The sequence below is a fragment of the Pseudonaja textilis genome, chromosome 3, assembly GCF_049901715.1.
Source record: "Pseudonaja textilis isolate UNSWEBS1 chromosome 3, rPseTex1.2, whole genome shotgun sequence".
In the NCBI taxonomy this organism is placed as follows: Eukaryota; Metazoa; Chordata; class Lepidosauria; order Squamata; family Elapidae; genus Pseudonaja; species Pseudonaja textilis.
Window position 1 is genome coordinate 50,963,684 of NC_141992.1, and position 72,089 is coordinate 51,035,772.

The 72,089-nt window shown below is 36.3% G+C and overlaps 3 protein-coding genes across 6 annotated transcripts in view; 1 reads left to right on the top strand and 2 right to left on the bottom strand.

Moving 5' to 3' along the window:
- Positions 1-236: 236 nt before the first annotated feature.
- MAPK14 (mitogen-activated protein kinase 14) lies at positions 237-37,894 on the bottom strand. Of its 2 annotated transcripts, none has more exons than XM_026716929.2 (12): positions 37,231-37,894; positions 27,721-27,850; positions 24,544-24,602; positions 21,606-21,717; positions 19,789-19,818; positions 19,330-19,377; positions 18,846-18,960; positions 17,523-17,594; positions 8,511-8,590; positions 7,431-7,509; positions 4,459-4,632; positions 237-2,288 (listed from the first exon to the last, which is right to left on the bottom strand). In XM_026716929.2, exons 1-12 carry the CDS (start codon positions 37,344-37,346, stop codon positions 2,221-2,223), a joined length of 1,083 nt encoding a protein of 360 aa, XP_026572714.1. In that variant the 5' UTR covers positions 37,347-37,894; the 3' UTR covers positions 237-2,220. The 2 variants fall into 2 exon arrangements, with proteins under 2 accessions (XP_026572714.1, XP_026572710.1); XM_026716925.2 differs by lacking the exon at positions 8,511-8,590 and adding an exon at positions 11,283-11,362.
- A 1,267-nt stretch (positions 37,895-39,161) lies between these two features.
- On the top strand, positions 39,162-67,784 carry SRPK1 (SRSF protein kinase 1). 2 transcript variants are annotated; one of them, XR_003375661.2, is made up of 16 exons: positions 39,162-39,477; positions 39,933-39,993; positions 49,452-49,570; positions 51,285-51,393; positions 51,956-52,043; positions 52,651-52,738; positions 53,302-53,408; positions 55,555-55,720; positions 57,100-57,125; positions 58,248-58,461; positions 58,900-59,307; positions 59,931-60,031; positions 61,356-61,463; positions 61,838-61,907; positions 63,471-63,568; positions 65,145-65,282. XR_003375661.2 is itself a non-coding variant. In XM_026718178.2 (16 exons), the coding sequence occupies exons 1-16, from the start codon at positions 39,162-39,164 to the stop codon at positions 65,327-65,329; spliced, it is 2,259 nt and encodes a 752-aa protein (XP_026573963.1). In that variant the 3' UTR covers positions 65,330-67,784. The 2 variants fall into 2 exon arrangements, 1 of the variants encoding a protein (XP_026573963.1); XM_026718178.2 differs by having other exon boundaries at positions 63,476-63,568; positions 65,145-67,784.
- A 2,679-nt stretch (positions 67,785-70,463) lies between these two features.
- LHFPL5 (LHFPL tetraspan subfamily member 5) overlaps positions 70,464-72,089 on the bottom strand; it is a 6,608-nt gene continuing 4,982 nt past the window's right edge. The window contains exons 2-3 of one of the 2 annotated variants that reach the window (XM_026718187.2): positions 71,972-72,089; positions 70,464-70,709 (exon numbers count right to left, since the gene is read on the bottom strand). The exon at positions 71,972-72,089 is cut by the window's right edge and continues 119 nt beyond it. In XM_026718187.2, coding sequence (XP_026573972.1) covers positions 70,693-70,709; positions 71,972-72,089 — 135 coding nt within the window. In that variant the 3' untranslated portion in view covers positions 70,464-70,692. Of the gene's footprint in view, positions 70,710-71,048; positions 71,711-71,971 lie in introns of those variants that run through there. The other variant, XM_087929655.1, reaches the window with a different exon arrangement.

Here is a 72,089-nt window from a genome sequence, read left to right on the forward strand (position 1 = left end):
CTTAAAAAAAACTAACCATTTTTATTAATTAGATTAAACTTCATACAGACTTAGTTTGGATTTTTATTCCAGGGCTGACTCTCAGGGATGAAGCAAAGCAAGTGCAGCATTTAAAGGCAAATCAAATGTGACTAGTTGGGAAAATTATTGTTACGTGCACTATTGGGATCTAACTGTATGTATCATCATAAAACTTTATCACAATTAAACAACAATTTATAAACACCACCAGTCCATTTAGTCTGAAAAATAACTTTATTTTAAAACCAGTTGCATTGTGTGATATCCTATTTGGCAAAACCAGTTAGGGCAGAATTCCTCTTTAAAGTGTGTATTTTCATTCTAAGGAGTGCACTCCACAGGGGCCCCTCCATCTAAAATCTCAGCTTTAAAAGTTTCACTCACATATAAACTTAATTTTTTTAATTCCCTTTGTAGTATTTATGCATTAGAGTCACAGCTACACATAAAATGACAGATAAAAATAAACTTCCTGTATATTTGACAGAATATATCTACATTTCCATCTGAATTCCCAGACTGCATGTTCAACAGACAGGTGATTTTGTTTAGTTTACAGAAGGCCTCTGACAAGAAGCATTGTTCTCTGGACCCCAAGCTAAGTTTTCTTTGCAGAGGGGTCTGAACTAAAGAGAAAGGAAAGATCTGATGGCTTCATTATCCATACACCCCTTCCTTCCTTTTAAAAATACAGCTTCTCTGTACAAAAGGGATAAATACACAAAATCCCAAATCCATCAGAAAAAAACAAAAATATTGCAGAGCTTTCAAATAGGCATACAATTCATGCATGATGCCTGAATTATATAAATCTCAGGAAATATTTTAAAAATAGGTTCTTGGATATTCAGAATACCTGATGAACACAAATACTTGAAATGAGGCCTCCTACTCATCCTTGTGCAGGGAATTTTTTCTTGAATTCATGAATACAATGAACTGAGTTCTTCTTCAGGCACATACCAGTTGATAAATGAACTGATTTTTAAAGCCACGGATAGAAAGTTAAATAAAAATGCATATTTATCAGTTCCTTTCTTGTTAAAAGTGTCCAAAATATTAACCATAAATTGGACAAAGTTAGATGGATGCTAAATTGTATGGCTCTAACTCTGATAACTGAATACATTAATTTATTGGCTGAGTTGCCTCTTCCAAAATAATATAAGCAAGCCTACATGCTTGTACAGCTACAACATGCAAAAACCCACATTTCAACTGAAGATGGTATAGAAAACAGTAGCATAGCAGAGGTGAGACATCTCAGAGTTGGGCAGAGAAATAAGAAAGAGAAATGACCAAATTGCTTCATGAGGGATGGCTGGAATATCTGTGTCTTGATTACAGTAGTCAGGCAGGGATACCTAGGAATTTTGAGGCCTGCACTCCAAAAAAACCACCTCCAAATTCCATTGTTGAGACTCAGACTTAATTTTACTCTCAATCATTTAAGGCAGTGATTCTCAACCTCAGATACTTTAAAATGTGTGGACTTCAACTCCCAGAATCCCCCAGCCAGAATGTAGATTGGAGAAATCCAGGAGTTGAAGCCATATTCCTTAAAGCTGTCAAAGTTGAGAAACACTGATTTAAGGCACAAACTTTTTTTAAAAAACACCAACACCAACTGTTTCATATTAAAGACAGCGAGACGTTCAGGAGTCAACTTTTCTGCTATTATAAAATAGTGGGGAGACTTTGTGGGAATAAGTAACTGAAATAAATCTGCTGCCCCCTCATCTTGGAAAGCAGGGAGCACAGTTCAAGTAATAGTTCAGTTTCCATTTTCTAAGTCTTTTCTTGGTAGAAGAGCCATTTAATGGCAACAATTTCTACTGAGCATCTGAAATCTCAGCTTCCCTGCATACTATCTGCCTAGACCTAGAGCAATGAAAGCTGATTATCAGCAGTAAAGGCAAAAAAGCAATCAAACAGGTCTGCAGAAACATGTCCCAAACTGTGTACAAAAATACAAGAGAACATGCAATTTTATACAGTTTCTGTATAAATATTTCCCTTTGAATCTTTCTTTTCCTTCCTTTTCATTCAACACACTCACACATACGCACACATACACACATGCACACATCCTCCCCCAAGGAGAATCTTCATGGCAAGAGGCACTTGAACAGTATGTGGAGAATTCCTATGAAAAAGATGTTCCCCTCACAGTGATATGGGACAAAGAGAAACAGGTGCTCAGGATTCCATTTCCTCCTGGTCAAGTGGTGGTGGCACAAAGCTAACCACTTCATCATAGGTCAGGCCTGGTGGATGGAGAAAGAAACATGGGTTGAGGCTTTCAGTAGCTCAGAGATAACTGCTTCCCACTCTTCTACCCCAGATGATGAAAAGAAATGACTCTAAAGTTATTTCAATTTGGTGAGATAACCATAGTTTTCTTTAGAAAAGGATGCTGATAAAGGCCACATCCAACAATTGCCTGAAACTTCCCCTCCTTCTTGGCCTCTTCCTAATCTCTGGGACAGCTGTATTTCTAAAACACACTGGAAAATGGATTAAAGAGTCCTTTCTCCTGGCAGAATGTTACTAGATTTTTTTAATCTTGCAGACTGTAGAATTACAAGTCAGACCCAAATGTTTTTTTACAGGAAAATGACAAACTAGATAACAGTAAATATAGTTCAATTTTCATAGTATAAGATGTTTCCCAAGTTTTAATTCAAACATTCAGTGCGGACATGTGAGTAGGGAAATACACACAGGAATCTGGATATACAGTATACTTTAGCCACATCCCAACTACCTTTGTGCAAACTGTTTTAAACCTTTCTGAAATACAAGTACTGTATTTGTCCCAAAAGAAAATTAGAAATGAACAGCTTAATTTCCCTATCGTCTCAATAGCATTGTCAACTCCTACTGAAAACACTCATAAGGGGGAAAAAACAATCCCCCAACAAATATACGGCTCTGACTCATTTGTATACAGATATACAAATTTGTATACATTAAACCCTTGACTTATGACTAAAATTGAGCCCAAAATTTCTGTTGCCAAGCAAGACAGTTATTGTGAGCTTTCCTCCATTTTACAACCTTTCTTGCAGCAATTGTTATGTGAATCACTGCAGTTGTTAAGTTAGTAACTGTCATAAAAACATGCCAGTTGCCAAGTGCCTGAATTTTGATCACAGATGACGATGGGGATGCTGCAGCAGTCCTAAGTATGAAAAACAACCATGTCACTTTTTTCAGTGCTGTTGTAACTTCAAATGGTCACTAAAAAATGGTTGTAACTTGAAGGCTGTCTGTAAATGGATTGGGCAATTATAAAATTGTAACTTTGTTTACAATTATAAAATTGTAAACTGTAAAAATCTACACTTAGCAAGTATAAGCAACTATGCACACTTACTTTGCAGTAAGTCCTATTGAACAATAGCTCTTATTCCAGATAAATGTCCAGAGTAGACTATTGTTATTTGTGCGTGTGCGCGTGCATATATGCAATTTAGCTTATTCCAGCAACCTGGATATAAATTGGAGAAAAGTTTCTTGAGATACCTTTTCTCTCCCTTCTGTTTGCTAAAGAAAACTGAGTGACAAAGAGGCCCTTAAATTGGATTGCAAGCACACCTGTATACAAGAACTGCAAACACAGAAGAAGTATACTTGCTCTGTATTATGTCCCCCATTGATTCAATGGTGCTTACTTTCAGTCAGTGTGCTCAGGATCCCACAAGTATGCAGCAAGTGTCTACAACAACTGAGGCCCTCTCTCTATCCATTTAAAATTCTCCATTGGTAGAAGGTTCGGATTCTCCTGGGTCCACCCTTCCCACGGAGCCTCCATAATTAGTGAGGACCTCCACTACAGTCACTCAGTCTCCACAGTGGAAGTTCCTGACAGAAGAAGCTCCTCCCTCAGCTTCAGCTTCCTGCCCGTTTGCTTCCTTTCCACAGCTTGTTTTTCTCATCATATTGTCAGTCACAGGAGAAAGACAAAGCTAACGTGCTTGTTCCCATCTGCCTTTCTTCTATCTTTGTTTCAGCCATTTATTTTCTTTATTTACAACTGTCCCCGTCCCCCATAACTGTCCTTTACCCGCCCCTTCCGATTACTGAATTCTTAGTGAATGCAAAATAAAAAAAACCTTATTTTTTATTTTTGGTAGAATGCAAAAACTAGAGGGAAGAGAAGGACTTTGCAAAGTGTTCTTTCACCAAGCATCATCAGGAGTGTTTTAATATTAATGGTAAGTCATAGAGGCCTTGACTCATTTTATGCAACTGTACTAACTTTTCTGAGTTTCTCTGTTGAAAAGGCCTGTTTCTGCACATCCTTCCTATTTTGCCAAACTAGATTTCATTACTTCCTGACATCTTTATTTTTTCACATGAACTACAACAATGATGTTGGTGAATGGCATCAGCAATACTTGGTTCACCACATCTGTCTCCCAGAAAACTTACTTTTCCACTCCTCAATATCAAGTTCTCTGCTTTCAAAGGACTGATCATAAGGATCTGCCACTGGTTCATCATCTGGGTCATGATACTGAGAAAAATAGCCATGGGCCAAAGCTTCAGCAGCAGTAATCCGTTTATCTGTGTCCAGCACCAGCATCTTCTCCAGCAAGTCTACAGCTTCAGAAGCCAAGGGGAGAAAACAAAAAGAGGGATTAATGTGCAATTCCTCATAAAATCCCAAATCAACTTATAGAAAATCAGTATTTCCCAATGCCAATATGTTGCCATTCAGTTTGTATGCAAGAAGAAGAAAATGAATTTAATATCTATAAAACAACATTCTAAGAAAAGAATTGGAAAATTTGAATTCAGCAGGAACCCTTGGTTGAGTTTCTGAGCGTAAGTGAATGTTGAAAGCACTGAGGCTTCTTTTTGTGTGTGTGTGTGTGTATATGGCATACATGGCCAAGAAAGTCTGAAATACTCTTTACAACAAGTTTGTTAGTTTGTTAGTTCATGGGTGCACGCTATCCACAGTGCACCAAGGCAGTGAACTAGCTTTGCACCAACTGGCAAGCAGAGTTCGGAGTATATCGGATCATCGGGCTTTCTTCTGCCAACTTTGCCTCACATCCAGAAAATATTGAGTAATTAAAAGGCAGGGCACTCCATTTAAAATGAAGAATGTTCATATTATTTATTTAAAAGATCTGTATGGCCACCTATCTTAGAACACAACTATGGGCTTAGTTATTTTGAATGCAAAGTCTGTGCTTAACCTATCAATGAAAACTAAGTGACATTATGTCAAACTGAATCCAGGCTTGGAAGCTGACACATTATACATATGAAGTAAAACATAAGAAATAAATGAAGATATAAAAGAATAACTTTTATCTAAATTATTTCTTTAAGAGGAAGCGTGTGGAGTTCTTTTTTGTCTCTTAAACTAAAATATTCATTTAATTAATAAAAGGCCAGGTGAGAATCAGAGGGACAGCTGTTCCCCATATTTATCACTCACCTAGTAGATAAAGCAGCTCATAGATGCAAAAAGATGAAACAATCTCCAACAAAACATAAACATATATACATAAACAGACATACACAAAAATGATTCTGGATGATATAAAATATTAAAAACAAAACAATAACAGATAACAGAAAAGGAAATAGTCGTCCTAGTGGAATAGACATAAAACTCTCTCTTGGACAGGGTCCACATTTCCTGCTAGCCTAAAGCCCAGGAAAAGACCTAGGTCTTCAGTGTTTGCATAAACTACAGTAGAACGCAATAGAGCTGGGGTCATTCAAATCCCTGGAAGGATACTGTTTCAGAGCCAAGGTGCTGCAAAAGAGAAATCATGCTTCCTGGTTCATATTGTTTAATGGATAAGATCTGGGATATGCTGACTCTGTCTGATCTTACAGGATGTGCACACACAAGGGAAGACAGGTGGTTCCTCAAACAACTAGACCCTATGCTGTATAGGGTTTTGCAGAATAGCTAGGACCTTGAATTGGAATCTAACGGTAACCAGTAACTAGTGCAGGCTTGCAAAGCAGAGGTGCTACACGGGCACCCCATAGCATGTCTTTAATTGCTCATAATGGTGCATTCTGAACCAACCTAACCTTCTGAATTGCCTTCAAGGGCAACCTCATATAGAGTGCATTCTGGCAGTCCAAACATGAGGTAATCATGGCTTAATGGCTATTAGAAAAGCCTTCCATTTCAGGAACACGTGCAATTGCTGCACAATGAGAATCTGTACAAATTTCTTCTTAGTAACAGCTGCTGCTGACTCTTTGATCAGGAGCTGTAGGAAGAATTCAAGAAAACCTTTAAATTTCATGTAAGTTTCATCAGGGAAACTCCAGCCTCATTTAGAAGTACATATGAAAAGTCTTCAGAACCAGACAACCTTTACATGGTTAGCCTCTTGGTTGGTTTGCTTGGGCACCAACTCCAGGACCTGGGATCAAATGCTGACAGCATCACTGAGGTAACCATGAAGTTCATGAATTACTGGGCTGCTCCAGAGACAATACATCAGATGTGGGCAGGATGAAATTCCTTTGAGATTCCACTGTTAACTGGCAACAAAGTCAAGCAACTTATGTAGTGATCTCACTGAGTAGCAGGTAAGCTGGTACAGCAGCAACAAATCAACTGCTCCCTAAAGCCTAACTTCAGGCACAGGACCTTCCATCTGGTTATCTGTGGTTCAAAACCTTGAAAAGCCATAAGAACTTTGCAGATGAAAACTGCCCCCCTCCCCAGGCCATGCCAAAAACTCAGGAGGGCTTATTTCAGACAGAGGGATGGTCCTTCTGGGCTCTTCCAGGTCTTGATTATGTATTCACATAATTTTATTATGGCTGAGGCAACCAACCTTCATTCACATAATCAGATTGGTTGCCTCAGCCAGAATAAAATTACCAAACTTGGCATTTATTAAATACATGTATTTCAGAAAATATAGGTTGGGTTTAGGACTTTCAGTTACTATACTGGTAACTTCTTGTTTTCTCCAAATTATTTAGTGCTACAATTGGAATTTCCATCTATGGACTCTCTCTATCCATAGAAGGTCCTGATACTTCTTAGTTCTCAATTGCTAGAAAAACCTCCCCTTATAACAAGTTTTATGGCAAGGCGCAGAATCTATTATTAAATTATTAAAACAGGTGAATGACCCAAACCAAACATTCTTGGTTCACATTTGATGCTAAAGGAACCATGAAATGAACATCTGGGGTGCTTAACTTTATCTCCTGGCAGAAGGAATGAAGTGGGAGAGATTTAGTGTTATGAATAAGCCTGAATGAATGTATACAAATGAAACCAAAGTCATCTTCACTATGCATGTGTGAAATGTATGCTTTATCTGTCATGCCAAAATAGTGTTCACAAACTTGGTTTACATGCATTTTATATTCTCCACTGTGGTGGAACGACCGTTAAGTCTTACCTAGAGGATTCGCACCAATAAATACATTTTCAAAATTCATCTTCGGCATGTAAGACAAGGACTGTATGTAATTTCTTGCCTGGAGGAAAATAAAACATGTTATTAAACTACCAGTATGCTTCTTAATCACTGCAAGTTTCTTTGTAGGCCTGTTTTTTTACTTTGACTTCATCTGATTTTTGAGTTTTTTAATTACTATCTAACTTTATCTTCTCATTTTTATACTCAGCATGATAGTGATGATATAAATGCTAGAATTTGGGTCTTATGCATTGCATAAGCAATACCTATGATATGCTAGACGATAGCAATGGCACCTGAATGATCTTAGATGGTTAGAACATTGATTCATTGCAATATATTACAGCAGAGTAACATCTGCATGGGACAAGTATATCAATTAAATGAGAGATGTACAATTGTATTAAGAAGAATAGACAAAAATGTATGACTTTCAACAATTTAGATTTGCTTCTGGTTACGTCTTCACTGAACTACAGTAATTTGCCTACATGTAAAACTTCTTGTGAAGACAGTTTGAAAAGTTCAGTTGCTATAAAGCGCAGCTTTTAAAAGTTCTTGGGAAATACATGTTCACAGCACCTTTTTCTAAAATTTTACAGTTTGTACAGATCTGTTATTGGTTTTCTAGTACTAAAACTTTAGTGGAGTGGGACAAGATTTCACCTGAAGCACTAACTGTACTAATATGAGCTTCCTCAAAACTGCCTTAATGATCCTCACATCAAAAACACCTTTCCCATTATTCACACCTAATGTATTGTTTCTTTTAAAAATATACAGAGTTCCCTTTGTATTATCCTTTAAATAAATTATAAAGACAATGTTGTTGCAATTGTACCTACTACTGGAACACGAAATGCTGGAATTACATGGAGAGAAGTGGAGGAACCAGATCCTCAGGTCAATAAGAACTTTTAGATTGGGAGTAGACTGTTATAAATAGCTTTATAATTGTTTAAATTTGGGTGCCCTTGGAAAGTTAAAAATATTAAAGTGAATAAAATAATCAAATGTTTTAAATTGCAGACCAATGTGCACATCCTCCTAAGATCTCACCTCATGGCTGGGCATCCTGTTAATGAGATATGCAGGGGGTGTCCCCGTCAGACGCATGATTTGCTGAAGCTGGTTAATATCTTAAAATGCCTTGTCAAGGGCTTTGCTACTATTTCAACAGTGTCAATGCTCAAATTAGCTTTCACTCTTTTGCTACATAGTGGAATGCCTTGAGGGTACAGCAGCTAAGAATCTTTCCTATAGATATAAACTTTCAAAGCATACATGCAATATTAGAAAGCACAAAAATACTAGTTTGTCAGTGAATAAAAGAAATCAACTAAAGCCAAGTGTGCACAAGTGACTAGCAAAAAAAAAAAAAAGAGAGCACACATTAGTCTATTTAATTCCATGATTGACACTTCATTCTAAATCACAATTTGCCTGTATAGGGAAGGAAGAAAAGATTTTAACCAATTCATGATATTGTAAATACCAAACTAAACTAAGGGATACCAGATTTTTCAACTTCCAATGAGTATTTTGCCTTTAGGCAGAAGCTCAATTCCTTAACTTTTATGGCAGATGTATATCTTTATCTGCAACAAGACGTCAGATTAATTACTCACTCATTGCTGATTTTTTGTTATCAAGCTAAAAGTCACATGGGAAAAGATGGGCAACTTGTTTTCTCCCAGATAAGGCAAGTATAAACAAGAGGCTGTATATGATAAGATTAATTAGAAAGGGAATTGAAGCACACATTGGAAAGTGTAAAGACTCTATTTTCTCTTCCTTTGGACAACTAGTATAACTGAGCAATTCTGGGAAAAATTTCAATCAAAGAATAAAGCCTTGGTATTGCTAATTTCCATACTAAAAAATAATGCAAGTTAAGGCAACTAGTAATTATCAAGATCTCATATTGTTAGCCATATAAAAAGTGAGCATGAAAAGAGGAAAAATTTGTCCTAACCAGGCTTAGGAAAATACCATGATATCATTTTAAGATATTACTAATACTGACAAGAACAGCAAGACTTATCTATTCTCAAGGATCAGCTGAGCTATAGGGAAACAAAACCTGGCTTCCCTATCTCTGAAACACAGATTCCAGGTTAGAAGGCCAGAATTTCGAATTGTTCTGTGAACACCTTGATCTTCAATACTGTCTTTTATTTATTCTCAGAAAATCAATCCCTAATAAGTCTTATACTTTGTGTATGTTAATGTTACATTTATCAGATCTGTATGTCACATTAGTTATTCAAACCAATGACTAGGCTAACCAAAATCTTTGTCTCAATTATTTGTTTGAAAGCTTTTTCAGATGACAAGATGCTGTTTATCGACGTGCTATACTCTTTAATAACATTTTGCATTATCCAGCATGCTCTTTCCCGAGATCTGGAGTTGGCAACTAGCAGAGCAAAACCCAGCATGTATAAAGGAGTTGATGTGACAGTTGCAACCAATGAAGCTGTAAGGGGGGGAAAAGCCTGTTACCTGGAAAGTAGACCCTGATTTCCAAGCTGTCAAGCACAAAGACAAGTATTTTTTATTACACAACATACAGGGCAAATTAGTTTTCATGCTTTTACCAAACTGATGCACATGCTTTTCAAAGGACAGTTATTTTCCCTTTTCTCAATAAGCCGGTTCTTCTAAATCTCTCCAGAATTAGAATTTTTACTACATAGTTTTCTTCAAACTGTCATGTTTTTACCTATTTTAATAGTAAGTTTATTTACTTAATTAAATTTCATATTTCTTAACCATTGTTTCCCTTGAAGTTTTGAGCATGATTCTTTTTACAATCTACAGCATTTCTTTATGTTCATTCGGAATTTTCTTTTAAAAATAGTTGTTTTATACATCCACATTATATATACATTCCTTTTTTTTTTATCAAATCTTCCTGGACTGCATGAATTAAGCATTTTTCAACCACTCCTACAGTTTCTTTTAATTTCATTGATGATGAAATTATTTATACTGAAATTATATAAAAATTTTACTCATATAGAAAGGCAAAATGTGCTAGTGATTATGCTGCAAATGTATTTTAATTCTGCTTACAAAAAAAGACTAGAATAATTAGACTACAATTTTATCACTCCATGATTTGAACTTTAAATGGATTATGCAATCTGAAGCACCATTACATGAGGTAACATTCAGATTTCTCAGCAAAGGTCATGCCGACAAGGAATTCTTGCATGCATGAAGAGCACTCAAGTTTGGTGTGTGAAGGTTGGTTTGAAACAAGTAATAACTGCAATTCAAATACTTCATTTCATGGATTGTTAAGTCTGTGATAATACAAATTCAAGTTACAAAGACCCACCTCTAATGCACAATCCATTTAAAAGAGAGGGCACACTGTATTATCTATTCCAATAGCTTATTGGTACAAATTTTGGTTGATGGAACAAAAAACAGATTCTAGATTTTCCTGAACAAATGTAGGGCATGCATGGAAATAGGAGAAGTAAGGAAAAAGGACACCCATTTCAGAGTTTGTGCATGCACTATTGCATGTAGCCTTTCAATAGTATGTGTGAAAATGTCTATATAATAGCATATAATAAAGTATATTTAATGTTTAGCTAAGCCTAATATAGCCTACAGAGAAACAAAAAATGAATAATATGAGGAACTAGTTAATTGAAAAACAATATGGAAGACCAGTGAAAAATCAAGCTGCCTGTAGAAATAAAGAAGAAAATAAGCCAAACATAAAAAATATAGAGACAATCTTCATGACAGCAGAGCAAATAAAATAAAAGAAATCCACATAAGGGAGTCATTACAATCAAATTTTAAACTCACAGACTCTGAAGAGATTTTCTTCAAAAGTTCAGGGCCTGGGGTTCCAACGAGTCTCAAAATGAGCTTCAACTGATCAATATCTAACAATGGACCATAAAGGAAAATTCTGGGACAAATAAAATGAAGAAGCAGCAGCCCAATAAAATAAAAGGGGAAAAGTTCAACCAAATAATTATAAGCAAAATTAGCATATCTCTTATGTATAAATACATATCCCAAATACCTCCTGGAAATTCTATATAGCTAAATATATCTAGGCAATATGGAATACTAGAAGTAATTAACTTCTGGAGGTGGCCATTCATCAGAGCAACGCAATTTCATGAAATTATTCTCAACATTGTGACTTTTCCTCCACAAGCTATTATTTTTCTGTTCATAAAAGTAACACATAGTTCTGAATACAATAGCAGTAATGTAGAATACAGGCCTTCTTCAGAATTTTGAAAATAATGTCTTATAGATCAGGGGTCACCAACCTTTTGGACCTCAGGAACCACCAAACTCATAATTTTAAATCCTGCGGACCACTAATATGAATTTTGAATGATGGTGGCTTGCTGACGTTGGTGGGAAAGTCGGTCCCATATTCCAGAGCTGCAGTAGTCACAGGACTGGCTCTTTGGTCATCCCAGAGCAGCTGCTCCTCCACCCGGGTGCACAGGCCTGCCATGGACCGGAGGAGCTACTCCGGGATTACCAAAGGGCCAGTCTTGTGACTACTGCAGCTCTGGAATGTGGGACCAACTTTCCCACCGTCAGCAAGCCACCCCGAGGCAGATTTCCCCTCCCCTACTGTTGGTCTTACACTCCAGTTCCAGGTCGCGTGGCTCTACTTAAGGTAAGGTTTGCATTTAGCCGAAGGGTGGGGACCAGTGAGTGTGTGGGCCATGTCAGCGGCACAGCCTTGTGTTCCTGCACTGGATTAATTGCTTTGGGGGAACATTTCTCTGCGGACCCCCAAAATTTTTTTGCGGAACACCAGTGGTCCCCAGCCCACCGGTTGACGACCACTGTATAGATAATATAAAATTGTACAGCCGAAATAATTAGGTTTTTGTCTAACGGATGAAAAATATGACAAGAGTATAGTTAAAGTTCTAAGATCAACCTATCACTAATAGAGGTCTGTAAAGCATTTTTATTAGCTATCAAAGTATTTCCAAGTTAATTTAGGTTTCCTCCATATCATTCAAACCATTTCCTAATGCAATACACTTTTGCACTATAATACCTAATTTATATACTGAAGACTGAAATGGTTTTAAGTTAGATGTACTTAGCTCAGAGTTATTAGCAAGATGAAGATTCAGTGTCAGGTACAAAAACTGGCATGCATGGGTGCTACTCATTGTAATAATTACTATTATTTACTTCTAAAGCCTACATTAAGTAACATTTTTGAGACTACCGTTTCTCCAACAATATGGTCTCCCCCAATAGGAAGTCCCGGCATGTTTTATAGGCATGAAATGAAATTAAGCCCCTCCCCCCCAAATTAAGGCCTATATTAAAACATGCGAAATGGGGGGTAATGGTGGGGGGGCTTGCCATTAGGAAGTACTTTTGTTGCACACCCGGATATGGTGCTGCCTGCGTTGACCCCAATATGAAGTGCCCCACCAACGCCGAGGTCAACATCCAAGCCATCGCTGCCCACCCGCCTGCCTGAAGATACAAGGGGGAGAATTAAGTCACCCCCAAAAAGACGGCCTAGCCATTTTTTCGGGGTTCAAAAAAAAAAAGACCCGCCTTTATTATATGAGAAACACGGTAGTTTTAATATAGAACATTTTTTTTTGCTTATAGCCCACTAATTCAATTATCTCCCTCAGTTTATCCCAAACTAGTGAATTATTTGTATTACAAATATATTATCCAAAATCAATAAGAAAAATGTTAAGACAATACATAATTATTTGAAACAGGAAGAATTTCAGCTTGAATTTCAAGCAACCTATCTTATAAAAGTTGTGATATACATTACTAAATAAAATTATTCTTATTAACTCCATAAAATTTAATTAATACAATTATTCTCACCATAGAGATACAAAGCTTTAATTCTTATCAGTAAAATGCTGTGTGTAGTTCCAAACAAACAAAACTAATTGTTCTAAATACCTTGCTTTCTCTACGATAAATGCTTACAGTATTTGAAAAATAATTTGAAAAATTAACTAAATTAGAGATTACATGTTCTTGAAACCATTTTATTTACTGCATTCAAATTATTTTTCTCCATTACCTATATATAATATTTTCGAAGAGAATTGAAGATATGTTAAGACAGCAACTGATGAACATTTTGTATCAGCAGTCAAAAATACTAAAATTTTATAATTTGAAACCAATCCAAAGAATCATTTGTTACAGAAGAAAGTTACAGAAGAAAATCAGTTACGGAAGAAAATTCTTATACAGAATTATAACTTTGACATGATTAAGATGATTGAATTATATTCTGGAAATGACGCCACAATTCCAAGTAGGCTCACCTTTGCAGTCAGATTAAAAGAGAAGCTAAGAGTAATCTATAACTATAAGGAGAACTTGGATTCTGAAATATGGAAGAAGTTGACCACTTAGAAGAAGCCAATGACAAAAGATTTCTGTACTGTTGACTTAAAAACTACATGGATATAGATGAAACATTTAGATAGACCAGGATGCCAAATAATTGGTGAGCTACCCCACTGCTCTATTTCTTAGAAGGCATCCCACTAAATTATTGGCAAAGAATTCAAAATTTTTATAAGGACATAGTCAGATCAATGATGGAATCACAGTTGGTACCAGAACTGAAAGATAAGGTTTTTTTAATTTTATAAGGGTGTATAGTATTGAAGCTTGAAATATGAGAAGCATGAACCAGGCAAAAATTAGACCGTCAAAATAAGCATGAAGTGCAAGCAAAATGTTACTTCATTTTTTATATGGAAGAATACAGTTATACATAGATAAAAATATCAAATGAATAATCAGATTTCAGAAAAGAAAGAGATAAATGAACAGATAGGTATCTGGTCAACAAAAACAGCAGATGGTCAACAAAAACGGCAGACAGATATTTACCTCTCTCTATTGAAAACAGTAAAACTCTTTATTATGCAGAATGTGGAATAAAATATAGTTAACCAATGTGGAATATAATACAGCTAACCAGTGTTTCAAAATACCTGATGATTCTTCTTTGGAGTAGCTACAATGAACAAGAAGGTATTGTTAAAAATCAAGTTAGAAGAAAACAGACTTGTTTAGGTAGCAAATGGAGAGAGACAAAGTACCTATTTAATTTTTACTATCTGTTTAATTTTTACAATTAATCTTTTATAATAATGAAAGACATGATAGATAGAATCAAATCTGAATTTTAAAACATGGACAATTTGAGATACGCAAATATTGTTTTGTTACTTAAAGTAAAGAATGCTCAGAAGAAGTGATTGTGAATTAAAAATGGAAAACAAAAATCTGGGTTAAATATTATAACAAAATTTATATCAATTAGCATGCTTAGCAAATTAACACATGATGGCAAAGAAATACGAGGACAGATATTTTTTATTTTCTTAGACTTGCTGAAGAAGGAAAGAGAGGATTAGTCCTGGACAGGGAGGCAATGAGCATCTTAGACAAGGTGATGATAGATAAGGGAAAACGTATGACAAAGATTTTTCATTTAATTACTGTACAGTTAATGACCAGCAAGATAAAACAACAACAGCCAAAGAAAACAGAATAAGTGAATCAGTTTTATGACTCAAAAAGTGTGACTTAATGGAACATAAAATATAAAATAGAACTTTACAAAACTCCATAATGTCCCTGTTTCAGAATTAAGACATATCAAAGCAGTGAGGAGTAGTTAAAGCAATGGTTTTATGCTGGTAAATACCACAACAATGAAAATAGGACACTGGGGAAAGAGAATGACAGATTGCAAGAAAAACAATAAATTAGTTCTGGAGAAAATAAAAACTACTTCCTTTAGAAAATAACCAAGAAGCATGAACTCACTATGAATGGATAATGTACTAGGAAAGCTACTAGCCTCAGTAGGGCTGACAATAGTAGAAAACAATGGATAAAGTAGATGAAGGGATCTAAGTGGTCACTGAAATGTCATAGAAAGAATGACCAATTATGGTCAGGCAAGAGATGGGTAGCATTTGTCCATATAATCACTAAGGTCCCAATTCAAGGACACCTAAATAAGTAATTAGCAGAAGTAAAACTAAAATAAGAAGAATTTATCCAAAACAAATTTTATTAAAAGGATATGCAAGTAGCAGTAAGATTCATCTTTAAGGACCAGGAAATCCCATAACTGAAGCTTGCCAAAATCATCAGCAATGAATTGTGTAAAAGCCAAATATCTTATTCAGACTGTTGATCTATAATCAAAGTAGGTAATGAGCAAATACCAAAACATAATATTTTGAAATTATCTTTTCAAAAGTTTTAATAACTTAGAATATTTTCATAATATAAATTGTGTGCCAATGTAGACAATTTTCTTATAATACTTTATGCTGAGAGAAGAATTTAAATTCAGGTTTAGTTCACACCACACATAAAACATGTTGGAGTATACATAATTTGAGATTAATGTGTGACATTTGAAACTACCTTAATAATGTGTAAATCCGAGTTTATGGTCACCATAACTATGCTCAAAAAATCATATGTTAGAACAGTTTGCTACAGTGTACAAACACGGTCTAAAAGTTCATCTCAACTAAATTAATCACACACTTCTCAGAACACAACTTCACAATTGAAATATTACATTGAACAGGGTCAGGGTAGGGTAGAAGAAAGAATATTTAAAATTTATTTATCAGTTATAGTCTTAGATTTTACTCAACACAAACTTGACTGAACGTATTAATATGCTTAAATTTAAGTACCCAATCTTCTTTTAAATTTTTGAAACATGTAATCCAGGTTTGTATAGCAAATATTAACAAACTGCAACTACACAACTTAATTTCTTTTTTTTTTATAAAAAAAATATAATAGTAAAATCTAATATAAATGAAAGTTAAAAACAAACACAGAGAACTGGTTCTTTGATTATTATAAAAATTTAAAACATCCACATCCACTAAACAGACTTTAAAAGGCTTCAGCCCTGCAGATCAGGGCTTAAATGCTAGCAATAAAAGTTTCTTGCAAATTATTGGTTCTCAATGCGTTTATTTGCAGTGATAACCCTAGCATTCTTACTAAGTGTGTGCCATATGCATCTTTAAGATATCCATATGATTCCCTGAAAAAAACAGGGAATTGAAAAAACTAAAAAAAATGAAAAAACCATTCTCTACTCACTCTTGTTGAAGCTTATTCAAGAAAAGGACATACTGATAGTATAAAGATAATGTGTGTCTTTCTGCTACAAAAGACCCACAAGAAAATACAGCAAACACATACTATATAAAAATATAACTTAGTTACTGAGGTGTTTTTAACATAAGTCTTCAAAATAAAAATACTTTCTATTGTTTTTATATTATAAGGGCATCAACATAAAAGAAATGAAAGAGAGACTGACTACAAAGTAATAGATAAACCTATCTGATCCCTAAACTAATGTGATATAATTAAAATTTGAGAAGCTAGTATTCTCTTTAGGAAGACATTATTTTTGAAACATTAAGACCAAAGAGGACTACACTTTAATTTAACTAGAAATAAAATGTATATTTTACTATTTGGAATTCAAAGGACAATATATTCATTATACTATTATTCTCATAAATATTCCCATAAAGGTAAAGATTTTCCCTGTTCAGTCGTGTCTGATTTTAGGGGACTGGTGCTCATTTCCGTTTCTTAGCTGAGGGAGCCAGTATTGTTCAAAGACATTTCTGAGGTCATGTAGCATGACTATATGCCGAGGTGCACAGAATGTGGTTACCTTCCCACCGAATATTCCCATACGTATTTTTCTTAATAGAACATCACGGGATGTTCTTAACAATGTCATTTCTATGGCAACAATACATTTTTTTCTTCTCAAGCATAGTTAAATACCAGGCCACGACAATCCATTTCGAATACATACAAAAAAAACCCTTTCTTTAAGATAATGAATTAATTTTCCTAAATCGAGATTGACAAAATAGCCCTGCAATAATTTGCACAAGTTCAATATAATAGCTTCATATTAAATAATACATCCTTTCTAGTTCAACCTGTTGTTTTATTTTACTGATAGGTGCTTCTGAAGGATACGGTCTGTACCAGGGAACAGTGTTCTTCCAGTCAAAAGTTCAGCCATAATGCATCCAACTGACCAAATATCAACTGAGGATAAAACAAATCAAGATAAAAGGAAATTAAGAGTTACAAACCTCAACTGAAATATTCTACTGGTAAAAAATTCTATACAATGTGCATGTAGTTGTTAAGAATGAAAAAAAAAACAGATTATGTTGTAAAACTAAGAGAAAGAGGTAGGATTAATTAAGGTGATCCAATACACACACACACACATACACACACGCACACAGGGGCAGAGGGAGGGAGAGGTGTGCCCCCAGATACACATGTATGGAGAAAAGTATTTGTGTAAATTAAATTATGAATGAACTGATAAAACATATCAGAAACTATGAACTGGTACCATTTAGATTATACAGTACTATGTGTGTATAAAAACTATTAATTATGCTTAATGTAACATTATGACTAGTAAATGGAGATAATTAAAAAAAATCAGGGATCTGGAAACTCAGAGCATTCTGAAAACACAAGCCATGTACAACAGCAGGACTCTGCATAGTTCTTAATATGGAATGAGAGGGGTTTGTCAGGGGAAATAATTTTTAATTTTATTTAATGCAGTGGGAAGTGCATGTGGCAAAACAAGGATATGTCAAGAATGAAAAGGTGATGATAAATCATGGATGGAATATAAATCTGAGTGACTGGTACAAAAATGTATATTGAGGTAGCATGATAATATAGTGAGAATGAAAGCATGTCAGATAACAAAACCACTACTTGAAGGAAGATTTAATAGACTGAAAAGAAGAGCAAGTCTAAGAAAGTAATGATTGCATAAAGTCTGATAATTTTCTCAAAGCAGTTCAGTAACTTTACAGCATAAAAGACTATTTGAAATAGTAAATGGCCCGGTATATTGTACAGTAAATAACTGTCAGTGTAAACTATATTTTATCTCCCTTTTCTTCTGTATCCTGATTTTAATTTCTTTTGCTTACCAATTTTTAGTCCTTTCTTGGGCTTTGCATAATATCTATTTACCTCAAAATGAAATATAGTGGTGATAATGTATGGTATGAAACAAGTGCAATAGGTACCTAATAATACTAAAACGGTTAATTAGCATGGGAACATAAAACATCTCACAAACATACTGTAAAATATAAGAACAGATAAGTTCAGATGAAGAACTATTAAACAGTTCCAAAAACAACCAAATTATACTGTAAAAATTATACACTGTTTATTAGGTTGGATCTGGATAACTGTATTATGGAGCACAACCTGTGCTATTTGATAGTAAGAGTTTAGGCTTATGAAACATCATACCTGTTTGATTGTAATGCATCCAGTTCAGCATGATCTCAGGAGCTCTGTACCACCTGGTTGCTACATAACCTGTCATTTCATCATCTGTATGCCGTGCCAACCCAAAATCCAAAATCTGAAAAATAAGAAAAACAGATTTATATTGCCGGAATTAAAAAAGAATGTGAGCAAAAGAAGATAAAAAAGGAGGATAGAAAGAGCACACATCTTTTCTAGCAAGCTACACTAGGAAGAAGTCTGAGATTAAGCAGGCAGACAGAAATGAAAAATTTAAAATACAACAATTATCAAGGATTTATAATATATACAAGAACAGTAACACTATATCACATTAACATGATTCAAGAATGATTACGTTATACCCAGAAGAACATTATGGACATATATACATACATAGGTACCTATACTTCACTATCTAGGTCTTGATATAAGATTATAAATGCTTAATTTCCATAAACAATATGGCATACTAATTCCAAGTTACCTTCAACTCACAGTCTTCATTCACAGCTAGGTTACTAGGTTTTAAATCCTAAAATAAAAAGGAGAAAAAAAGAATCAGCCCACCATATTAAAATAGCTGTTCAAAATGAAGCTATTAAATACAGTCACATCTTATTCATAATTTCTATAACCTGTACTGTATTGTATAACAGCCACAAATGTTATACAAAAATGTGTAAGATTATTCATAAAAAAGTCATTTACATACAATATTGCATTTACTATAAAAATTTACCAACGGCATACTGAATTTTAACAGAGAAAATAAGTGAGAAAGTTGAGTGGAATCAACACTGTAACAAAGCTGGATGTACAATGTCTTCCGTTATATGGATATGTTTAATTATTTTCATTTATAAAATTTCAATATTTTGTCTTTCAGAAGAATTATACTATAAACTAAAAATATTGCATGTTTTAATAATACAATAATACTTACTCTGTGTATTATATCAGCAGAGTGGATATACTAAAAGATAAAAGTGTTAATATTAATTAGATTTAGGGCAATATTTTCAATTTGGTTATGATAAAAACATGTTTTTCCTACTCCATTTAATACAGCATTCATGATATAGTAATTGTACCTTTTTTGCCTGATTTCAGCTTCTTTCTATAGGAAAGCAAATATCTGCAACTAGAATTTTTTTAAAATGCCTACATGAAAAACAGTAATGTAATGTAAAATTTTCATTCTTTACATATAATCCTTTCTTGTTACATTTTGATTCAAAATATCTACATGCAAAGTGCCCTGGAATCTGAGCAATTAGATAATCTCATCACAAATTACACCATAACATTTTAAGGGAAATGTCTGGCAGTTTGGACAGATTTCAAAAAAATGAAAGTTGATTAAATATATGCTAACTAACCCTATATACATTTAGGAGAGTCAAATTCTCTTAATCCAATTCCATCTTAATGTACTTGTTACTGTTCGTGTTATGGAGTTATAATAACTAGTACTAAACCAAACTAGAAACTGAGAGACTGTGAGTTCTGGTCCCATCTTAGGCACAAAGGTGACTGGGCCTGTCATTCTCTTTTAGTCCTAGAAAGGAGACAATGGTAAATTCTTCTGAAAAGATGCCCAGAAGCAAAACAAAACAAAAACCCTGCAGGGACTTGTCCAGGCAGTCAGCAGGAATCAACAGAGACTCATTGGCACCCAAAAATAAAAAGTTGCTGAGATGAGCAAATTAGTTATGGTTTATTTGGCTGATTTATTTTGTTGTCACTCCATATTTTTCCATTAGTTTCTAGTTTCCAAAAAAAAAAAAAATGGGCAAAGTGAAGATTTATCCAGATACAAAGACATGTTTAAATTTGTAAACCAAAATTAAAACATATTTTCAATTTGCCCCACATTGTACAAGATGAAAACATGTTTTCTTCTAGGACTGCCCATTTTGTTAACCAAAACAAAGTGCTGAATTTTGGCTTTGCATAATGTAGTTCATCTAGGCCGCTTTTTCTCTGGGCCAATATAGGACGTTTCCCAACTCTGCGTTTCCTTCCTAGAGTGAGTGAAGTCAAACAGGAATCACGTGATGGGCAGTATCAGTAAAAAAAATATGGACAATATTTCCTGAACTCATTTTATGGGAGAGTACGGAAAAAAACTATGTTCCTGAATTTAATAAAATGGTTGAGGAAATATTACTACTGGCTACATTATAAAACTATGTTTTTCATGCTTGTTGGAGATCTTTCCTGTCTTTGTCTAGATGACAAAAAGGGAAGGGGGGGGGGAAGAGTACTTTACAATGCCATCTACAGCATAATCTCTTCTCCTGTAGGTAGTACTGCAAACAGCTGAAGGGATTAGGTGAATACTTTTTTATACCCCCTTCCTTTTCAAGTGTCAAAAACAGTCTCCTTTTCTTCAAATCTAATAAAATATAGCATATGCAGTACAAGCAAATGAAAAAATGCCATACAATAAGAACATTAATGCCTCTGAATATAATGTAGAGCCAAAGCTGGCCCACTTCAAATTCAATTGTGCAAAGAAGCAGAGCCAATTCAATAGTTGTGCAATAGCATTTTTTTGCTTCCATCCCAGATTTCAGAAATGGCAAACATTCTTCAAATCTATTTAAAAGGAAATCACTCTATATAATTCAGGAGAGCAAAAATGCAATAACTGCCTTTGCCTGAATACGGTTTTTGCCTCTATTGATCTATTTGCTTCTATTTCAAGGAGAAGGTAAGTGTACAGAGGTGTTACTATGATTATGAAACTGGAAATACCTTCAAACCCCGAAGAATTTGATAAATGAGAAACTGTACATGGTCATCTGTGAGTTTCTGACATTTTACAATATTGTTCAAATCCGCTCCCATAAGATGGGTTACAAGATATCTGGAAAACAGAAGTCAAACCAAAATGTCAGAAAAAAATGTCCAGAAAACATGGCTGCTTTAATATTTGAGAAGCAAAGTTTTGTCTATGCTAACTTTCTGTGCAAAACATCCCTTTCTAATGCTTTGCACAACTCAATCCTGCATTTTTGAGATTAAAGAAACATAAGCAGATTCATTTAAAATCAACAGTTATAAACAGTGCGTGCGGTATAATCGAAGATATGTAACAATGATTTACATATCTACTAATCACCATCTTCACCAAATTCAGAAATACTCTAACAGTAAAGGGTACCCTACAATAGTTGAACTACAAATCTACTGACATCAATGACAAAATTTGATGTACATAAAATTAATTTTGTCAAACTTCAACTCAGTATAACTCAGAAAATATCTATGGAGATTCTCAGTCATCCAAGTCATGGTTGCCCTAAAGGTGCTTTTTCAAGAGGCAACTGGACTTTCTGGTTTTTCTTTGAAGACATTTCGCTTCTCATCCAAGAAGCTTTTTCAGCTCTTAAAAGTGAATTTTATTTCAATTTTTTCACAGAGAGAACTTTATTTTACAGAAATATAATTTTGATGTATTTTGTAAGTACATAATCAGCACCATTATCCACTCAATCCAAAAATATGAGATTTGTGCATCTATAAAAATGTATTTATAGAATTTTGTGTATTTTTATTATTTGGGAGATATATCTAAAATATTCAAGATTATTTCTTTTAAATGAAAACAGGATAATAAAAACAAAGGCTGTTTCATATAGGTTCTGGCTTGCAGGTTATCAATGTAAAAAGATAAGAAAATAAGATTTTTTCAGAAGTTAGTTGTTCTTCCTAACAATGAATTAAGGAGATTTTACAATGGTTCAGTTTTTCTATTTCTCTGAAGCAATGTAAAAAGGTTATAGAATAGAGGCTATATGAAACATTTAGTCATATTAATATCTATTAACAAAATCCATCTAAATGAACTTATTAAAACAGGAAGCGTGTCTCAACGTGCCTTTGAAAACTGTTACATACAAGTTTTACAAGTTTTAAACACAGCTCTTTAAAATGTTTGCCACTTCATAATCTATTATACAGCTACAAGTACATGAGTCCTTTTAATGCAAAATAATGATGGAACAGGCAAGTCTGAAAATTCAACAATAAAACCAAGGAACTTTATTCCTTCCCATTATCAGACCTTCAAAATATGTTGCTCAGCTTTTCTTTTTTTAAGTCCTCCCCACCCCCGCTTTTTCCCAGGAAGAAAAGTAGCCAGTTCTGCTTCAGAAAGTAAATATTTTGCCAACACCTGTTATTTGAATTATAAAACCTGAACTTCAAAATGGTATACAACATAAACAAGAAGATATAAAGCACAGTAAGAAGATAAGGGAGGGAGGGAGGGACAGACAAAAGATATAGAAATATAAATGATAGCATACAAATGGAGATCTTCACAAAATTCTGCACGCACTTATCCTATGTTACAGGTTATTCAAATATTTAAAATCAATTTATGTGTGAGATGGCTTAGAAACTATTATTACCACATGCACATCAGTTTCTAGCATTTTATCTTCCTTTTGATAGTATATATTCTATGATCCTGATAAATACTGACTGGGTGCAACACCTCATATTGAATTATGAGTTTGGGAGAAGAAGCCACAAATTTTAGGGAGTTTGAACATGTCGGCTAAAGTTGCTGCCTGAACCTCTCTTCCTCTCCTTGGTCAGAGAAAGATGCTTGTCCAGTAGAGTGGCAATGTTGTCTATCAGGGCTTTAGCACTGCCCTGCAGGACTCTAGACAAGGTACACAGATTGTGGGCATGTGATTGGGCCATTTTTAAAAACCTGATTAGAAGACCTGGAGTGTGATTTTTGCAGACTTCAAGCTTGGGCCCTATGCTCCAGGATGTATCTCTGTGCAAGGTAAGTGGAACTAGAGCATGGTCTTATAGCACTCTGGCTTGATCTTGCAGGCACTCATGGTGTACATGCCAAAGGCTGGCTTCATTCCAGGTGAGAAATGCATAATGGCTGTCCTTGAGTATGGACTGCTATTTAGAGTTCATTCTGAGGCTGCTTAGCTGTGCCAAGTGCAGGGATCAGATTTTATGTGATTGTTGAAGTTGAACCCAGGCAAGTGATATGATAGAAGGGGAATAACAGTAGCTATCTACTGGTGTGCAAATTTCTAGGGTTGTGTGGGACTGGACAGACTTATACTTCTGACTGAAAACCATCATTTTGCATTTAATTCTTGGGCTGTTTGTTTTGAATGAACCGGTTTTGTTTCAAAAGGTTGCAGAGTTGCATTATTGTCCTGTCTGGTATCTAGATTACAATTTTATCATTAAGGACGAGTGGTGTATTTTTTTCATGCCTAATTCTGGCCCCAACAAAACCATTGCTTTGGTTTGGAGGAGCCAACATGAGCTTATTTATCTTTGAGGGGGAAGGGTAGAGGACACAATACCATCAGAGAATATGTAGTGTGAAGCAGTCCCTATTTTTCATTCCAAATGCAAGGTTTTATGTCAATGCACACATACTTCTACAGCAACAAAACTGAGGCAGGTATAGAACTTAAACTATTCATGTCCTTAGATGCATACTCTCACTCACATTTGCCCCACTAACTCCTCCCACATGCAAGGAAGTGTTCACTAAGACTACAAATTTAATTCAATATAAAGGTTATAAATTTTGGATTAGTGTTTTTAATGTATGTATGTATGTATGTATGTATGTATGTATGTATGTATGTATATGTATATGTATATATTATATTATGTTACAAAGTTTTGAACTGTTGCTTACACATCATTGAACTCTTCAAATGACTTCGCAGGTGAGAATACATCTAGAAGTCCAATAACCTGTAAAGGTGGGGAAAAGAAATTCCTAAGTAAGCATGAACATCAACCCATTTTTTCTTCAATCCATTTCCCCAACTGAAGTATATTTATTATTCTAATCCAGAGTGCCTGCTATGTAAATACATGATTTAAACTAAGCATCAAATTCTGTTTTATTTCCATTGTTCTATTGTTGCCATATACTTCAATTTTTACTAAAAATGGATACTTTGTAGTAAAGCAACTAATTTTATATTTGGGTAGAGCTTCTACCAGCACCCAATGTGCATTTCAAAATGATGATGATGATGATGATGATAATGATGATTATGATGATGTATGGAGATATATTGACAAACTCTGAAGGCCAATTTACTACATCTTACACAATATGGTGACTTTGCTGTGATCTATCCGACTTGCATTAGATATGACTGCATTAGCTCTAAAGGACCAGAATCAGTATATTGGGATATTCTAGTTCTGAAGACCTAATTCAGAGGTGCTTAGATCCATCTTCATGCAGTCTTTATCAAAATGGTTTAATTTGGTGGAAATGCCACAACAAAGAAAAATGTTACCATATGTGATATATGAACAAAAAGATCAAAAGTACTAGAAACAAATTTATCAAATACTGAAAATGCTGAAAATAAAAACTGAATCAAAACCACAAATATTTTATTAAGTATGATTCAGAGAGTTCAGAGAATCATACTGATGTAGAAATGCATCACAACTGATTATTTATGACAGACAGATACCATAAAGCCAGATGCTCACATGACTGACCTGTTTTATGGCTTATGACCATAATGGGCAGGTTCCACTATGGTTGTAATTTGAGTACCACCAGTACCTGGGACTGGAATTTTAGCTAAGTAATGTGATTGTGAACATCATGTAACCACATTGCTTAGTAACAGCAATCTTGGCAAAGTTCAATTGGTTTTTTTTGCAGAATCATGTTAAAGAAAACTTATATAGACATCCTGGAGTTTGCTATAGCTCATCACTATCATGCTAAATATGCTATGATTACTGATTGTTGCTATTTTTAATTGCATTTAATAAAACCAATATTAGACAAGTAGTCCTCGACTTATGATCGGATGCTCAGAGACAGTTTGAAATTACAACCCCAGATCCTGAAAAAGTATTTACAACCCCGATTTAAGGATCTCACGGTCAACCTCCCTGCAGTCATGTGACTGCACTTTAGGCACTTGAGCCAATATGATGCGAAGAAATCGAAATGAATGACTTTGGGGCAAATATATTAAGAAAATAGCTAGTTGTATCAGGAGACTGGCTTTTTGAAAGACTTTTCTGAATGTATGGGAAATTTAATTACTGTGAGCCAAATATTAAAAAAAAACCTGTAAGTGCTAGAGCTATGTCATGCTTCTTTGATTTGGAAAGACGGGCTTTGGAACAGAGTGAACAGAGCACTAGCTTGTGACCCCTAAAGCAGCTGCATCTCTTTCTAGGACTACATATGCCAAATTATGGAGGCTTCTCTTACAATGACAGTGCAGTGCCATTCTCACATGTTCTGTAGTGATTACTCTGAAGTGTTCACAATTGTCATATCCATCCAATATCCAATCTAAATTACATATGAAAACTTTTCACTGACATAAGTAGTAGTATTTAAAAAGTAATGGAATTTTACTGAATGACCTTCCTAAATATTTAATGTCAACAAGAGAAACCAAGGTAGGTCTGTCTTTAATTAGCAATCAAAAATAAATATATGGGCAAATGTACCCTTTTGAACTTACATCAATATATTTCAGTAATAATTTCTTCACACACAATTACAGTTACAAACTACCAGTCTTTACTACATGCAGTGTTCTGACATTACCTGCAGAAGAACGAAATCTGATAGTCCTTGAAAAACAGCAGTAGCACTTAAGACTTTACAGCACTCTCTAAGCAGGTTACAGTCATCATATAGACCCCAACAATCTGGGTCCTTACTGACCTCGGAAGGATGGAAGGCTGAGTCAACCTTTAGCCCAGCAATGGGCAAAGTCAGCCTGCAATACTGCATACTAACCACTGGGCTACTATAGCTCAGTATAAAAATATATATATTATTTAGAAACAAGGAACAATGCAACAGGAACTATAGTTTGAACTGTTATGCTCAACGAGTTGACAATCTGATTGGTCTTCCTAGCATTTAAAGGGAAATTAGAAGTTGCTTTCACAGAACAAATTTTCCACACTTTCACTATTTGCTGATATGTCTGAACAAGTATTTTGATTAAAAGTGGATTAGCTGTACTAAACTTGTACTTCAAAAATCTCCATCAGTTCAATCCTCAATACAGCAGACTTTACTCGAATTAAATTTGTGTAGGATAGATCTATTTATTACATATTGTGAACTCTGCATAAAATGACAGGTGTAATCATTTGATTTATGCAGCTGCTGATCTCATAGCAGTGGCTCTAGAAATGAGAGAGAAATTAAAATCAAAGAAGCAATACTATTTGCAAAAAAATAAAAAATAAACACCTCCAAACAATAAAATGAAATGTGCCTAGTGGTCTTTTTAAAAAATCAACCAAATTTTAATCAAACAAGATAAGAACTAACAAATCATCTGACAGGGTTGCTTAATCTGGACAACAACTGCACTAGAGGAAGAAATGTTTTTGCAATATTGTGTTCCAGAAATACAGAGAAGCTATGAAGCATTTCACAACAGTCCCGGAGTTGCAGATTGCAGAATTAACAGCTATATTATTTCCTCAAATTTGACTATTCTCGTAGTTAATAGAATAAATACTGCACTATTATATCCCACCACTGTCATTCTTTGCTTGAAGAATGACGTCATTTTCATTTCATTATGGCTGGCACGTAAACTGTTCCATGCAAACTCATGGGTTGCAGTGTTCAGTTCCAATGTATGAAAGGTGCTTTGGATTCAGTATGATCATATTCATTGTAACTGTGAGTGGCCCTGTAAAGAAATCTTTCAGACAGTAGCTCTACATGAGGAAGACCAACTCCTTTCCTGCTCAGTTTGAATATCTGCACATTGTGAACCAGAGTTAACAAACAGTTCATACTCAACTGGGCTCCGAAACCAAACACAATTATGATTTGTGTCAAACTTACATTTTCATGTTTCATATGTTTAAGCAGTCGCAGTTCGCGGTAGGTCCTTTTGGCGTGTATGATAGACTGAAATGGTCTGGACAATTTCTTCACTGCCACACGAAGGCCAGTTTTAGCATCAAAGGCAGAGCTATAAAATCATTTTTAAAAAAGCATTAACGGTGTAATCAGTGTTAGCATTTTACTACGAAAAGATTATGATTTATCTTAGCCTTTTGAGAGAATGTAACTAACGTTTGTAACTTAGAATATGAGCCGCAAAAGAAGTTGAAAATTTTTCTCGGCATAAGCATGGAAAAAGAATTATTATATGATATTCATTTTAATATACTACATTAAATGAATAAATGTGGAAATAACTTTGGCTTTATAAAGAATGAAAAATCTTGCAATCATATGACTAATAACACAGAGATATGACAATGACTTCCTGTAAACTCCTTGAAAGTTTCAACTTCAAAATTCACATATTGTGACATTTCCGAAACAAAAGCTCCCTATATCCATCTCGAAGCATAATATATGCCTCACAGCAAGCCAGTTGTGGAAATAAAGACCAAACTACTCCTCAGATCTCTAGATTGAATAATTTAACTCAGAAATATCTAGACACTGTTTTTTTCAGACACTTAGATGCGTTAAAATTTTGAAATTTTATTGCCATGGTTTCTGATCTAATCAGATTTACAGACAACCCTAAAGAGATACTGTGTACTCATTTCCAAATATTAAAAAAATCCAGACCATATTTTTGTAATTGTTACTAAATAGCAAACAAGTACAAAATGTACAAAGAACCACCCATTAAATCTGAAGATGAAACAGATACTGTATATCTGACTACACTAACACTGAACTGTATTTGAATAGAAAAAGCATTTGTCAGAATGTACCCGTATTATTTTAGCTTGAAATTGAATGGAAAACCTTTTTTCACTCTTCCCCCGAGTCAGCCATGCCTGCGCTAAATTTGAAAATAATCACTTATGTGTTATTAACCACACTGAACTGAACATAAAGAGAGACATTCCCATAATGGATATCTAGTTATTGAAGGCTGGCAGGTGTTCTTGCAAAATGTCTGCAATGTTTCTCTTGGCACAGGAAGAACTGATGTCACAAACCACTAATTAACTTGATTCCCCATCATGCCAAACTAGCCACGTCCCAAGAAAGATATATATCATCCCGAATCATCTTCTCCTCTTCCTTTATATAAGCAGGAGGGAAGTTTTTATTCTAATTTTTTAAGAATACTTTTGTGGTCTAATATGAACCCAGATGCCTTTATTCAGTTAGACGAAATTATGAATGCCTGACATTTTGCTTTATCAACTTACCAGGAACACAAAACCTACCATGACTCTTCTGGGTCGTTGTCAAACTGGCCATCCCTGGAATAGTTTACCAGAAGATAATTGTCTGAAAACAGAAACGTTTCTGATTTTGCAGACATGGTGTTTCATGGTTCAGTGTCTTCTCTAGAACACCAGAAACCAGTTTTAGTTTGAAAGATTGATTTCTGGAAAATTGCCAATTTTTTCTCAGATTATGTTGCACTGGCATGTTTATAAAGTTCCAGTAAGCTGGCAATCTAGAGGGCACTAAGTGCAATATGGGCATAGACGGATGCTGTGGGTGTCTTCTGTGCAATAGCCAGAAAATATACAAAAGGTATTTTTATTTATTAATTTTTTTGGCACCCATTTTGTTGCAAGGCAACTTGCAGGTATAAATATAAGACTTTGCATTTATATGACCTGGCTACAATGAAATTGGATTTAGTGCAAAGGACTCCAATAATTTTTTTCCTCTGGCCATTATTTCAGATTCCTTCAACAATCTTACGTGAACGGGTACCTTGGATGCTTACTTGGATGCTAGCCTGGATTCTTCAACTGTTCTATATAGTTTAATTATCCTTAACTAATCAAATTATATACTGAATGTAGTGGAAAAATTCTTAATCTTGATGCTAAAATATTTGCAAAGCCACTGTTTTACATCAGACAAAAGGAAATATATACACCAGATACCTCTTACTGCTTAACACTCTTATAATATTTGTTCAAATATAATACTAGTAAACTAAAATAAAGAAGAATTTAGTCTACAATCAGGAACTTCTCTTAACCTGTGTAATGAATACACTGAAAAGTATCTTAGATGACTTAGAAGCACTCATCACCATATGCTCCAAAATTACTAACTGCAAGAATCCTTGGGTTCTCTGTGCTATAAAGATAATAGGTGACGTCATGGATACGCCATGCAACTTTCATAGCACTAAAAAGTGTTTTTAAAATTCCCAGTTTATTATAATATTAGCCTGTTGTGTATCATAAATGGTTGTTATAATATTTCCAAATTTGGTGCCTAAATTCATATTAGAAATTTTTTGGATTAAAAATTGCCAATTTAAATAATCGAAGGCCTTCTCTGCATCTAAAAATATAAGTGCAATTTGTTTTTCAGGGTGGGCTTTGTAAAATTCTAAGACATCTAGTACTATTCTTAAGTTGTTCCTGATTTGTCTGGTCGGGAGAAATCCATTTTGATCTTCATATATATGCTCATTTAACATTCTTTTTAGTCTACTTGCTATAATAGAAGTGAATATTTTGTAATCAGTATTTAAGAGTGAAATCGGACTATAATTATGTATATATCGGGGATCTGAATCCTCCTTCCGGATCAGCGAAATCAAGGCCCCTCTCCATGAGTCCGGCATCCTGGCTGCCAATAAGACGTCATAAAAACTTCCACCATAAGAGGTCCTATTTGTTCTGCTATTGCCTTGTACAGCTCCCCTAGAATCTCATCTGGTTCCAGGGATTTATTGTTTTTCTGGTTCTCTACTGCTGATTTCAATTCAAACCAAGTAATGTCTTTGTTTAATAATTTTTCCATTTCTTCTCCAATTGCTTTATCCTTCACTTCATCTAAATAGTTTCTTATTCTATCTTCATTAACTTCTTCCTTTTTATATCACTCTTCAAAATACTTATGGGCAATTTCTTTTTTCTGTTCTATCTCCTGTTGTATATCCCCCTTTCCATCTATTAGCTGGTATATCAATCTCTTTTCTTTCTTTTTTTTCAGTCTATAGGATAGCCATCTCCCTGGCTTATTAGCATGCTCAAAATAAGTTTGTCTAGTTGTATTCAAATTTATAATCATTCTCTCTTGTTCAATTAAATTCAGTTTATGTTTAGTTATTATTAGCTGATTTTGCAATTTTGAATCCTTTGGGGTACTCTGTAATTGAGTTTCTAATTCCTTAATTTTTTGTTGTAATTTGTTTTGCTGGGTGTATTTTTCCTTATTCCTCTTGGCGTTATAAGAGATTGTTATACCTCTTATTACTGCCTTCATTGTATCCCAAATGTTTTGTTTTGTAGTTACTCCATTATCATTTTCCTTTAAGAAATAATTTAATTCCTCCTTGAGTTTGTTGGTGTATTATTTTTCTCTTATTAACTGAGTATTTAATGTCCATCTTTTCTTGGGTTTTTCCCTACCCTTCCATATTATCTGAATTGGATTGTGATCTGCGCATTCATTAGGTAAAATTTCAATCCCTTTTATTTCATTTGCTATTTCCCCATTCATCCATGCCATACCAATTCGTGTCCATATTTGCTGAGGATTTGAATAGAATGTAAATTGTTTTTTCTCGGGATGTGACCTTCTCCATATATCAATCAAATTTAACTCCTTCATCATTTCCATACATATCTTGGGAAGCTCTCTTACCCCCCCCCCCTTTGTTCTTCCCCCCATTACTGTGGTCTTTTTGATAATCAGCAATAGAATTAAAATCTCCTATGATACAAATATTTCTTTTTTCCAATCCAACTATTTTTCCATAAAGATGCTTAAAAAACTCTTTTTGATCTCCGTTCAGGGTGTAGATTACCACTAAGAGAATTGGGATGGCATTAATCCAGATCTGCAAAAGCAGAGTTCTTCCCTCAGAATCCGACCATATTAAATCTGCTTTCAAATCCTCTTTAACATATACTGCAATCCCTTTCTTTTTCCCCATGTCTGCTGGTGCGGTAAATAGCTTCACTAATTTCAGACATTCTAGTTATTTTTCATCCGTTTTGTTTATATGAGTTTCTTGTAGGCATATTATATCAGCATTTTTTTTTGATTAGTTTAGCTATTATCCTTTTTCTTTTTATGGTCGAGTTTAAACCATTTATATTAATAGATGGTAGTTTCTTTTCTTCTTCCATTTAATTAATTCTGTTTCGCTCTTTGTCTTGTATTGGCTCCGGTCTCTCCTTGTACCTGAAGATGTGTCCTACTTTCTTCTCTCTCCTGATGTAGATGAGTATTTGCTTGATTTCCTAAAGTTCCATCTCTGTTCTTATGATAGCCTTGTCCTGGGAGTTTGTTTCCAGTTCCTCCTTACTGCTCTGGTCTTCCGGACCTACCAATTGCTCATAAAATTCCTGGGCCTTTTTCATGGAGCCTATTTTCCTTTCGTTCCAAAAAACTAACATCCCCTCTGGGATTAGCCATTTAAATACGATTCTTTTCTGATTTAGGTAAGCTGCTAAGAACTTGTAGTCTCATCTTTGTTCTCTTACTCTTCTTGGTATTTGTTTGAGAATCAAGACTTCTTTACCTTTATACATGATTGTTTCATATCTTGACATCCCATATATGATATCCTGGACACTCCTTCATGCAAATCCTATATGGACTTCTCTTGGGCATTTGTGGCGTCGCGCATAATTAGTGCTAATCCTGTAAACTTCACCAAACTCCCTTAAGATGTCATCTTTATCCTTTTCCAATAGTCCAGCCAGTATTCCCGCCATTAGTTGTTCCAGGTCTTCTTCTTTGGATTCAACTACATTTTGGAATCTCAAGTATGTAGCAGCCTTGTCCATCTCTAGGTAGACCAGTGAGTCCTCCATTTCTTTACTCACATTCTTTAATTCTTCATCTACCCTTTCTAATTTCCTTTCGGTTCGTTCAGTCCTTTTCTCTACCTCTTTTATTGTTGCTTCATTTTCTCCGAGGCCTGCTGTAATAATCCAACTTTGTCCTCTACTTTGGAGATATCCGCTTTCATTTCTGCTTTTAATTTCCCCATCTCCTCTTTTAGTGCATTGATATCTGCTCTCGTCTCGTTATGGTTTTTCATCATTGTTTCTTGCAGCTTCATCATCGATTCCTGTAAAGTCAGCAAAATTGATTGGATGTTGGCATTCGAGATGTTAGCTTGTTTCTCCACTGGTAATGTTTCTTCTATGGTTTTTTGTGCCATGGGCGAAGCTGTTGCCGATGTAGTTGTTAACGTCGGGGTGACCTTTCTTCCAGTTTTCAGAGCTGTAGCAGTTGTGGAAGTCATTTCTTTTAAGATTTGTTTCTGTTGTTGTCCAATATTAATTATATTATCCCAAAAAACATTCAGTGATAGAATCTCTGTATTAGGATTGACCAGTATCTGATTACTTAATCTATCTATCTGCTGGATAGCTGTGCTCTTAACTGGTTACTGGAGTATAAGTACTTATGTATAAAAATATTATCACTGTATTATTTTAAGTCCAAATTATAAATCACATATATTATTTTGTAAGGTCTATGCTCAGCCTCTAAACATAACTTCATGTAATAATTATATTATATAATATTATACTATACTATACTATACTATGCTACTATACTATACTATAGTATACTATACTACACTATATTATATATATTATATTATATATTATATATATAATATATATATGTATGGCATTCAGCTTTGTTTGGGTATTTTCCCACGTCATTGTAGTTGTGCTTTTAAAGTTGTAGCAACATTTCAGCAGAATCTCATCTGCCATCATCAGTGGGGAGGTAAAAAATGCTGAGTAGTGACTGCAATTACACGGTATCTTCACAGATTCGGAAGCTTCCATTTTTACTTTTTGTCTTAGCGTTCCTAATTTTCCTGATTTTCTTCAGATGGAACCACCCCCTCAATTAGATCAATATGCTCCCTAAAGGGCTGTTAAGTGGTTTATATCAGTTATATTGTTACGATAGCTTCAGGGTTTTTAAATATTGCCTGTGGCGCCACACTATCTCTGTTCCGTCAGCTCCGATCTTTTTCCCGTCTCCTCTTTAATAAAGTCTTTCAGAATAAAAATCAAATGAGATAGTCCAAATCCTCCACAACTTCCAGGAACCTTCCAGCCGCTAGTCTCCCAACCTCGTAAACTTCCCTTTTTACTCGTTATTGTCCTCTCACTCTCTCTTCTGTCTGCCAAGCCCTTTCACTGTCACTTGCCTCGCATCCGCTTTTTGGCCGCTTTCTTTTAGGGCTCCGGACAGACACTTGTAACAGCCTTATAAAAGTCTATGGCATTCCAATCCTCCTCTCCGCCGCTAATTTTTTCTACCACTCTCTTCCCCAATGATCTCACAAACTGTCACTCACTCGCTTCTTTACATCGGTGGCAGTCCAGACTTCAGAGCCGCCATTGATAGGAGCCTGTTTCTTGCTCGTTGGGCTCTGGAGGGCTCCTCTTTGCTGCAGGGGGGTTGCCTTCCCCACACTGCAACCCGAGTCTCCCCCACACCGGCACAAATCTCTCCGGGACTCGTGCACCCTCAAAGGATCGCACCAACCGCAAAAAGAGATTAACTGAAACCACAGACGGGCTTCTGCACCTCTGTTCGCCCTTGCCTTGCCACCGGAAGTCTAAAATTCCAAATATGTTCATCAGTCCACAAAGACTGAAGTTTTGAATTGTGGCTACTAGAAAAGTACTCATAGGATTCAACTCCAATAAAGGTAGTCCTCGACTTACAACAGTTTGACTGTTTGAACTTACAACAGCACTGAAAAAAGTGACTTATGACTGTTTTTCACACTTAAGACCATTGCAGCACCCCCATAGTCATGTGATCAAAATCCTGGCAACTGATTTGTATTTATGACAGCTGCGGTGTTCAGGGTCATGTCATTACCTTTTGTGACATTCTGACAAGCAGGGTCAATGGGGAAGCCAGATTAACTTAACAAATCTGTTATTTGCTTAACAACTGTAGTGAGTAACTTAACAACTGTGGTAAAATGGGTCATAAAATGGGGCAAAATTCACTTAATTGTCTCTCGCTTAGCAACAGAAATTTTGGGCTCAACTGTGGTAGCAAGTCAATACTACCTGTATATGATGCATTTTGAATCACGGTATACTATTTCACTGTTTGACTCCTGGCACAATGTTATCTGGGAAGTTCAGTGCTGAATTTCAGTAAAGTACATTTACAGAAGCCATAAGAGACCAATACAGTATGAACTAAAAGCACCGATATGTCTATTGACTAATCCTACTGCATTCATTAAGCAATGTATTTGTCAAGAGTATTTTACTTCCTTCTGATTATTTTTAATCAGAAAAACAGATTTACCAGCATAACTGGTAAATAGATGTAAGAGGAAGATATTTAATATATTGAATGACTCCTCTCATCCGGGACATCAGCTCTTTGAACTATTACCATCGAGAAGGAGATTCAGGGTATTAAGAACAAGGACGACTAGATTTAAGAACAGTTTTTATCCAAGTGCAGTTTTGAGTTTGAATGCAGGGTCATAAGATTTTGTGGAATTTAATGGCTGAGAGTAATGGGGTATTTACATTTTTAAATTGTATAGAGATTATTGTATGGTCTGTTGTGTTTAATTTTATTTTTCTTTCAATGGTGTTGTCCAGTTTTACTTGTGGAAGAGCACCTCATTTCGTTGCACCCGCTTGCGAGTGTAATGACAAATAAATTCTTATGTCTTATGTCTTATAACTGATTTTTACTTTTTTTTTAGATTCTAATGTAAGAATACTCAGACATGCTGTACAAAGCAATACCAGCCCCTAGCAGCATTTGTTATTTACTTAAGCTCCACATTCATTCTTGGAAAAATATAAATACTGCCTCATCTGGAATGTATCTCCCTACTCATTAAAAAAGTTGGAGTGGCAGAGTCGATCTATAGAATCTATAAACTATTGCAATAAAATGTTATGACTAATCAGTATAACCATTTTTAAGACGCCTACAATGTTAGCAAAATCTATGTTATTTCCACAAAAGCAAAAGAGTAGGCTGCCTCTGCTTTATTTACTGTCTAACTTAACACAATGTAGGTGTTACTTGCAGGGGTTTGTCACTGAATCTTCTTTCTCCATGAAGCACAACTACTTAAAATATTTTTGTTATACTAATGCACACCAGAAAATACAGTGCAAAACATCGTTAGGAAAAACACAACTTCCTCTCCTAATTTACATTACTTCTTTTCAACTACCGTATTTTACAATGTCTTTAATGCTTAGCCTGTACAACCCACAGCTTCTTCTATTTACAAAAGTAGCCTGAAGTATGCTAACTTTTTTTTTAAGAAAATGCTATTTATACACTTGGAAAATTCAGTTTGGTAATGTTGAAATTCAAATCCATGAAGCCTTAGGTCAGTCCTGGTCAGCCTAACATACCCACAACCGTTGTAAGAAGAAAGACAATGGGAGAACAGAAAGAGTATATGCTGCCCAGAGCTTCTTTCATGATAAGGATGAAAGCAACAGATTTGGCTGGCTAAATCTCTCTCGTCATGCAGGGCTGAAGTTACTGCTTTATTGAGGCAGGCCCAACAGAAAGCAACATCACCCCAACAAAAAACAATTTTTGCAGGGAAAGATCCTGAAGTCAGCAGGGCACTTGTGCTTTTTCCTCAAAGCCAGATCTTTCCAAGTCTTAGACAACCTGCCCTACAATTCCAAACTGAAACTGGGGCGAGAATAATTAGGCAATTCCTCTCTATCAAAGCCTATCATTTAGGCACCAGAAAAGCAAGATAAGTTTATGCATATTTGTTAAATTTTTATCTGGCTCAAGGGAGACTACAAAACGCTCACTTTGTCGTCGTGCCCCCCCACCCCCATTAACCCTGGGAGGTAAACTGGGCCAAAAGAGCAATCGGAGGAAGGAAAAGTCCAAAACTGGCCAACGAACTTCCATAGATGGGTTAGCTTTGCACTTGGTTTCCCTGGGTCCTAGTCCAAGAGGGTAACCACCTACCAGATGATTGCTCAGAACAAAATCAGTGGAAAGCGGCCACAAGGGAAGATTAGACTGACAGGACAATGTGATTGTAGAATAAAGCATAGGAGGGCAGCATAAATCTACACGCCCGGACTTCAAAAGGGCTAACAGAACAGCCCAAACCAGTTAGTTCCCTTCTGATAGCGCAACTTGAATAAACCTTTTTTTTTTTGAGGGGTGTGTGTGTGAAAGCATGCTAAGACCAACCATCCCGAGGGGCTTTTTTTAAAAAAAAAAACTGCCAAGGAATAGGATCTCCCCCGGGGTGACAGGCCTCGGTGGGAATGCGGACAACTGCATGCCGGGCAGCGCTGCAAAGATGCGCGTTCCGCCCTTTGGATGCAGCGCAGACGGCGACGTTTCCTCCTTTTCCCTGGAATGATTGCAACTCACCAGACGGAGCCGTAAGCTCCAGACCCCACCGGCGACAGGTTCTGGTAACGCTCGGGCACCTCCCAGATCGTCTTGTTCAGCTCTTGCCGGTAGAACTTGGGCCGCTCCTGGGTCATCTCGACCCCCAAGTCCGCCCCACCCAGCGGGGCCGAGAGGGAGGAGACCCTCGAACCGGGGACCTCGGCTCCTCCCCCTGCAGCGAAAGGGAGTTTCCCGCGCGGAGGGAGGAGGTGGGAAAGTCACCCGCGCCTAGCTGCAACTTCGGTCGCTTGGCCGCAGCGGCTCGCCCCGAACGCCTTGCACCGCTTGCAGCCCCTCCTCGGAAGGAAAGGAGAAGGACCGCTGCAGGAACAGTGGCCGGGGCGGGGGAGGACACCGCAAGCGCTCACTTCTCCAGGCTGCCCAATCCCTGACGGGAAAGGCCACCTAGGTCTAAGGAGACCCGAGCTGGTTTAAGAGTCGAGCGGGGACCCAGGCAATGACGAAGACGCGCCAGTCTGACTTCGCCGAACCTCTTCCTAGATCCTCGACCAATCGATCGCGGAGGTATCGCGAGATCTGCGGCTCGGAATCGCTAGAGGCAATGCCCCAATATGGAACCTGATTCCTGCGGCCTATACGAGCGCAGCCCGCTGGCACGGTCTCGCGAGATCTATAAAGGAGAGAAACGGAGGAAGGCGGAGTTTGAGGCAATTGTAGGAGTTGCCTTCCTGGGGTGGAGGGGTTATTTTGACAGCGCGAGCCCGGTTTTATATCTTCTTGCTTTTCTTCCCCGTTGCTATGGGAAAGGCTGCAGCTCGGAGCTTTAGGGCCAAGAAGCACCGTAATCTTCATTGCGACATTTCTAAGGCAGCCTCTTTGATTTAGAGATTAACGTGAATTCCTGTCATGAGAAGTGCTTTTTTCCCACCTCGTTTTTGCTTAACCAGCTTAAATGTCTATCCAGGGTTGTCCCAAAGGTGCTTTTTCAAGAGGCATCTGGACTTTCTGGTTTTCTTTGAAGACGTTTCGCTTCTCGTCCAAGAAGTTTCCTCAGCTTAACCAACCTAAGTTACTGAAGCTGCTGGATTTCCCCTTATTTTCCAATTTGCTTTACTCCACAGTCTTACTCAAGAAATCAAAAGCGCGCACAACTCCAGCGTTTCCTCGTACTGACCTAGTGTTGATGCCATATATTCACCCGTATGAAGAACCGAGCTGGTGTTTTGCTCGTTTGCAAATCTCCCATTCTTGGCAAAGGGGCAACTTACTAACAGTCAATGCACGTCCCCGTCTTCCCCCCTCCTCCCCAGGAACAGGATCTGCAAAGGGGAATCACGCTTTATACATCGTATTACCTTCAACTTACTGGTTAAATGTACACAGCCACCCCATGATCTCACACAAGGTGACCGTGGGCGACCTACAACAATCAATTACCAAAAACCCATTTAAAATGTAGAGGACATGTCATATATTAGACGCCGCTCTGCGGAAAGATACCGTAGTTCTTCAAGAATGCGAAAGTAACACAACCCCTACATCTCACGTTTAAAGTCGAGCCCCAAACACATCAGGAATGTCTCTAACAGCCGTCTCAAAACGGCTTGCAATTCTGCAGCAGTTTCAGATACTGCGACCTGCCACGCCACCTGCCGATGGATGAGGACCCATCAGAAACCAGTTGCCGAAACAACCGCTCGGATTGGGACCCCCGAAAGGCGTTCTTGCCCCTTTGAATCTCAGGTTGGCTGTGCCTGTGACTTGAAACTTCGCCCGCAAGCAGAATTGACGGCGGAGACGTCACAATTCTCTGTCTAGCTACGGCACCTCGCTAACGCACGCCAGGCGGAGTTTTTAACCCTTGCCCCGCTCTCTGACCCCGCCAAATCCGGCGAAAACCGAAAGGGAAAACAACGGGCTGCGGAGGGGGAAGCGCATGCGCTCCGCACATGGGACAGGGGGAGGCGGCCGAGGAGCCTAACGCGCGGCTTCGCCCACCCATGCAGAGGAGGAGGGGGCGGTGCCGTACGCGCTTGGAAGAGCCGGGGGGCGTGGCTTTCCTTAGTAGTCCCAGCTCGGAAGGAAGTGACAGCAGCGGCGGCGGCGAAGAAATTTGGTGGCGCGCACAACGGCGCGCGAAGATACCGGCCGTACGCACGCGCCGGCCGGCCCGCCCACGCCCGGCGCAGGCGCACGGAACACCTTTAGAGCGCACGCGCGGGAGCTCAGCGGGGCTGCCGTCGCTGGCCGCCATGGAACGAAAAGGTGAGCGCGTTGGGCTTTTTTTTTTTTGCTCGGTTTTTTTTTTCTTCCCCCTTTGCTTAATTCGCCTCAGGAAGGGGTTGCTCTTCTTGGTCTTCCTTTAATTTGAATTCAGTCTGCTGCTCTGACCTAAATGATTTGGGTTCTGGGTTCTTTTTAGTATACTTAATAATAGATGCCTGTTGCATTTTTCAGGTATGTTGACAGTGATGTACTTTTTGAGCGTCTGCTTACCTCTCCCCTTTGTGTGTACGAGATGGAGACTATGATACTTTGTCTCCACTTAGGTTACGTTCTTAAGGAAGAAAAAATAATCTGACGGGGTCATATAGCTTATCATTGAAATTGAGCATAAATGGTGCTGCTGGTTAAGGATTTGTAGACCAAAGATGATGCTAAAAATTAAAGTTTTTGTATCCGATTTTGATTCAGCATTCTTCTTCCTCATCTCTTTTCAGTTTTAGCATTGCAAGCCCGGAAAAAACGGACCAAAGCCAAGAAAGAAAAGGCCCAGAGAAAGTAAGTGTTCCCTATTGGGTTTCAAATCAAGGTAATTGTTGAAAGTTGTATATTCTGAACTGAAATAAAGGGGGAAAAGTCTAGTAAACATTCCTGTATAACCCAGTATTACCAGCCTGTCCTTATGGCAGCATGTGTACTAAAATATGTGTTTAATTTCTATTAATACATTTATCATTTTTTCTAAAGTAAGTTTAATGGAATTTATCATAAAAATGCTACTAGGATATTTGAATCACATATAAAACAGAGCCAGACTTACATTGTATGTTCTCGCCAGCCCTGGGTATTTTGCTACTGTACTTTAATTTTCATGGTTATTATTTGGGTCATAATAGCCATTTAAGCACTTTATGGAAAAACCCTACCTTCTGCCTCTGAGAGATCTGAAATATCTAAAGTTCCTTTTGGATTTGCACCATTCCCCCCTTCTTCTTGCTTATTGTTTAGCTAAAGGCTTTACTTTATGCAACTTAAGTATTGTTGTTCAGTTTAATTTTAAAGCTTCATTTTATAGCCATGGGCAAAATAGGAACTCCACATTTTAACAGTACTGGTTTATACGTTGCCTTCAGCTCTCACCTTCTAAAATGGATTGATTTCAGTTAAACTTACTATTGAATAACAGAAAACTATTGCTTGTATACTGAGAAACTCTTTATTTACATTTAAATAAATTCAATTGTGTCTCTATAATTTTATACCCTGTGGAACATTTTAAGGCTGTAATATACTCCCTGGTAAGTGTGTAAGCTTGTTGCACACTAATTTATTTACTTATTAGATTTTTATTTTTAAGGAGGTTACCATTGTGTGACTCTTGATGACCACAAAGAATAAAATTCCATGGTCCAAATAATATTGTAATAAATGCAACCATTAAAATGTGTCATTAATTGGCTATCAGAATGATATGTAAATAACCCCTGAAGCTCTATCCTAACTACTTAAAAAACCATTCACAAGCGCTCCTTTTTTAATTTGCTTCCAGAAAACCACTAGGGTCAATGCAAATCTAACTTCTTACGTCACATCATGGGTTCCATAACAGAAGACCTCCTGGGTTGTTCTGATTTCATGAAAATGGAACACTGCACTTCTTTCTTGGTTAGGCTAACGCTGTTTGAAGTAGACAATCATGAATGTGCTTCAGCCCTAGGCCATTTAGAACTGCAGTCATTAGAAGCTTATGAATAGAGTAAACTCTTAATTTACTGCACTAATAAGGTGAAAAGATGTCCATCAAAGCACTATTATCTATATATGTACATGAAATTGGAATGAATAATTAGGCACGTGCAGTTAATATACGTCAGACATATGGGAAATGGTGACTAGATATGGACAGATTGTTGCATTTAAGTTCCATTAAGGTGTGTGTGGGTGTATACATACGCACATGTATACATGTATGTATATGTGTATGTTTGTATTTGTGTGTGTGTATACACACACTCACTCTCTCTCATATGTTAATTAGAATATAAAATACCATGGACTGTCTGCACATTTATCTTCTCATATAAGCTCTGCAAAGAAGCAATAGCAATGCGGTCTCTTTATTGCAGTTCCCAAACAACAAAGGCAAAATGCACTTTTTCAGCTGTTGGTTTGAAGCTGTTTCCAGTTGCATGTGTATGAAATATAATTCTGACATTTGGCGTTCTGAAACTACAGAATTGTACCAGTAAGAAATCTTGTAATGCCCAAATAGTATATAGTTTTGCATTTGACAGCCTGCATGAAAAGTAAGTGCAATATATAGTGATAACAGCATGATATTACAATCAGTGAACTCTTCACAGAAAGAAATTCAATTGCAACACTAAATGTGTCTGTTGGACATACAGCAATGTTACTTTTTATCTGTTTTTTTCTTTTCTGTGAAACTCCTGTACCCCTTTAACTAATTCAGGCACTGGCTAGCAGGGATGAATTTAGCTAATCCTTTCTCCAAGTTTCTGTGATTTAGAGGAATTTAAACAGGAGGATGAATCATGCAATTTGGACATAAAAGTTATTGGACATTTGATCCACCTTTAGGATGCACGTGATAATTTGTAGAAATAGAAATTACGATCAGTTTTTGAGCATTAGTAAAATTATTAATTTGATAGAAATACTTAAAATATTTTTATATTTTCAAATAGCTAATAAACCGCAGAATTGCTTTGCCTGCCCACACATATTTTTGCTATTTATCTGCCTTCTTTTTTCTAAAAGAAAAAAGAACTAACTTTGGAAATTTTCCTTCTGTGGAATTAGGCTGTGCTCATATTTGATCAAAATGGTCATCAGTAAATTGTAGTACTGTACGTGATATTTGATAAAGACAGGTATCAGATTCTTGTGGAAAGTTTATTTTTTTGGAAAGAAGGTCACACATTTGATGCAAGTGGCAGGTATACCACACACACATACATGTACAGGATTATGTGTATGGAATCCCTTTTAAGTTGCCTTCTAATTATCAATATTAAATTACCAAATATGCTCATCTGTCAAGTTCAACCGATCACAGAGTGGTCATTAAACAAGGCTCACCTGTAAACTCTTGATGTTAACCCTAACCCTAACTGATGGGAATTACCAATTACCTTTGAATTTGCACTGTTTGTGTAATCACCCAACATTTTTGCTCTAATCATTAAGTAAATCACCATAGTTCCTAAGGGAAACATCAGGTGACTGTGACTTGTGACCTTCTGTGATGGCTTCCCAGTGATTTTGCTTGTTGGAAGCTGGCTGGGAAGGTCGCAAATGGCAATCATGACCCTGAGATCTACAACTGTCATAAATTCAAGCCGGTTGCCAGGAGTCCCAAGGATGAGCATATTTTTCAGGAGGCAACTAGACTTTCTTGTTTTTCTTTGAAGACATTTAGCTTCTGATCCAAGAAGCTTCTTCACCTCTGACTGGATGGTCCTCTGATCCTTCCATTCCCCACCATCCAGTCAGAGCTGAAGATGTTTCTTGGATCAGAAGCTAAATGTCTTCAAAGAAAAACAAAGTCCAGTTGCCTCCTGAAAAAGCACCTGTGGGACAACCATGACCTGGATGACTGAGAATCTCCATAAACAGTTGCCAGGAAGTCATTTTTCAGCTCCATCATAATGTTGAAAGATTGCTAAATGAATGGTTGTAAGTTGTAGACTGGAAAGGGGTAGATAAGATTAACAGATTATTTGTGATGTATATTCAGACCTAGACATGATATACTTTGGCAAATGGATTAATGTTACTGTTACAATTCTTGGCTTTTAACTCTTTTGGGGGACCTCTAAGTAGTTTGGGCAGATTCCAGTTGTGTTCTATGGTAGAGTTAGAGTGTTTGTTCAGGAGTATTTGTTGATATATTTTGGTTTGGTTTTTATTAAGCATTTTATATACCTAAATTCATGTCTACTAGTGGTAAATACCTGTACATAGTTCAATTTCTGGCAGTTATAGAATAACAAAGTTGGAAGGGACCTTGGAGGTCCTCCAGTCCAATTTCTGCTTGAGCAGGAGATCCTATACCATTCCAGACAAATGATTGTCCAATCTCTTCTTGAAAATATCCAGTGATGGTACATACATATCTGGAAGCAAGCTGTTCCACTGCTTAATTGTTCTTGTAATCTTAATCTTTAAATAATTAACCTATTGATTAGTATTTATCTAGTTAGTATTACAAATTAATATTGTTTAAGTTCAGGGGCAATAAAAAATTTTATTCAGGTACATTGCAAAGTATATTGTAATTCTTCACAAACATCTGTTTTGCGACTTGCATGTGATTTGCGGTGTCACTGAAGTAATAATGCTATAAACATTTGATGCGGTCAGGACTGATTTTCATTTTCTATTGAGCTTATTAATTTTTCACAAGTTTCCAAGTTTACATAAATTATATTTAGCTTACATAAATTGAGTGACATTCCAGAAAAATCTATTCTAGACAGAGCTAGAATTGCAAGAAATAACAAAGCGATTACTAGGCTTTTAAAAATGTCTCTCCTTCCCTGATATTGTAATCAGAACTCCCTTGTAATCAGAATGATCTACTGTGGATTTTTTTTAAAGTTTTGAAGGGAGTAAATTATTCAGCAGAAAACTAAAAGCTTTCTTCTATTTTTTTTTATAAAAGCTAGACAACAAAATCGTTATCTGGGAAAAAGGCTGTTGAAAATAGAAAGCATTAGAGGATTATAATAAATATTCTGTCATTCTAAAGTGTAGCTAAATTTTGCAGGAAGCAAATCTGAAATCAGTCCTCCCCAGTGATGTTGCAAACCATTTACCTGCAATGCAGTGTTGTACATCTGCAGCTAGGTGGTGGAGGCATAGTCTGCTTTTTCTTCCTTCTGCACAAAGCTTTGCTGTATTCAGGGACGGCCAGCACCCTATTCACAATTTATGCATCCCATTAGCAGGACTAGGGTGCCATTTGGGTTTTATGGATCATTTGAAAATTGTTGATTTATCTTCAGAGGTACTACCTTCATCAATGGGTGTACGTGCTTCATGCAGGTAAGCTCCCCCCACCTCCATTTTCTTACTCATGGGAGAATGTGATTTCAAGAATTACAATTTTTCAGAAATGTAGTACTTGAAATCAGATCTTTGGGATTATTGTAACATCTCTTTGTCTCCACTTGTAAATCATCTTTTAATTTGATGGGATTAAAATAATAGTTGCAGATTATTCTTTGATTTACAGTCTGTTTTAAAATAAACCTTTTAACAGCATTATTTGATTTTACAAAGTGTGTGTAGATTTATATTTCAGGCGTATAGCAATAGTAAATTTGGGTGCATTTTAAAAGGTTGTGGCAGGAAGAGTTACATAGTGAACATTGTTAAGACTTAATTGTAAAAGGATACATTCTTTGTGAATAATAAATAGGATAAGTCTCTGAATATGTTTAGACTTATATTCTCTGACAAATAATTGTCATTTTAAAAGTGTAACGTCTTAACATGTCTAAAAGCAAAGATATGATTCTTTAGTTTCCTTTAGATGAAGAACAAAGGCAGCCAAATCCTTTATGGAGACTTTCTAGTAACTTCCTTGCTACAAGAAAGTTGTGCATGTTGAAGAAACAAATGATTGCAGAATATCAGACAGCATTCTGATTAAAACATTATTACTGAGGTTTAGCAAAAGTCACAGCAGCTAAATATGCATTAATTGATTGAAGTATTGTACAATGTGCCTTAATGATTCAATTTTACAATATTTATGGCATAATTAAAAGCTGCTTTACTAATAGATGTAGCTTTTAGTTGGATATAAATCTTATTTACTTGTTTGATCTCTAGATTCAAGAATTACAAATTATCCTTTTCTATATTGCTCTTAGCTGTCAAATTTCCTATTAAACACAAAATCAAATAAACTGTAATTTACCTGTGTGGGTTCAATTTCTGTTAGATGGGTTCAATCTTATGTAGATTTATTATTTTTCCTTATATAGGAGATTTGAATTGCAACCATTGGAGGTAAAGGAGAGGAATGTTCATAAAAGAATGCTTATTCATTGTTCTAATAGTGTATCTAGATATTACTTATAGGAAATAATACTTAATCATTCTTATTTTTTTACCAAATCATAAATGGGTGTAAAATTGGATATTTCAGGGTTTTCTTCTACAAAAATAGTTACTTAGGTATGAACTATCATCATCAGATAGTTCTAAATATTTCATTGATTAAATCTTTTATATTTCCTGTATTTTATTAACGTTTATTACCATTTGGTCACAATAAATGCTGCTATTGGAGGGGCTCCCAGATAAGTAGTTCCATATCTGGAATTCTATTCAGTTTCTTCAAAGCCGTGATTCATAAAGGTATCTGCTATAGGACTATAAGAAGCTTCATTTCTTTCCAATAAAAATTTGAATGAAGCATCCCAGTGAAGTTTTGAACAAAGCAACAATGATTCCCTCACAAGAGAGTTCACCCAACAGGCAGGACTGTAATCTGTTAGGCAAGCTCACAAGAAACCATGAGATCTTGATAAATAATTCTGTACTGAAGTAAAGTTAAATCATATTCCAAGAATTTTAATGACAGCTTTAAGCCTTAAGCCTTATATAGAGAAACAATATTTAACGTGTGAAATCATTTTTTGTTCTGTTCTTATGTAATGGACTACTGGTCCTCTCTTTGTATGGGATGCCTGATTTTCATCCATTTTGGCAATGTCAGTTTGTTATTGTGTTGTTTTTCATTGTCTATATAAGAAATAACTCTTCACTTCTAAGATGAAACTGACTTTGTTAACTTCAGAGCACCTCCCATGTTTTAGAGCTTGTACTCTGGAAAAAGATTGAGGGGATCCTTTTCCTATAGCACCATCTCAGGGGCCTCCTGAGATAGGCAATTTCACTGTGAGTTCTGGGGAATTCAAAGATTATACGCTGAGCAACTGAATCACTACAGCATATGCTGAGTCAACTTTGGTTGGAATCTCCTTGAGTTACTTGCTAGAGCTATTTGGCCATGTTGAGATTGGCCAATGGAACCATAAAAGCTCCTCTGGCCTTTTCCATTGGAAGCTGACCAATAATGAAATGGGGCCAAAATCCTTTGGGGAGTCCTGTTGAGAAAAGCCTTATGAGAAGAGCCTTTTTCATGCCCATCCAGGAAGCCCTTCAGGCAATGCATTTGAGAAGATAATTCTGCCACACTGGCCAAAGTATTCAGTGTGCATCACTGAAGATATGTGCTGGAGATCTTCTATGTAGGGTAATATTAGGAAGACTGCAAGCAATCCCAAAGTTGCTTTGTTTGAAAACTTCTCACCCAGCCCTATAGAAAAAGGCTTACAGGAGATTTCTCCTTCAGCATAAGCCTGTGATGATATCAGATCACACAAATTGCTTTTTCAAGGCAAATAGGGAGTACTGTTTGCTTGGAGCAGCAAATTGGGTTGCTTTTGCTATCTGAATTCAGATCAGTGTTTGAATTTGCAGGCCTAATCTGCAATAAGGCAGCTGAAACAAGCCAAGGCCACTACAGGTTGTCTTTGTTTAGTGGCTGTTCAAAGTTATAGTGGCACTGAAAAAAGTGACTTTACCGTTTTCACAGTTATGACCTTTAGGGCATCACGGTGTCATGAGATCATGAGAGCACTTCATAATTGGCATGTATTTATTTATGACTGTTGCACTGCTGGAGTCATGTGATTATCATCTAACCTTCTTAGCTGGCTTCTGACAAACGAAGTAAATGGGGGAATCCAGATTCACTTAATGACATGATTCATTTTAACAACTGCAGTGATTCCCTTAACTGTGGCAGAAAGGTCATTAAATTGGGTACAATTCACTTAACAGCTGTCTTGCTTAGCAATGGAAATGCTGGGCTCCATTGTGGTAATAAGTCGAGGACTAGCACTATAAGGAAATTCTATAGAAAATAATTCAGAGTCCCAGAATTTTTTGTTTTTATTGATTCCACCTGCTTTCTTTGCAAGCATTTCGAGCCAGCATTTCTAGTCTAGGAATTATTATTCAGAATAATTCTGAGAAATATGAAAGAATTAATGATGTAATACATAAATGTTACAATTTTAGAGAATTGCATGAAAAAGATGTACAGGATGGATGGCAAAACCACATTCTAAACCATACTTCACTGCCTGGTTTCTGTAGTCGACATTTCCTCTTCCGCTATTTTTCTTTTGAATTGGCATTGGCGGGCATAGAAATTTGCTTCCCAAAGTAGTATTTCCCTCAGTGATCTCTAGTATAGAACCTTGTAATATAACAACTATATAAAGTACAGTTGTATTTGTTGATAATGTAACAATTGATGTAATTTGCAACTCTTTAAGTATCACTAATTTAAATATTGATGCTGAGATGGATATTGAGAGCCAGTTTGGTGTGGAGCTAAGGTGCTTACCAGGAGACTTGAGTTCCAGACCTCCCTTAAGCATGAAAGCTGGCTGGGTGACTCTTAGCTCAACCTACCTTATTAGTCGTTGCCATGGGGAAAATAGGAGCTGGGAATATTAGGTATGTTCACCATCTTAAGTTTAACAATAAGCCAAAAGAGATTAAAAAGTCAGAATAAATTAAATAATTCAGTAATTATAGATTTAAGCCATTTGACAGCATATTTATATTTAGTCCTCACTATGTTTTCAGCAAGATGCTTAAGGCAGTTTCTTAACATGTATTTGTTAACTATTGTGTTCACCAACTTGCTTTCCTTGTTTGCGTTCTTTAATTAGATACATTATTTAATATAATGTCTGAAGCAGCTCTAAATTTCCTTTTTTGTAGGCTGAGAGTATATAAAATGAAATTAAGAAATACGATCATTTTTGAAAATGAATTGAGTTAAAAACATTGTGGTAAAACTGGCTAAATAAATAGTTCATAATGTAGATTATTTAGATGGCAAACCAGGTATACACTCTTTTTTTTCTGTCATCTTAAATTATTTAAAAATAATATTCATTAGATATTGCCAGCCTTCCTTTCTGATGCATTCTCAAAGTGGTAGACATTGTAGAACTTTATATGTAATGGCTTTGTGGTAATTTTGAGAGTCATGTGGGCTTCTACACACTGTCTTTTTACAGCTATGCCCAGCCAAGAGCATGTTCTAGAATTGATGCCAATCTGTGGCAAAGTTAGGTTTTCATTCTGGTTGAAGCCATCCATTTCTCGTAAAAAATACCAGTGAGCGCCTGTGCTAATGGGAGTGAGCCTTGAAGCAAAACTGGAAAATGGCTTAGAACAGAGTTGTTTATGAATTTCGGAGTCATTCCCCCTCCTCCGCCCTCCCAAGATCTGGACAGCTCTCATTCTCAAGAAGACCTTGAAGACCTAGTTATTTTCTCAGACCTTGAGGTGGGGATGCATGTGACACTCCTTTGTTAGGAGTGATTGAGTTTTTGTTATGGTTGTTTCATTGTTGATGTTTTTGTCTAGACTATCATTGTGGTATTTCTCTCCCTGTGTGTGTGTTTTTTTTTTATGTTATTGTATCTATATTCTGTTTTAAATTGTGAGCTGCCCAGGGTCATTCTGGAATTGGATGTGCCAAAATAAAAAAATAAAAAAATAAAACCTCTATTTGCCTATGACTAGATAAGCGGTAGGGGATTGTTACCATATATCTGCACTATGCTTTCAATGAAAATATTTTCTAGTGCTCAGAGAATCTCTAAAGTAAGCCCAATTTTAGGAAAACCAACTGGGAATGATACCAAAAGGCTTGTTTTCAAAAGTGGGTAGGTCTGAAAAGGTTTGCATTCTCTGCAAAATTACTGCACAATATTTTGAATAATAAACGTAGTTTACTATAGCTAACTTAAGACAATTTGTTTTCTTTTTAAAAAATGAGGACTCTATTTATATATCTAGCCCTATGTTTAAACAGCATTTTACTCCTTGCTTATTCTTTATTCCTCTCCTTATAAACTTACAAATTAAACATTTGTGCTGTATCTTAGGCCTGAAACTCAACACCGTGGCCCTACTGCCCATGCAGAGAATGACCTTCCTGAACAAGAAGAAGAAATACTGGGATCAGATGATGATGAACAAGAAGATCCCAATGATTATTGCAAAGGTATGCCATTACAATTCTAGATTTTCTACATTTTCAGCATGTTTGTTTTAGGCCAATAACTCTAGGCTAATATTATGACTTGATGAAACCTTTATATAAGCCACGTTATGAATTTGCTTTTAAAGGAAAACAAGGATTCATTTATTGAGATGAAATCATGGCTTAAAAGATTTGAAACTGTTTATAATAAGAGCAGTTATATCCTAAGTTATGTCTTTGTTAAATAAAACTTAACAATTTAATATAATAACTTCAAGATGAAGGAATATGCTTGCTTCAGATATATTTTATATACCTAATTTTCCTTAGGTATGAAAGTACTAGGTAATCTTGGGTTAGTCACTCTCTTAGCCCAACTCACTTCACAAGGTTGTTGTTGTGGGGAAACTAAGAGCAGGAAGGAGTTAGGTATGCTCACTGTCTTAAGTGATTTATAAAAATAGAGGCAAAATAGAAATAAATTAAATTTAAATAAATCAATATTTAAATGGTTCACGAATTCCAGAAGGAGCAGCTATTGCCCTTTGATGGGCAGAAAGACTCAGACTTTACTCTCTGCTTGGTCAAGGTGACAACTAGTTTGTTTGGACACACTTTGAAGGAAAGCTTGGAGTGCAGCCTGACTAGATGCACAGTGCTTTGTGTATACAAAGCTGGCTTGCCATGAGAATTTATTCCAGATCTACCTGGTGAAAACAACAAGCCTAGGAAATTACACAAGTTTCTCCAAGCAAAAAGGGCTCCAGCTTCTTGCACACTTAAAACTCAGTTACTGTCAGAAGATATCCCAATGAAATAATTACTTTTATTCATAGAAGGGAGAGTGTTATAAAAATGGATACTAGAAGTAATTTAGGAAATCATAGTGCCACAAAGTTTCAGAACCATGCCATAAAGCTTTCGTTAAAACTATACTATAAGGTGTTATAAAAGGAAAAAATAATTTAAAAATAGTTTAATAAACATGAACATTTTAGAAGTAAAACACAGTAAATGGTTAGTAGCCCAGAAAATTAAAAAAATATCAATAGTCCTTAAATATTTGATAGAAGTAAATTCATGTAAGGCCTGCATGCCTAGTGTTTCCTGATTTGCCTTCTAGTTAATGGGAAAGGTGAGGGATTCTTGGGAATCTCGGTCACCATATAGAAAAAAGGCCTACGGTTAGAAAAAGTGTTAGATTTTGTAAAAATGGTAGAATTCTTTGTGTTCAAATTACTATGTAAATATATTTAATGCTACTAATATAAAAAGCACGTGTGGTATATGATATAGCAAAGATTAAAAATTTGTTCCACTGAAATGCATTTCCTCCTCTTCAATGAAAAAGAATTTCTAAAATCTACTAATTGTGGAATACCTGTTATTGATAATTCCGGTTATGTGAATCCAGTATTTTAACATCTCTCTTAACAAAATACGGGAAATCCTTGCCCTACCCAATCTCGGTCATTCACCAGCAAATGCAAAAATATGGAACTGAAGGCCAGGCCTACTTCTTTATCATACCCAGGAGCGCTTTTGATGATTTATTAAACTACAGTATTGTATTTATTTAGCTTGATTTATTGGTTTTTATACTGTAAAATTTTCTGAGTTGTCTGCATTTAAGCGTGTATAAAGTTATGTGAATATATTTAACTTTTTCTGTTGACGTTACAACATATCCTCAATTTAACTGTATTGATTTAATAATTCACCATACATTTTGTAGGTGGTTATCATCTAGTAAAAATAGGAGATCTGTTCAATGGAAGATACCATGTAATCCGAAAACTGGGATGGGGACACTTTTCTACAGTGTGGTTATCGTGGGACATCCAGTAAGTCTTCTTTGGTTGGAGTTTCTGTTAATTGTTCAATGACTATTATAGATAAAAAGCACTTTTTTCTTTATCCTATTACTTTGAAATCCAGAGGATTCCTATTGTGTTTTATAAACAGAGTGAGTGATATGGATGTAATTATCAAATGTATTTTATTAGGATTTATATTCATCCCTTTGTATCATTTGTTCCTGGTTACATTTCATAGGCCTTGGGGATAATACTTTGCTCAAGAATGATCTAGAACAGGGGTCCCCAACCCCCGGTCCATGGCCTGGCACCAATCCATGGCATGCCAGAAACAGCCGTGCAAACAAGCGAAGCCCCATTCACAGCAGGCAGCACACGAAACCATTCCTCCTCCATTCTGCAGAAAAACCTCTTTCCACAGAACTGGTGCCCAAAAGATTGGGGGCCACTGATCTAGAGTAAGCTGTCTCCAACCACCCTCTGCTCACATTCACCACTCATAGGGCACAGCTCTGAGCTCCCATATTTTTATCTGTCAACATTATGTGGCTCCTAAAAACAGTTTGAAATTAAACTTTGTGTCCATTAGGGGGAAGAGGTTTGTGGCAATGAAAGTTGTAAAGAGTGCTGAGCATTACACAGAAACAGCTTTGGATGAAATTAAATTGCTGAAATCTGTGAGTATACAGAAGTAAATAATTACAATATAGCTTCAAACTTACAATTGTTAAGACATCAGGAGGTGGTTGGTGGTTCTTTCAGATTTGTTTTTCCAAGTTGTGAAAAGAAGCACTGTTTGTCACAACTGGCTAACCTTGCATGTCTGTTTCCTTTCAGATGTAGGTAATAAAAGAAATTTCAGTTTTTGTGTGCTTAAAATATGGTTGGATTTAGTTAAAATAATCCTTGAGAGTGGGGAATTTTGATATACTGCTCATGTCATCATCTGCAGATGTCATTAACATTTTCTAATAGTATGTTTTCAGGAGAATTTTATAAAGGGATTGAAAATGGGAAATGCAATTTCATGAGATGGAATATTAATTATTGTCTTAAGACCAGATAATTTGGCCATATGTTTTTTTTTTAAAGCTGGCATGTTGACAAAAAGAAGTGCTAATGTGGGAATGTGGTATCTAAAAACAGAAATGATGATGCATTTGAATACTAACTCTTAAAAAAGCAATAAGAGGATCTAGAAAAATTCTTAGAAGGTTTGGAGGAAACTTCCTGTACTCATTTTCTTCTGTCATTTGATGTTTTTCCTCTCTCTCCTTTATACAGGTCCGCAATACTGACCCAGATGATCCAAATCGAGACGGGGTAGTTCAGCTTTTAGATGACTTCAAAATCTCAGGAATTAATGGTTCCCGTATCCTTTTAATGGAACAGATGACAAAGCTTGGGTTCAAACCATAAATTTATATAGCCTTTAATGCATCGTAACACTAATTTCTGTCCATTGTTCAACCATTACAACTCATGTGGCTTTGACTTTGCTGTAGTATTTAATAGCAGAATTATTAGTACTTACATCCCAAGCTTATCCAACTACTGCATGCTGACATGCTTGTTAGAAGCCAGGGCACTTTTTTTGGGGGGGGGGGGAATGTATAGCATTTTTAAACTGGGGAAAAAGGCAAATTCAGATTATAGTGGAAAGAGGTTTATTTTGGTATTGGAAACTTAAAAAATTAATAATTTCATCCCATGTGGTTCTAATCTGTATAAATTCTGCATTCAAATATGGAATGGTCTATAAATCTATTAACACTGTACCATCAGTCATGTTTCCTGATCGCATTCAGTCACAATACTATAAGCCTTACAGATGCTGTAAAGAAGTTAATGCAGACAAAAAGAATACTAATACAAAATTTCAAGAGAAATTTCATTATTGGAATAGTCTAGAAAATTACCCTTGACTCCTCTCAGATATTTGTATGGTATTTGAAGTTTTAGGGCATCATCTTCTGAAATGGATCATCAAATCAAATTATCAGGGGCTTCCACTTCTTTGTGTAAAACAAATCATCCTTCAGGCAAGTTTCATATCTGTTTGATATATTTCAGTACTAATTTTGCTTTTAAAATTTGTTAAAAATACTTTCATCTTCAGGATTTACTAGCAAAACCTACTGTTGAATGGGTGAGATATAGATAGTCCTCTAGTTACAATAGTATTTGACATTGGCATTGCTAAGCAATGTGGTCGTAAAGCATGACATCACATGGCCTCATCCATTAGTAATGGCAACCCAGGCATTCTCAGTTGTTATTGTATCCCCAAGACAAGTTCATTGTTAAGCAGGAAGCACAGGGAGTCCCAATTAAGTAGTGTGGGATGTCATGGAGTGTTGGGGGAGGCCCAACGAGGCTGTATGAAGTTGAGGGTGTTCCTATAGTACAGCATGAGTTCAGGGAATCCAGAGAAAGCCGCCACAAAGTGTGTGAGGGAGGCTGGGGAAAGAGGGTGCAGGCATGCGGGCATGGAGAAGCTTGGAAAGGAAGGTGCATGCCTGTGTGCTGATGGGTCTTTTGGATGGACACACTCTTTGATATGACTCTTCATTGATATATTTGAGTGATAAAAAAAACCCTAATTTGTGCCGAGATTCTATTACTATTGAATCCTAAGATGAAATATCAGTCTGCTGGCAATTAATCAGTAATTTGTTTGAATCTTCACAATAATTTTTTATTGCCCTTTAATAATTGTTAGTATTGTGTTTTCATTTCTGGATGGGGTCGCATTCTCTCTGACTGAATTGGTTTATAATTTGGGAATCCTCTTAGAACTTCTCAAGAAGCAGGTGGCAATTCTTGGCTAGGAGAATCTTTGCACAATTCCTCGATGTGTACAGAAATCATGGCCATTTCTGTATCGAGAGGCCATAATATTACTTTGGTCTCCTTTCAGTTGGCCTGTTGCTATTCACTGTAGATGGATTTGACCTGAAGACCATCAAAAAGATACGGTAGGTCCCAGAAACAGTGACTTAAGTAGTTAAGAGTACTTCTCAATTTACTTAAGTACTCACTACTGCTAAAGCTGCACTGGTTAACATTTGGCTTCTAAATTTAAAAAAAACGGCATCCTAAATTTAGCCTTATGTTGCTTGTAATCTGAATATAAAGTTTAAATGTTTTAAACTGGGGAAAGGTCCCATCCAATAAAGTCTAGTAAGGTCACCATTCAGATTCCATTTCTGATGGGTTGTTATTAGGGACAGCAGGATTGTGTCTCTTCTGTCCCTACCTCTCACCTTTGGAACAGGATTCTGCCTGAGGTCAGCATTAACCCTGTTGGCACTGAGAAAAGCTGCTCAAACTTGGCTATTATGGAAAGCCTCGGGAGGCTTTGTAAGACTGATCATCTCCTTAGAGTAGGCAATTATTGTTCTTATCCCTGTTTTGCGGGGAGGGCTGGGGATCATTGTTTGGGTTTTTATGTTTTTATTGTTTTATCTTTGAAAGCTGCCCAGAATTACTAAGAGTGAGGTGGGCAGTCATATGCATTTTGTTAAATGTAATTCCTGCATTGTTTGTAAGCTGCTTTCAGACTTCTTTGAATTGAGCTACATATAAATTTTAAAAACATTATAGAAGTAAAGAGGACAGGAAATTTAATGGGCCCAACCAAAGTGTCAGAGGGTACTTCTGAGCAATAATTTTATCTCATGGTAAAATTGTTTCCTTTTTGCAAAGCAAAAGCAAAGCAGGGCTGCAGGATCATAAATAAGTAGCTTTGTGTAGAAAAAAAAATCAGGGGGAAATAGAATATCTCACTAGGACACACCACAGACATCACTACGGTACAATATTTTGACATACAGCATTGAGATCTGAGCTGTCTGTTAGCATGCCATCTCTTCTGTGAGGAGGAATCATGTGAGTTAATAAGTGAAAAGTAAAGAGTATTGGGAAATGCTGCAAAAAAGGAGGTCAGATACATTATAAGCTGTACTTTCAACAGATGTGTTTAAAAATACCTCAGAGGAAAGCAAAGGAGAAATTTTCTGTACTGTTGTCCCCAAATTGAATAGCTATGTACATGAAATCAATTAGAAATTAAGCTTGATTCAAAGGAGATTACCTTGATTAAATTCTGTATCTTTTGTATTCCATTAAATGTACTATGTTGTACGCAACCTGAGTTGATTTTTTTTTATCTTTTGTGTTTTGCAGGTCTTGCAAGGTCTGGATTATTTGCATGCTAAATGTCGGATTATCCATACTGATATTAAACCAGAAAACATTTTGCTGTGTGTTAATGACCAGTACATCCGTAAACTAGCTGCAGAAGCTACAGAGTGGCAAAGATCTGGAGCCCCTCCGCCTTCTGGCTCTGCAGGTTTGTGCTTCCCAGTTGTTTTTACTTCAAATTTGGTTCATTCTCATGACAACCACAACTATTGCCATTAATCTCCTCGGTTCTTCTTTTTTTGGGGGGCTTGTTTTTTGCAGGGGGAAGATGGAGGGAAAGTGCTAACTTCTTTTTAGTGATCTAATTTGTTCTGTTAATAACCCAAACTGAAGAATGAGATATAAAGTCTTGAAATAAATAATATTGAATATTTCAGTTTGTTTATAAAATGAATATGTTTTATAAAAAAGCTCAGGAAGAAAATTGTTATAAATGTAAAAACTTAGATTTTTAAACTTCATTAATAATTTTAGGTAGTTAAATGCAAAAATGATACTGATTTCATTTAAATCCTTTTTTAAATGGAAGTATAGGTAGTCTTCGAGGTATGTCCCTAATGGAGCCTTCTCTTTAGGGTTGTAAGTCAGACGTATTTGTTATGACTTCTTTTTTTTTAACCTCTGTTCTCTTAGTCACTCATGCCCTGATCACCTCCCAAAGGGATTGCTGTAATATACTCTACATTTGGCTGCCCTTGAAGAATATCAAATGAAGGAGCTAGATTTAAAGCCAGGTTATCTGAGGACCGCCTCTCCTCATCAGGTTCATCAGGAAAGGCATGTTGTGGTTATTCTAGTTGGTTAGGGAGCTTCACTTGATGGACCTCCTATTCAGGCACTAATCTGGCTCTGCTTATCTATTTTGAGATCATCCAAAAAAAGTCTGTGACATTTTTAAAAAAATGACATATAGAATATTTCGGCATTCTCCCCAATGTGTTTTTCTCTGGAAAAAAATGGAGGAAAATTTGATCGCATCAACATTTCTGGAAATTTTCTCTCAAAGAAAATTGAGGTGAACTCTCATTGTTGTTTGTCATACAGTCAGCTAGATGTTCAGACTAAATCTGCCATTTTATCCACCTATCGAGTCTTTCCCGAGGACCTGAGATAGGCAGGTGGATGTTTGATAGTGTTAAAAAGTATTGTCACAGGATGTAAGCTGTTCTGAAGATGATACCATTAAATACCCACATATGCCTATCCCAGGTCTTTGGAAAGGACTCATTAGGTGGATTAAAAATGCCAGTCCAGTCTGAACATCTGGCTGATTGTGTGATGAGCGATGATAACAGTATTATTTGCTGCCCATCTCGCAGTTTGAGGTAACTGAGAGGCTTACAATGGGATAACCCATTCCTGATTACATTTTCATGTGAATATCTACATAAACACACATTCTATGCTGGTGGCATCTTAATAGAAATAATATTCTGCTCAATAAAGATTTGTGTAATGTACAACTGGTACAGCATCATTGCTCCTAGGATGGAAATATGCTAATGGTACTTTTGCTTTACTTCACAGTGAGTACTGCACCGCAGCCCAAACCAGTAAGTTTGATTATTTCTGCTTTTTATATTTAGATGATACATAGTGGGAGACAATCTGATTATCATTAGCTGTGGCTGGGATTTTAGATTTTAGGATTTAACAGATTTGGACTATGCATCTTTCTTAAAGGAAAGAGGTAATGGATTTCATTTTAATAGAATACTTTTTCTTGTCACAAAGATCTTTTGGGCTATCACTTACTAAAGCCGGAAGAAGCTTCTTCCTCAACTTTGATGAGATTGTGGAGAAGATCAGCAATATGTTGTCAAGAAATAAAGCGACTTCTCTCTTTAAAGCAGTTAAATCCTCATGGAAATGAAATATTCCTTCAAAAATTTGCACAGCTCTATAACATTTTTACTTCATGAACAAATGGTGGTTCTTTTTGTAACCATTGGCAAATAGAAGACAGTTATTAGGAATTAATAGAATTAGGTAGAATTGGCACTCCACAAACAAAGAAATAGTGGTACAATTTAACAGTTTTGTAATTTTCAATTTTTAATGAAAACTGTTAATACTTGAAATGGTGGCATTAAACCAGGGATCCCCAACCTCTGGGCTGTGGTCCACTAACGGGCCCTGAGCCCTCCAGAATTGGACCACGGAGGGGGCAGGTGAGTGCACATACATGTGCATTCTTATTCATGGAAGCAGTGAATGAATGTGTTTGCGCATCCTCACTTGCGCAAGCAGTGAGGGATGCATCGTGCATGCTCATGCCAAATCAACCCCTTTGTCCTGCCACTCCACAAAGCTTAAAGGTTTGGGGATCTCTGCATTAAACCACCAGTAGGTAAACCAGCTGTCGCCACAGAGGCTTTCCATGTAGCATCTTTGTTATAGTGTACTTAATAGCCAATGAAATTATGAGAACAGGAAAGAGATTGAAATAAAGCTGAACTTTACAATCTAAATGATGCCTGCTTAGATGGAAGTATGTTCTGTTGAACCCAGTGATATTTCTTACTAGTCATTACTAGTTTTCAGTGTATCTCTCTTTAATGATTGGTAAGGAATTTCCCTTTTATTAGTTATAGGTTTGAAAAAAGGCCTACTAAATTATTATTGCAATAAACAGTAAACTCATTAAAGGTAGCTGATTTGCATTTATCTTTTAGGCTGACAAAATGTCCAAAAATAAGAAAAAGAAATTGAAAAAAAAGCAGAAACGACAAGCAGAACTGTTGGAAAAGCGAATACAAGAAATTGAAGAGATGGAGAAGGAATCAAATCCTCTGCAAACTGAGTCTGAAGAACAACAAGAAGTGGAGAGACCAGTTGAGCTAATTTTAAAAGAGAGCCCCCCAGATGAGGGGCTGCCAGCAAAGACAGGTATTGATCTCTAACAAAAAAATGTTTTGGATCAGCTTATTATTCTAGTCCTGCATTCTTTGAAGCTGAGCAGGTCTTAAAAATAAAGATTTGGATTGATAAAAGTTTCAAGAGATTTGGAATGATACAAATTTTAATTCGCTAAATTAAATTTTCCTAACATGTATAATATGTTTAAACCTAAGTAATATTCAGACCATCATTATCTCTGGGCCCAAACTATAGGATGGTGATGGAGAAAAATGATGAGAAGGAAGAGTTATTTACCTCTTGAAAAAAAAAAAGATGGGATATCAGCAGCAGTGATAATAATTTTTTAAAAAATGGTTGACTGGCCTGTATTTCCAGTTGTCCCTTATCAGGATACATTGTGATTCCTTTTGTGTCTGTTCTTCTCTTGACCTATAAACATTGTTTCTGTTTTTCTCTTTTTTTCAGAGCAAAGTAGCTTAATGGAGGGAATCGAAAAATGTGTAACAGAAATCAATTGCAATGGATTGGTGCAAATTTCTACCTTCTCGAAATCCATCGATCAAGTGTCTGTGAAACTCGAGGATGACGTTCATAATGCCAATGATTTCACTGGCCCTTCTCAAGACCAGGAAGAAGAGAGCAGTGCTTATAGTCAAAGCAATGGTGGTTCAGAGAACCTAATACAGGAAGCAATATCACAGCTTCCTGTACCCTTAATTTCAGAGGTTCTGGATTCAATGGTTTGTCAGGAACCCACATATGAAGAACAGTATCTAAATGCACAGCAGATCATCCAATTGCAAGAAAGCATCAGGTCAGAAATTCCTTCAGAAGATGAGAATGAAAATAATGGGTCTTCTGAAAACAGTAAAGGTACAGCACATTGATTCTTTGTCAGAAATAAATTTTTTTTAAGGAGAATATTCTTTTTAAAAAAATATGTAACAAGCTGCTTAGAGTTGCCTCAAACTATAAGATGGGTGGCATACTTTTAATTAAAAAACCCTAATATTTCATGGTTATATAGATTTTTTTCTAAGCACTTGCCACATATGAGTTTAATCTTATAAGGCTCTTGTACAGCATGTTAATATTTTTAAAATTAGACCATTTATAATCCATTATTTGAGTTTGATATGTTTTGTTTAATTACACTTTATTGCATTTAACAAAATCTATAGTTAGTCAAAAATGGAAGGGGATTCCTTGACTTAAGGAGATTGCCTAAGCAAGCTTGATTTCCACTATGGTTTATAGCTAAACCATTGTTTATTGTGATTTCTGAACCACATCATTGGCATGAATTTTATGAAAAATGTTCCAAAGTTATTTTGACAAAATGTATCTCCAAATTGCATTTTTATTGTAAGCTGCCCAGAGGCACTTAAACAAGATGGGCAATGTAGAAATGAGATGGGTGGGTGGGTGGGTAGGTAAGTAGGTAGGTACAGTAGGTAGAACATGATTGAGCTAATTAATGTTTATGCTGAGTCTAGAAAAAGCTGCTGCTGGAAATTTCCTCCTTAATCCGCTTGAACCTGGGAATGCAGATAAACTCAAAGTGAAGATAGCTGATCTAGGAAATGCTTGCTGGGTGGTAAGTTTACTATCCTTTCCCTATTGAATGCCAACATTGCTAATTTTGCAGTTTGCTGGAATGAACATAGTTATCATTTAAAATATATTAATAGGCTTCTGCAAATGCAAACATAATTTGTTCATAGCTCTTAACTTATTCTGTGTCCCTTTGAGTAGAACAGTTCTTTCCCATACACATTTTCAAAAGATTTTATTGGACAGAATGTAAGTAGAACTGTTAGAATTTCACCCTAAATTTGTACTTTAAAGTGATACCAAATTTCAGTCCAGCATCAGAAATGAGAATTCCAGCATCTGTGCCCTCAATTTGGAAAAGGTATCTTATATCTGCTAGCAACCAGATTATTGTGGTTGCTATAAGCAAAGAGGTATTAGTTCTGTGGATAGCATAGGTGGAATGGCAAGATCTTTTTCCCCACTTTTTATTTTGGGCTGTACTGTATTTAGAACATTTAACTTTTTACTCAGAACTGAAAATAAATAAAAGTGGATGGCTTTCCTGAAGGATATTGTATAGCTACCCTGCCTCATTTCTGGATTTGTATGAGGCAATATTCTGCTTATTATCTATTTGAAACTATTCAGTTTTCCTGTATAGATTAAGGAAGAAAAGATGGAGTATCTTCCGTATTCTAGAGGTGGTTATTCAGATTCAGTGTGCATGAAAGGATTTCAAGACATCAAAAACCAATATTTCTTTTTGAAAAAATACTGGTTTAAGACATAGCAGTGGAATGGCCTGCCTTGAGCCTCTCTAGCTGTGCTTCTAGGGCTTGAAAAATGATGGAAGAGGACATTGCTTGCTGTCCTCAGTGTGTGGCTTTTTAAAAAAAAACAACTTCAAACTGTTCTGCTTTTAAAAATGTAAAGTTAAGTAGTTGCAATTTATTTTAAAAGAGAAAGACAGACAATTTGGGTAAATGATTAAAACAGCATCTTAATGGAAACTATAGTAGATACAATGACATACATACATTTATGAGAGAACATAAACAGAATAAAAAGTAGGTAATTCTTTACCACCTTTTTCCCTGGCTACATTGCTAGTAATGCTATGGATCCCCTGGACTTTCATTGATGCCACCAGTGAACTTTGTGGGATTTAGGTTTTTTTTTTCAAAGGTATAAAACTGGTCTATAAATATACAGAACAAGGCTTTCCCAGATGTGTATTAGAATCAAAATCTCTGCTCTCTCGATTTATATTACAAGTGAGTCAGATCATCTTAACTTCCCTCTTAAATTTTAAAAACTAGAAATTATAGATATACTTCTTACCAATCATAGACCTTTGCTTCATGTTTAACACATTTCTTCTACAGCATAAACATTTTACAGAGGACATTCAGACAAGGCAATATAGAGCTTTGGAAGTACTGATTGGAGCAGGATATAGCACTCCAGCTGATGTTTGGAGCACTGCCTGCATGGTAAGCTCCTAAACCTCTTGTACAATGTTGATTCACAATTTGGTAGGAGTCTGTAAGTCCGATCACAAAAAACTGACTTAATTTCTACAGTGGTGGTTCATTTTATGTTGTATATCACCCTGAAACCTGATATGCTGAAAAGCATTATTTGGATTACTTTAAATACTTCCTTTAACGGAGCACTTCATTTAATGAATTTTTTTCATTTTAATTTTAAATCTGACAAGGATTCAAATCTAACATTCAAAATCACTTATAAGTCTGAAATCCAGTTAATAATTATACATTACAGAGTAGTTAGAATTATACTTCAGTACCTAGATCATTTACAAATAATTTTTTTCCTGAAAATTATCTGTCATTTTCATCTTCAGGCCTTTGAACTGGCTACAGGTGACTATTTGTTTGAGCCTCACTCTGGTGAAGATTATTCTCGGGATGAAGGTGAGAGCTACACAAGAACTGTGTTAAGTAGCAGAACCAGGATAGTAAGAAAACCAGAGAAATATATGGGTTTTTTAAAAGAAAGTCAAATTAAATTCTATATTTTTTTCAAGTATCTTGGAGAATGTTAAAATTTGGCTATAAATTAGAAGCATGGATAGCAGAATCAATTTCTGTGATTTTGCAGTAATGGTCTCAGCAATATTTATGTCTGTATTAAGGACACACATTTAGCACATACATATATTACAATACGTATTTTGTGAAGTTTGTTTCACATTGCAGAGTAATGTGGGACAAAATTATAAATAGAGCCATGCAAAGTGATATGAGCCATAAAGAGACAAACTCAGAGATTCCCTTATAGACATTCAGTCTACAAAAATGCCTTAAACTACATTTCAGAGTGCAATTAAATGGGTTCAGACCCAGGTTTGATTTTAACATATCGATCGCTACCCGTATTTCCCGAAAATAAAGACCCGGTCTTTTTGGGGTGGGGCTCCAAAATAAGAACTAGGGCTTGTTTTTGAGAAAATGAGATATCAGGGTGATCAGCCTGGCTGGGTGCTCTGCCCCCGGTGTGTGCACAAGAAGCGGCAAGCGTGCGAGATGGTATCTGGCAGCAGCCCGCCAGTCTCTTGGTTAGGGCACTCAGGCTGTGCAGCCCATGCAATGCAGGTGAATTGATTCCCTGTCCAAGCAGCACACGAAAGCAGAGGCGGGGGAGGGGGGAGACAGGCAATCCAGAAGTATTGCACGGGCTGTGGGAAGGCCGAGAGACATGAAGACAAGCCGCCCACCCGCTCTGATCCACTGACTCAGCTTTCTCCCAGCCCATACGCATCTGGATCACCTGCCTTCCTCCCTGTGCCTCTGCCTCCATCTGCTGCCGGTGTGGTATGTGAAGACAAACCTCCTGCAGCCAGCCGCTGCTCCAGTCCACCGACTTGCAGCTTTCCCGCAGCTTGCGTGGTACGTCCAGATCACATGCCTCTCTGCCTGCTGTTTGAACATAGAATCAACTCACCTGTGCTGTGTGGGCCGCGGCTGGACACGGTCCCCACATGCTCTCTGCCTCATGTGCTGGCCATGCTGGCCTCTCTTCACTAGGGCTAATTTTTGGGGTAGGGCTTACATTATGAGGATGCTTAAAAATTAGCCTAGGACTTATTTTCGGGAAAACAGTATGTGTTGCTGCTTATCTTAAAATTCTTGCTTTTAATTTGAAGGCCATGCAGTAGAAATTTCATTGGTTGAAATCAAGCACATTGAATTACTCTAGCAGAAAAATATTAAATGGGAATCATAATTTATGTTTTACTTATTAAAATGACTCACAACTACTAAAAAGCACATGTTAAACAATCCAGAGCAATATTTTCTGGACTCTGAGGCTTCAGGAAAGCCATGTTTATGAGATTTCCACATATTATGTCTTTTTGCTACATTCCTTCATCCATAGAATTTACAAAGCTACACATCTAGTCCCAGGATTCACAATAAAGTCAGTATGAGTTAATTCTAAGTTTTATGGTCTCTTCCTTATTTTCTCCCTGGAAGCACAGATCATATTGCATTGATTATAGAACTTCTGGGAAAAATACCTCGTAAGCTCATTGCAGCTGGAAAATATTCCAAGGAGTTTTTCACCAAAAAAGGCAAGTTGGAAAATAATTTGACTATTAAGATTTTATTGTAAAGTTTGTTGTCAAGTTGTATTGTGTTTATGAGACATTTCAAGAACACATCGTTCAAAGTACAATGAAATTGATTCTAGCCTGCTCCCGTCTGTCTGTCTAGTTTTATTTGTGACTAGATATCCCAAATAACAAAGTACAAATATAGCATTAAATTTGGTTAGATGAAATAGTTATTTTATTGCTAAATAAAACTATTAATAAAAGAGTATCCAGTATTTACTTAATGTAAACAATTAAGATACATAGGAAGCAGAAAAGTGTAATACATTTGTAATTTATTCCAAAAGTCACAGGTGAACATGGAACTTGGGCTTTTCTATTAATTCCTGTACTAAATAACTCCATAATTTTTGCTTATAACGCAATAAAATCCTAAGGTCTAACCCCGGAATACAAATAATCAGAATCAATGCCAATCTGAATATCTCTTTGGTCAATTATTTAAACTATGAATTTACAAAAGAATCATTTGTGATTTCCTTGTGATTTCAACCTTTCCTTGGTTTTAAAGACATGTACCTACAGCTTACTAGCATTTACCAGAGTTTTTGTTTTCAAAGGGCATTGTCCAGTTTCAAGGAGAATAACAGTTTCAATCACAATTTGGAACATTTAAAAAAGATCTTAAAATCACCTGCAGGTGGGCTGTTATTACTAACAACCGTAAATCCAAATTGCAGCTCCGTAGAAAATTTGAGATGCAGTTTTTGCACTAAGTACCTGTATTTGGTACATGGACAAATCTCCATCCTTTTGAATAAAAATATTCAAGCAGGACCAGCATCGTTAGTAGTTTTTGCTTTTAGAAGTATTGCCTTGCAATGATGTTGTCAGGGCAGAGCGTGGTTAAATAATATGGCCCAGATAACTAAAATTCTCATCACAAAATCTGGAGTTTTTTAGCTTTTTGATCTTTTTTTCTCCAGAATTTTAATTTTATCATAGTTGATTTGTGGTTGATCTTCTTGGTAATGCTTGCATAGTGTGTCGAGTAGGTTTTTCAACCCAATCCAGTACATGAAAGAAGAGCAGCATTAATTCTATACAACAAAGCACAAATTTTCATTTTGTTTATAATGGGCAGTAGCAATTGGCCTCAGGTAATAGAAATTCCAGATCGTTGATATAAACATTAAATAGCACTGAGGCCAAAATACAAGTCTTGTCTTATTCCTTTTGTTGCTTGTAAATAAAACTTTATGTTGCATCTAACCTACGTTATACTATCATAATATAATGCCCATATTAAAAATGCAAGATGCTGGACAGGAAACAAATTCTTTAATTTAACCCAAAGATTGATTCCAATAATAGATAATAATAATTACATAGCATTTCTGCTTAAAATATGTTCTGGTATGCAGAGCTATCTGCCTGTCTCTCTACCTGCATAATGCAAATTATGAATTTTGGAGCAGAAAAAAAAATGTTTCTTTGATTTTGAAATGCATCTTTTAACTCAGTTCTGTTGTACTTCTGTTTTCTGTTGGCCTTTCTGCGTGTATTGTATTAATCTTTCTGTTATTATCCACAGGTGATCTGAAGCACATTACCAAACTAAAGCCATGGGGTCTCTTTGAAGTATTGGTGGAAAAATATGAATGGTCCCAAGATGACGCAGCTGCATTCACAGACTTCTTATTACCTATGCTGGAGCTGAATCCTGAAAAAAGAGCTACAGCAGCACAGTGTCTCAGGCATCCCTGGCTCAACCCCTAAATACTCCAGTCTGATACGGTGGCCCCCTCATTGGGTTATGGAATAAAAAATATAAACACACACACACACACACACACAAACACACCCCTAGATGTCCCAGCCGTCCAGCCGTCCCTTTTCCTTCTTCCAGGTCAACTTTTTCCTTGTTGATTTTCAGAGTGAAACTTCTCCTTGAAGGCTTTTTAGATTTTAGATAAATCTAACTGTTCATGTGAGATTGTGTATTTGACTTGGTGGGGACTATTATTAGCCAGTGGACATCCAATATTATTTGCAGTGATTGGAGTTTGCCAAAGAATTTTTATGGAAATGTGAAATTATTGCATAGTCTCTTCCTTACACAGATACCTTACCTTGAAGGAAATCTTCTTGGGAATATACTCCCTTATTAACTATATTGCAGTCATCCCAAGGGGGATGTGAAGAGCTTTTGAATCCCTCCTTAGCTCACTGACTCTGGGAGTCATTTCTTAGTGCACATTCAGATGCTGGCAGTAAGAGGAAAAGTAGCAGATGGCACCAAGGTGGTAGCTCCATGAGGAGCACTAGACTCAACTAAATCCTTAGGTGTCTGCTCTGCTGCTTGGATAACTTTTTTTCTTATTTTTTGGACATACTTTTCTTTAGCCATTGAATCTTTTGAAATTATTTACATATATATATATATATTAAAAAAAACTTACACATATATACACACATGCCATTTTTGATCTTTGGTGCTCAGGGTAGTTCTGAGTCCAGTGAACTTAGCTCTCCAAAGGTGAGCCACATAAACCTTAATAAATTTCACAAGGGAAATAAAAACGAAAGGATGTGGTAAAAGTAACCATTTCTGCAGTATGGATCTATGCATTTATTGCCTGCAGAGGGGAGTCCAGAGTACCTGAATTCTATGCCAGGTCTGTCCAATAAATAGCCTTGGGCAATATGTCATTGCCAGCTTGATAATGTGGCACAAGAGTGCTTGATAAAACATTTCTGCAACCCAACCTGGAGTTTAAAAGTAGGCATATACCAAGTTTGTGGCGGTCCACTTGTTACATAGGTCTCCTTTATGCCATTGGTGTCATATTGGCCATGCGTGAAATTGTATTTTTATTAGAGAGCAGTTCTCAGAAAGATAGATTATATCCTTACTGTAAAATAAGGAAAGGTGGTATTAGTGCTATCTTTTCAGCCTTGCTATATGCCCAGACCTGGAACCAACAAATGTTAATGAATGTAATGTTATCAACTGTGTTAACTAGTCTAGAATGCTAGACTTCTAGAAAGTAACTTTTTAAATAGAATGCTGTTTTTACTTATGTATTAACTTCAGGACAAATAGTCTTAATTTTTTTCCAGTAGAGATGAAATGACAAATTCTGTTCTCAAAATCATTACAAAGATGCTGTTCAAGAATATATTGTAACTTTTAAACTCTGAGAAGAACTGGTTGTGACTGAATCTTATCAGGTTTTTTTTTTAATTAGAAAAGTATAAAACATTTGTTAGTTTTACAGTAAGCACCTCCTAAACTATCCCTGGTTACTTTCTTTTAAATGTCTCCTGTATTCAGATGTAATGATAGGTTTGGGGTGGCTAGGATTTCAATTGCCTTCCTAACAATGGACCAAATAGACTTTTGAAATTAGAACATTCTCCAAGGCTGTAAAGTGCTAGAGAACAGATACATTTCAGGCACTGTTTGGGACAATTCAGTGCATATGCCAGTAGCAAGATCATTCACTGTTTGGCAAATCCCGATCTAGAATCTTTTTAAGATGCATCCCTTTGCTGAAAAAAAAAATCTGGTTAGCGTGTGTTAACATAGCACCATATCTTCTTTTTAATTTAGTCATGTAACAAGACTGGGATTTTAGCAAAACGTTTCCATTTAGAAAAGCTTCAAGTTCTCTGTGCATAATCTTAAAAGGAAAAAGAAAAATGTTCCAAAAGTTTTACTTTTATTCACATTATTTGGGGTATCTTGCCTCCCAAAAGCACTTCTGTGCCTGTCTGTAAAAAGATTTAGGATAGAACTTAGAATGTATGTTAGTACTTCCTCTCTGCATACTGTGACGACATTCTGGCAAGAAGAATTGAACTTCTGGTGACAATGTAGCCTCATTTGCATACCTTGACTGTCTGACTAGAACAAGAGACATCTCTCTCGGTTGTAATAAAGGCTTATTCTCCAAGGAAGGAGGCTTCTCACAGCTCTTTTGCACTAAAAGAGACCTTCTGAGATAGGATGAGTGATAGTAGCTTGTCTGGATTGTCTGCGTACTTTGTAGTTCACATCAGGTTCACTCAACTTCCAAATTGCCATAAAGTGCTCACTAACCAATTTGTACTTGTTTTCTTGACCTAAAACTAGAAGGAAAATACATTTTTATTCTTTCTATTGGGTGTATTGTCTTTTTTTCTTTGTAAATAACGCACAATAAACAGATTATCCAATAATCCACAGTTACTTTGGATATGCTGTCTATGTTCACCTGCAGTGTTTATCGTAGAGCTCTTATCAGAAATTCTGTGAAGTATACATGGTTTATGCATGCTAAGCATAAGCATAATATAACTTGTTGAATAAGATCAAACCAGTCACAAAGTTAAGGATGGTATTTGAACCTAGTCAGTGAAAAAAATATGAGCACTACTGATGCAATTCTATGAGTGTTAAATGTAGTTTTGTAAGTCATAATGATAGGAAGAAGGAGAATATTTCGTTTCCAACTCCTATAATGTTTCTTACTTTTTCTGCTCTTTATTTTTAGTCAAATTCATCATCAGAGCGGTACTTAGACCAGAGTGAGTTGAAGAAGAAAAAAAGCAGGGAAGTTAAATGCAACTAATCAACTACATTTAAGAAAAACAGTTCTCTGCCTGAGGCTATTTCTTTTTCTTTTTTGTAATGAACTCTGTATGCACGCAGAGGTGCTTAAGCTCTTGCTATTTCTCCACATACACACTCTAGGAACAGGAGAAGCAGCAGGGCCTGTGTCCAGAGAGGGCAAACAGAAATGAAGGCAAATGGAGGAAGGAAAGCAATATCCTTCCATTTCCAGAGATGATCAGGTGAATTGTGTGAGAAAGCCGGGATTCTGAACTCTAAAGAAATATAAGTTAGGAGCTTCTTTTAATGTTTTTAAAATTGCCAACACTAATGAATATGATAGAAAGTCAGCTGACTTAGTGGTATAGGTTTATTAGAGTGCCATACATATGACTGTCAATTGGGCATAAACTGAGTTTATGTTTAATGCAGTGAGCCTTTGATTCTTGCAACAAGTCTGCCTTGAAACCAAGGTAGCTGAGCTGATCCTTTGAAAGCTACAAATCAGATCTTAAATATAGCATCTCATTTCTAGGTTAATAGATTCCTTGAAGTCAGTGAAATGAGTTTACTGACAGCATTTCTAATACTTTCCTGAGGTAAAGGGAGGGTGTACTCACAGGAAGAATTCAGTCCTTGGATGATGAACTTCTACTGAGGGGAGCAGCAGACTATAGGTTGTAGATGAATTAAGCATTAGAAATAGAAGAGATAAGTATAGTGCTTGTGGACTTTGCATACAGGTAGTCCTTGACTTGACTTAGCCCAAAATTTCTGTTGCTAAACAAAACATCTGTTAAGTGAATTTTGACTCATTGTACGACCTTTTTTACCACAGTTGTTAAGTAAATCACTACAGTTAATAACTTGGACGATTGACTTTGCTTGTCTGAAGGGGATGACTTGACCCTTGGGCACTGTACCCATCATATGAGTCCATTGCCAAGGGTTTGAATTTTGATCACATGACCATGGAGATGCCTCAACAGTCATAAGTGAAAAAATGTCAAGTCACTTTTTTCAGTGCCATTGTAACTTTGAATTGTCACTAAATGAACTGTTGTTAAGTTGAGGATTACCTGTACTGTGCAAATAGGTTGTTGGATAGTATCCAAAACAATAGTCCACATTGGAATTAATTGATATTTCATTAGTTGGCCAATTCTGAAAACCAAATGTAGGCAGCTAAATAGCACATTAAGGTCCAGGACTGATTAAATATCCTTAAAAACATCTGTTCAGCTAAAATGACAGATTGGAAGTTACAGTACAAAGGTGAAACAGTGGTGCCAAGGAAATCATTTACATTAGGCATGAAGACATTTTGAACAAGTCGAACCTGCAGAAGAGAGACTCCACGTGAACCAGAGTAACCGATAGACTAAAACATCAAGAAGATAGAACAGTTCTTAAAACATTCCCAGTTTCCTGGGAAAATTTACCAGCATGAGGTTTAGAAAAGTAGATGTGGATGTTTCAAAAAAATCCTGTAAGTGATTGTCACATTGTTGAAGGTGAGTTAATAGAACAAGTGCCATGAAAGATGCAAACCAGCAATATTTGAAAAAAGACAGTTAAGCTGTTTCTAATCTATGCCAAAGGCAGAGGATCAGAGCCATTTAATTAAATCTGTGTTACAAATGATAACATGGAAGATGTAACAAATCCAGTGGAATGGTGTCATGGCGATACGGTCATCCATGATGGTGACCTTTATAAAAGGATAGAACTGAGGTGTGTGGGGTAGTCTGTGTCATAGAGGGTATATAATGTATTCAAAAGCTTTGAAAAATCCATAGCTTTTTCAGAATTGCTTTGTAGCAGATGTAAATTAGATATACAAATATACCTTCACCCCTTTATTGAAATGCAGAGAATAACCATGAATAAGATCTTGGTCCAAAAGCTCCAAGTTGTAACTCCTACATACAACCTAACTTTTTTCAATTCATACAAGTGAATTGACGGGACAAGTGAATTAACGGGGATTGTACTCCATTGGTTTAAGGAAAGCAAAACCCTATGTACCTATGTATCTGGGGGGAAAATCCAATTCTGATGAGAAGACTTGGGCAGTTGCTATATGTACTATATACAGACATTTGAACAGGACTCACAAGAACTAAAGGGTTACATTTTCCCGAAGTAAGAGTTTGCAGGGCAGCCATATGCCTTTTATAATGTTAAACTAGCTAAATGGCTGCAATATTTAATTCAGTAAAATATTTTGAGGTCTATTATTATCCAGATCTATTGAGCCCCGCAGTTATAGAACAACATGATTGCAAACAGGATGTGGAGATCAAACCCAATTAATGTCACGCTGAACAAAATTTATTTTGTCAATAGTCTCTTCTGGAAAAGGACACACTGTTTTTTGCAGAATCGCTCTTGTATTACACAGACTGATGTGTCTAGATAACTGGCAGAATCCACATTAGCATTCATGTGTATCAAGCAGCTTTTCTGAGTCCAAGATCATGTTGGAGTGCTCAGTATTCAAGGGCAGAAGTAAGTACACTTGTGATTCCTTCAGTATTCATCTTCATTTATTTTCTTCCTCTGTAGGACAAAAGAACATGCCATAATAATCCAGAAAGTCCCATTTCCCCTCCCCATTTCTCCAAAAGCAGCTAATGAAATAATAACCCTTCTTTCATGGTCTTCAAATTTGGCCACTTTAAGATGATTTCAATTCCCATCAGGGCTGGCTGAGGAATTCTGGGAGTTGAAGTCCTACATCTTAAAATAACAAAGTTTGGTCTAAATAGAAGCTGTGATGTCACATGCTACACATAGGATAGAATTTGCCATTAGCACTTGATCAAGTGTGTTGATTTTGTTGACCATGCTCGACTATGATTATAAACCCAGGGAAGAAAAGCTCTGCTTTGGAGTAACTGACTTCAACTGTATTAGCATGACAATGACAATTAGTGACAACCAGGTCAATTTTATATGTGTCACTAAAGAAAGAGTGAGTAACATCTCCCAGCTTGAGGGCTCTACCAAGTTTTTTACAGTATCCTGAAGGCCGTTCTCTGAAAGTTGTAGAGACTATTTTTAATTCGTTACATTTTGAAGTTTTGGTAATAACATCCCCAATAACCGGTTCTATGTCTGCTGATGTTTTTGCCCACCCACCCACCTGAACTCTTACCTGATCTTTATTTCCTGATTTTTCAACTTCAGCTGCCGAACGAGGCACAGCTGCAGTTAGAAAAGCAGGAAAAGAGGGCTGTTTCAAAGGCTGCTTCTCTGCAGGCAGCTGCTGATGACGATTTACAGGCGCGTGGCTCGCAGCCTGCAGGGAAGCTTGTAAATCCCGAACCGGTTGTCAACTCTGTCGTATTCCCACCCCTGGCAATAACCTTTTCCTTCTTCAACAGAGGGCACTGTGAAACCAGTTTTTTCCATCTTTTCTGATATTGAGAGAGAGAAATTACTATTGCCAGGCAGTAACACAAGGGCACATTATGGATTTTTACAGGAATAAAACTGCATATACTATAGCCAGGGTTGTTTTTTTTTACTGTAGATACCTTGTAGCTTGTATATACTACCTTTTGTTGAAGCATGGAAGAAATATAGCATACCAAGAGAACAATTTAAATTAACTAAGGAAAAGAAAGGTTCTGACAATTCTTATGTGGCATGAGTTCTAATATTAATAATCTGCACGCAAGACAAGCTTATGCACTTTTTGTCCTTATAAATTTTATGGAAGTAAATGTCCAAATCTCATCATCTATAGTTCTTTTGTCCTTCTTTGCTATTTTGATTATGGGAAGGGTAGGTTCTTCTGTGGGGAAAAAATGGCTTACCTTTGTTTTCCACTTGGAAATCAGAGGGTAGAAGATTGTCTTGCCGGTTGCCAAGCACAAATGCTAAAAAAGAAAGGATGAGGGCATCAAGAATGCCGATGATGCAAAGGATGTACGC

What these genes read in the sequence shown, in the direction of transcription:
- MAPK14 (XM_026716929.2), bottom strand. Translation starts at nt 37,346, where the DNA reads ATGACCCAGGAGCGGCCCAAGTTCTACCGGCAAGAGCTGAACAAGACG. An exon ending in AAATTCTTCGGGGTTTGAAG is followed by an intron (nt 19,819 to 21,605) that starts GTATTTCCAGTT and finishes TTTATCTTTTAG; the next exon opens with TATATCCACTCTGCTGATAT. An exon ending in CTGCTGATATAATACACAGA is followed by an intron (nt 19,378 to 19,788) that starts GTAAGTATTATT and finishes TTTTTATTTTAG; the next exon opens with GATTTAAAACCTAGTAACCT.
- SRPK1 (XM_026718178.2), top strand. Translation starts at nt 39,162, where the DNA reads ATGGGACAGGGGGAGGCGGCCGAGGAGCCTAACGCGCGGCTTCGCCCA. An exon ending in TAAAACAAATCATCCTTCAG is followed by an intron (nt 53,409 to 55,554) that starts GCAAGTTTCATA and finishes TGTGTTTTGCAG; the next exon opens with GTCTTGCAAGGTCTGGATTA. An exon ending in CTGCACCGCAGCCCAAACCA is followed by an intron (nt 57,126 to 58,247) that starts GTAAGTTTGATT and finishes TTTATCTTTTAG; the next exon opens with GCTGACAAAATGTCCAAAAA.